The following is a 72,089-nucleotide window of genomic DNA, read 5'->3' as shown; positions in this document are numbered from 1 at the left end:
GGGATCCAGGAGCTTCTTCCGAGTATCCCACATGGGTCCAGGGGCCTAAGTGTTTGGTCCATCCTCTGCTGTTTTCCTCCACATTAACAGGGAGTTAGATTGAAAGAGGAGCATATGGGGGCATGTGGAAGTGTCTATATGGGATGCTGGTGCCGCAGGCGTTGGCTTCATCCACTATTCCACAGCACCACGTTTTAATATCTTTAAAAATACATGTATTTTTAATTTTAAATCTCTCTCTATTTCTCTCTCTTTCTCTCTCTCACACACACTCATTCTCTCTCTCTCTCTCTCTCTCTCTCTCTCTCTCACACACACACACACACACACACACACACACACACACACACGTGCAAGCTCCCTAGCTTTCTACAACAGGAAGGGCTGGGTCAGGCCAAAGCCAGAAGCCCACAATTCCATCCAGGTCTCTGTGTGAGCTGGGCTGTCATCTGATGCTTTCTGGAAGGAACAGCGGGAAGCTAAGGCAGAAGCAGACCAGTTGGGGCTTGTGATTATGCTGTGATATTGGATGTGGACAACCCAAATGGAGGCTTAACCTTCTGTGCTACAATGCCTGAAATGCGGTCATCTTTCCAGTGTCTTAACTGTTACACTAAACATTTTGTCTAATATATTAAATTTATTTTTGTTTAGTTGGGCTGTAGAAAGACAGAATTGAACAGTTAGATTTTGAGAATTCCCATCTGCTGGTTTGCTCATCACCATAGTTGGGGCCAGGAGCCATGAGCCACGAATGCAACCTAGGAATACCACGTGTTCAGCAGGAACTGAATTATTTGAGTCTTCAGCACTGCCTTCCAGAATCTGGATAGGCTGAAAGTTGGAATCGGTAGCCTGACCTGGGAATCCACACCCAAGCAGTCTGACACAAGATACCTGTGACTGCTAGGCTGAACTCTTGCTCCTAATCTTCATTATTGTCTCCTGTGGTAGCACGTTTTGGGTTTTGGTCTTTTGATGCATATTCCTCCTATTGATTCTCATGAACTGAGGAAAATGGAGGTGGAACAGTTCACAGATAGACTAAATGTCCTTGACTGCTTGACTGTGATTGTGGTTGTCTATTTCAGGAAGTTGAGAATCTCAAACAGGTTGATCTGTTAACTTGCTCAGCAAGGACAGGCAGAAAATATGTTGGGTAGTTCAGCACAAATGTTTCAAAGATTTTGTATTGCTTAGTGATGGCAAATGCACAAATCAATCACACTGCTTGCCAAAAATACCATGTGCATTGACATGATGATACCAGCAGCTCAGCTGTATATGCAATATTTATATTGCCTAAACATTACACATGTGTCATTCATCCCTAAATGAGCAGGAAAAGTCCCAAAAGCACAATAAATGCAAATGAAAATTGGATTCATGGGTAAATACTTCATGAATCTGAAATAAATGGAATTTAACAAACCCAAGATGGTCTAATTCATTGGAATGCTTTTATCAGGGATGTGTAAATGGAACATCACCGGAGACAAGGTTGGTAGTTCTCTCAGCTGTAGAAACTGCCTTTCTGTTCTAAACCACAGCATCATGACCATTAGTGGTTCATAATCCAAATCAATAATTCCATTTTCTGAAAGCATTTGTTCGCTGTTCCCAAGAACTGCCTTCTCTTTTCCCTCAAGAGCATATTTAAAACTGTAAGCGTTTTCCCTCGCCTTGTTTATTGTTCACTCTTCACTTGCAGAGTGGCCACGGTATTCTGTGCCAGTTTGGCAGCATGAAAAAGGTTTGCTCTCACATTCTCCCAAGAACAAATGTTAGCTCTTTGGTCACTTAGTATTCCCTTCCTAATGATGACTGTGGCTGGAGAGGCCAAGAACTTTATGCCAGTCAGCCCTAGCTATGGCTATAGGAGTTCCTTGTAACAATGACAGAAAATAAAGAAAAATTGTTCTCAATTTTCTGAATTCATTGGTGTAATATTTTTTTAAAAATCTTCCTTCTAAATTCACTCTCAAGTTGGTTATTTTATACTTTCTTGACTCCCCCTCTACCACTGAGATTGTAGTTTGTTAACTACCACATATCTCTACTGTCCTCCTTTCTAACATAACCCTGTCTTGCTCACCGCTCTTACTAGCTATTGATTTCAGGGGAGATGATCACAAACCCCAGGATGTCTGTTGTCATTGATGTGAGTCAGAGCCTGATTTAGGGGTATGTCACTTTGTCCTGGACCCCGGACAATGAGATAAGGGAGAGGTTCATTTGCTGTATTTATGAGAAATATTTCTCTCCTTAAAACAAAATAAGATGAATAACAACAACAACAAGAAATGGCCTTTTCCTGTTTTGGTTTTTCCAAATGTGGAACACAGATAGATGATGCCTATAGTTGCTTTTGCCATCCAGGGGTCATGAGGAAGCTTAGTTGCAGGCCAGATGAGGAAGTTGGAGACTGGAGAAAACCTTGGTATAGGTTGGGGGTTCCTTAGCCAGAATGCATGTGGACACAGAAATGTTTGTGGGATTTTTAATATATTTTTTTAGATTTTTAAAAATTTTGCGTATTTGCATGCACATAATGAAATATCTATGAAAGGCAGATTTACAGAGAAAAGCAGAGAGAGAGAGAGAGAGAGAGAAAATGTTCATATACTGGTTCACTCCCCAGTTGGCTGCAATGATTGGAGATGATGCTTAACCAGGCTACAAGCATGGAGCTGGCTCTGAAGTGGAGTAGCCAGATCTCAGACCGACACCCATACAGGATTTCAGTTCCCATATGAGGTTCCTGGTACCACATGTGCAGGATTGACTTGCTGTGCCACTGTACCAGCCCTGAGTCTTCTGAATTTCTCGCTACTCATATAGGAACTTCTAAACATCAAGATTTTCAAGTAATTACTCCATCAGAATCACAAAGTTGGTGAATCTCTATTTCCAACAGAAGTCTAATTATTGATTCTATTTTTAAATGCTAGAAAACACAGTGTTTTTTTATTCCATTTTCAGTATACCAAGTACCATAACATGCTGTAATATTTTAGTGAGCTTTCACAGTTCTTCCATGTGAGAATGTCCAGTGAGAAGACATTTAATAGGCCCTGAAGCACCGAGAGAAAAAAGATTTCTCTCAAATTACTTATTTCTATATACTCATATGTCAATCTTAAGCAGTTAAAGTACATTTGTAAAAATGATATTAATAACAATTTTTTTTCTTTTTCTGCTAGTGGCAGCATCATTCTTTTGGTTATCTAGCCTCAAAATCTCAGATTTCTTTTCTGCTCTCCTTGCTCTCCTGATCCAGAATCCACATGTTGCCAAGTCTTGATGGTGTCATCTTAGAAATACCCCTTGTTCCTTTTCCCTTCGTTCTGCCTTCACTGTCACTAACCTAGATCACACCCTCATCAGCAGTCTCCTGAGCTGCTATCTGTGCCTACATTTTTTCTCCATTCATGTTTCTAAACAGAGCTTTGTTGTACTCGGTCCTTCCCAGTGAGAAGAGTGCTGCCTAAGGATTAGGCCAGAGCTCTTTGCACTCAGTCTGAGTCCCTGAACAGGTTCCAAATGACCATCCAGCTTCCTTTCTCGCATTCTTCATTCTAGCTCCAGCAAAGCCTGTGCTCTGAGTTTTTTCAACCCCTTATCTCACAATGAGTTTCTTCCTTAACTTTATCTTGATCGCAGAGTATCTGAAATCACCAAGTTAGCCTGTTTCCTTCTTGCCAAAAGTATACTTTTTCTCCTTTACATTTCACTAGGAATTTGTCTCTACCAGTGAAGGTATTGCTCATTTCTACTGTCTGGTCATTTGTTACAAATCTGTGCTGTTAAAAATAGATGAAGTCTTTTAGGACGGAAACTATTTATGCTATTTAAAGTTTTTTGTATTTATTTTCATTTTATTTACCAGGAAAGAGAAAGAGAAAGAAAGAGAGGTATAGAGATCTTCCATCCACTGGTTCACTCCACAAATGCCTGCAACAGCCGCTCTGGGCTACACCAAAACCAGGATCCCAAAAATCCATGTGGGCCTCCAAATGGGTGACAGGGATCCTAATACTCAAATGATCATCTGCTCTCTCCAAGGATGTGCAATTAGTAGAAAGTTGGATTAGATGCAGAGTGGCTAGGTCTTGAGTCAGACATTCCAGTGTGGGCTATAAATGTCCCAAGTGGTTACTTACTGCTGTGCTACACATTTGAGCATTTTGCTCACTTTTGTGCTCTGTTATTTCCTAGACTGTTGCAAACACTCATTACACAAGTTGAAGTATTGAAGAATGGCTGTCAGTTAAATCTTCTATGTAATTAAGCCTCAGCATCATATGATTAATTGAAATATAATAAAATTTCAAAAATAAATTATTTTGTTTAGCTCATCATTCTAGCCTACATAGGGATACTTGTTTAAAGGGTGAGGAATTCAGCCTCATGTCAGCTACAGTATATAATCTTCACTTAGCTTTCTAATCCAGAAATACTCTGATAGTTTGAATAACAGATAAGTACTTCAATATTATCCTTCAAATTCCTAAGTGTTTTTTGATCCTGTACCTAAGGATCATCACTTGACCTTTATAAGAATCATTGTTTCGTTTCACTAAAAAAGGTCGTTTTGTGGTAATTCAGGCCATCATCTACATCAAGATGATGGATACTTTTATAAAACTGAATGCCTACTAATGCCTACTCTCCCCCTGACAGATTTCTCCACTTTGTCAAGGGTAGTGCACTGCTTTTCATGGTTAGCTATCCTGGTGATATGTACAATTACCTGATTATCAATTAATACCTAGGAGATGCTGCTGAACCCCAGGGATCTATAATGAGCTTGCCTGTGCAAAACTAATGTACATGCATGGAGGAATTCTGAGAAAAATCTAGAATCAGTATGCAGGTTTTTTTTTAACCTTAAATTTCTTCCAAGGAATACTAACCTAATAGTAAGCTGATACCCTATAGTGTAAAAAAAATTATATAGGGTAGAAGTAGAGCCACTTGTATTAGGAGAATTATATGGAAAATATGTCGTGTTCATTTCCATAAACTCATTGCTTAGTGGGTAAGAAAATAATGTGACTGTGCCATGGTAGGATTTATTCTGACCCAGTTAGTCTAAGAACAGATTACAAAATAAGCAGTTTCATAACTGATAAGCTTAAATTCTTAGGTACTTAGCAAGAACAATTAAGATTTTATTTATGCAATATTCTCATAAAATAATTTAAAAATTGGACCCAACTTCTTGCATTTCTAAGTTTAATAATGCAATTATCAGATGGTAATAAAGAAATCAAGAGGTGTTTAGTGACGCTCAGCCCAAAAAGAAAGTTATTTAAAAAGAGGGTTAAAAAGGATTTCTCCTGTTGAGTTAAATAATACCCAGAGTCCAGCTTCTTATAATTGTGCAAATGCTAGAAAAGAGGATTTACAGTGAGGTGGGGCAGGCTGATATTACACGAGAATGTGGCACTAGGAAACTCTGCCAGATAGCAGGTTGAAGGACAGCTCTGGGGTCCGCAGCCCTCTTAGATTCCTGTAGCAGCTGGCTCTGCATTCCATCCTCTCTACCACCTGTAGAATGGGAGTGTCATGCTAGAACCAAGGCAAAGACCAGCTGTTTTCATGGTTTGGGCATTTCTGTCTGCAGAATGAAGATATTAGAGCAGATGGGTAGATTTTTATAGTTGTAGATATGATTTCTGCTGTTGTAAGACTGGCATTCTTGAGTCTCCAAAGTCATTGTTAGTGGGAGTGATTATGATAGATTACAACCCTGTTACCACTTCCTCCTGCTGGCCTGTAATTGCCAGTGGAATGTTGAGTTGCATATAAGGTGTGTGAGTGTGAACACATGTGCACACATGAACACCTGTGAAGCTGTGATAGGAAGTAGGACACATGGGTGTGTAAAAGTTTGCCAGAGTGGCAGGCATTTCACAAAACAGGTAAGATACTGTTTGGGACATCTACATACTTTATTGGAGCTTCTAGGTTTTGAGTTGCAGCTGCTAAGCTTTTAATCAAGCTTCCTGTAAATGTGTACCCTGAAAGGTATCAGGTGCTGGCTCAGGTACCTGAGTCCCTGTCACCTATGTGAAGATCTAGATGGAGTTCTGGGCATCTAGATTCAGTCTGCTGCTTCTTCAGCTCTCATAGGTATTTGGTGTGAACCAGTGGATAGATGATCTCTCTGTCTCTTTGCCTTTCAAATAAAGTAAAGTAAAAATTAAAAATAACTTGTCCCACAGGGAAGGACTTCTGTGCTTAAAACATCAAAGTATCCAAGACAGGGCTGTACAGTGTCCTGAAGAACAACGGCAAACTAGGACTGATGGGAGGGGTGCAGGTCAGTGGAGGGCAGGCTCAAAAATAGAGAATGAATAAGAGCTTGTGAGGTTCAGGGTTTGTGTTAGCAAGAAGGAATCAAGTTAGTGGAGGTAAATTAGGTCTTTTTTATTTGTAGAAAATTTAAATTAAACAAGTTAGATTTATTTTTCAAAAGTCTTTATATAAAATACAGGGTGGGGGGGTAAGGGAAGGGTAGAGTGTGAAGCTAACCCATAGCATTGAAAAAATTGTTTGAGCATTGGATATATGTTAGCAAATGCATATGGGGCTGGAAATTACTGAACATAGCAGAAATACAAGAACCAAAAAAAGTCAGTCTCCTGGAGTGTATTCACTAGTTGCCCATGTAAATTCAAACACGGGGGGGGAGAATCAAGATGGCAGAAGAGGGTTAGGACACATTCAAACTAAAGGACAGTCCTTAGCCAAAGTGAAGCAGAGACAGCAGATTACAGGAAATAGGAGAAGACACACCAACAGAAGAGGAGTACCTGGAGACCCACGGGCACAGGGAAGCAATGAAGATGATAGAGTGATGTTGCAGTGATTAGATACCCCAGCGGTGTTCAACAAGCAATGATCTGAACTCCTCTGGTGGCCAGAGCTCCACTAGCAGCCAGGCGGGAAAGGGGAGTTCACTGGGAACTCAGCAGGTGAATCCAAGCAAAGAACTACTTGTCCTGCTGATTTGTTTGATCTGACCAGGAGTAGGCAGAGCAGCGGACCTCAAGCATGTGGTGCAGAACAGCATAGATTTCATAGCCCAGATTTCCTGCAGTGCCACATCAGGTGCCAATTTGTTAGTGAGGCAAAGGCTATGGGACTGGAAGGACAAAGGCAAGCTGCATATGTGCTAAGCTGAGAGTAAAATCATTTCCAGCTCAGTGTGTTGCACTGGCCCCACAGGGAAAACATCGGTGTGGCATCCTACAGGTTTGACCCAAAATAGTTCCAGATATCCCCCAGACCTAATGGCCAACAGATCCAGAACTCCACCAGTGCCACGTTGGGTGCCATTTTGTATAGTGTGGCAAAGGCTGTGAGACTGGAAGGACGACAGTGAGCTGTGCATGTACTCAGCTGGGCGCAAACTCACTTTCAGCTGATTGCATTGCAATGGTCCCACAAGGAAAACAGTACCAACTTTGGCATCCTATGAATCCAATTCAAAATAGATCCAGGTGGCCCTCAGACTTAACAGTCCAAAATTAACATATATCAGAATGGAGAGTCATAGAAAAATGAGGGAAAAATTGAACTTCTCTGAGGAAGAGGAGAAAATGGGCACTTTTTGGGAAAATGAAGTGGCATCAAACCACTCCACTATGGTTTTCATCTGCCTGTGATGTGGGTAAATGGTGGTCCTTCCCAAACCCAGGCACTGGATGAAATGAAATGTTTTTAAACTCCAGAATGGGCAACTCGGGCTTTGGGAGTCAGTCCATCTTTGAGTTGTTCAACATGACTATTCTTTCTAGTCTGTCCTCTCCTCTCTCAACCTCTCTTCATGAAGGGTCTTTTCCTGATTCTGCAACAGGAAGACCAAATGTGGCCTTGCCCAAAAATAAATCAGTTAATTTTCAGGAAAGGTAAACATCTTATCTAAGAAAGAAAAATGTAGACTTATCAGCTGTGAGGTAATTTTCCACCGGAGGCCATCTGCCTGGCTAAAGATTACAGAGGAGACTTCAGGGACTAGATGTTCCAATTCTGTTTCTCACTTGCATTTTACTGTGTTAGTTTTGAGAAAAAGAAACCTAGCATGAAGCCAGAGCACTCCAGTTAATGTATTAACCTGTAACTTGAATGCAGTTACTGTCCCTGCCAATATCTGTCCCGCAGAAAAGGGGGTGATTTTGTTTTTGCTCAGTTCTCCAGTGACTGTAAATTGCTTGTGGAGAACATGACACATAATGACATGGAAATAATTTCAATGTCACAATTTATTTCTTCTCAACTCACTGAAGATTTCTAATTGTAGAAATTGTCTCCTCATGACAGAACCAGAATGGACAAAAGCTCTTCTGTTTATTGTGTGAAAGTGGCAAGGAAAATAAAATGGGAAAAAGTTTAAAGTAATTTTTATTTTGGGAAAAACTCACCCAGAAAAATCACTGTCTTTAGTCTGTTGGGATTTGTATAACATAAATATCATACACTGAGTGGCTCATCAATAACAAAAATTGGTTTCCCCATATAAGCACAAGATCAAGGTGCTGGCAGATCAGATGTCTGGTGAAGGCCTGCTTTTTTGCACACAGCACCTTTCTGCTCATCTTTGTGTGTTGGATGGGGTGAAGATGCTCTCTTGAGTCTTTTTTCTAACAGGATAAATTCCGTGTGTGTAGATTCCATCCTCATAGCATTTTCCCTTTTGGGGGTTTAGATCTTAACCTATGAAATTGGTGGGGTGGGTTGGGATGTGTAAACATTCAGTCCACAGCTACCATCCTTGGCAAGGGGGCCCATATAAGGATGGTTTAAGTCCAAAGTGATCCTCCAAAATGTGCAGTTTCCATATTACTGTACCCTAAGAATAAACATATTTAGTCCAGTTCTGATAACTATTAATTGAGAGATATATTGTTTTCAGTTGTTCAAGGAAGGTTTCCTGAGACCTCTGTGGGAGTACAGACATGATTCTTGTCTTTATGGCACTCATAGGGAGTGGCAGAATCTCTTCTGGACTTGGTATTGTGGTCTTTGGAAAATTATCTAAGTTTGTTGTTCTTTAGAGCCTGGAAGCATATGTTTCTTGAGCTAACCTGCCTGTACAAGGAGGATGATGGACAGGTATTGCAATGAAAAGAAAACCAAAGAAAAGAGTTAAGATTTATCTAGCATTATCTAGATATTCTTTGATATCAGAAAAAGAGGGGTGGCAGGAAATGTTACAGCCCACTATTAATAAATGAATATAAACCATTTTGTAAGACTGTGTAATATATCGCATGCAAGAAACAGCAAAGCTTAGAGTAGTTGGAGTATGCAATATAGATTTTTGTGCAAAATCCTAAATTTTGATTGAAAATACAGAATAGCAGTGCTGCCCATGTGACAATAATAACATTTTTGAGCTTGATAGAAATAAAGTATCCTATTAATTAATCACACTCAAAATGAGCAAGCAATTGAAAGATGATTTAATTTTACTACATGACTAAGATTTGCCCTTTACAGTCAATGGGAGTTAGTTTTTGGAAATGATTTGATAGCGTGATTTTTTTAACAGTAGATCAAGAACTTATGCTGAAGTGTTTAAGCACTTCAATGAGGTTCTGGTCATTGAGGAGGCAAGCATAGACTTAATGGAATTTCTTCAAGTCTAGGCAAATGTCTGAAAAAATTTCTTGGCTGAAAAAAGTTAGGCAATAAATATCATGTTCTATTATTTTATTAGTCTACACAAGCCGATTTATATACCCTATGCTTTGTTTTAAAATTCATTGCTGGGGTCACCACAGTGGTGCAGGAAGCTAATTTGCTGCCTGTGGGGGTGGTATAACACATGGGCGACAGCTGTAGGTCTAGTTGCTCTGCTTCTGATCGAACTCCCTGCTAATGGCCTGGGAAAGCAGTGAAGAATGGCTCAAGACCTAGGCCTCTACATGCACATGGAAGATCCAGAAGAAGCTCCTGACCCCTGGCTTCAGATTGGTTCAGCTCTAGCAGGTACACCCATTTGAGGAGATCGCTCCTCTCTCTCTGCCTCTTCCTTGTCTCTCTGGAACTCTGACTTTCAAGTAAAAATATACTTTTAATAAAAGTAAAAAAATAAAAAAATTATTACTACCTGGGCATGGCTGATTTCTAGTAGCAGCATGAAGTTGAAGTTACTTCTTAGCCTTTTCATGCCTCCTTAGGAACCTTAGGCTTCCAGACCATCAGCGTTTGTTACTCTTTCTAGATACTCCAGACTGCCACATCCAAGGTCAGCCTTGCTGAAGTCTCCCTGGAATCAATAACACTCTTCTATGTTATTTTCAACACTCTTGTCTTCCCAGTCAGATTTCAGGGGATGAAGTTGAGTGACAGAATTACACCCATTCAAACTATGAATTAACAATTCCTTGTAGGGGCCAATGGAATTTATAGGTCTAGGATTTTTGTGTAGTAACAAAAATGTTACTCTGAAGGTACAGCTTTTATGGTAGTTTTTCAATGTTTTTGAACAACAGTATTTGCATATTTACAAAGTTAGGTCACCTGTTTCCTGCATCTTCCTTTAAGTTTCAGCCAATGTAAATTCCTCTCAACTTCCTCTCAAGATAGTGATTCACTATCTTGAATTTGGTACTTGAGATGCTAATTGGTATTCAACTTTAACAAAAGGTCAAATTTTACAGATATTTCATTATGTCAAAGATGCTGGATATTAAATACTAAGTTATGTTTTATCAAAGCAAGGAGAATGCAGGGATAACCTAGACCACTAGCATTACAGAGGTTGTTTAAGCCTTTACCCATGATTTTCTACCTAGAACCTTTGGAGCTTTAAAGACTTGTGCTGGATTTCAGACGTTTTTCATACTTGAGTACTCTTTGGGACTTTTCAAAACATGTAGAAACCATTCCTTATATGTCTTAATCTCTTGGATGTAGTGGAAGTTGGAATATGAACTGGCTGTCTACGATTTTTTGCCCTGAGACCTACCACTGTTTCAGACTGTGTACTTCTCAGAGGTTTTCTAGGACTTCGTGAACATGGATGTCTGTTCATTTCACAAAGTATTTTGCTGACCAAAATGATAGACTGTTACTTTTAGTTCCAGGTAGCTGATTTAAAACATGTTCTGGAGTTGGGAGATAGGTACATATGTTTTATACAGCACCATAAGGGATTATGGTGGTGCTAGAACTGTGTTGTATCTAGATGATGGTGGAAAACACACATGTTCACATGATATATTTTGTTTATTTTTAATATTGGTTACATAGATGAGAGGGATGCATGCCCATGTGGGCCAGCAGTTAGGGTGAGAAGGGTAGAGGCATAGAAGAAAGTGGGTGGAACCAATGTTTCAGTTTTATTTTTTGTTTTGCTCTGTTTTTTCCTCCCATGTGGTAGGGAAGAGCAGGAAGGGAAGGGGCCCACTCCTTGCTGTCAAACTACCGATGGGTGATCAATGCAGCCTGATATGGTTCACCCCTAGTCCCATACTCACAGATGGGTACTTTGGGCCACACCCATTACAGTCCTTGCTGGTGGGCACTACAGCCCAACCTTGCCTGGCACGTCCCCAGACCTGGCTCTCAAGTGAATCAGCAAATATTGGGGCCTAGTCCATCCCATCTTGCACCCACTCTAGCTCTTGAGAGTGGCAGTAGGTGCTGAGACCTAGCCAAATTCAGTCTGTGCCATAACCCAGCCCACATGCACGCTGAGGGGTGCTACAGCCTTGTTTAGCTCAGTTCACCTCCAGTTCCAGCTTTCACACTCACCAGTGGGAACTGCAGGCCCACTCCCAGCCTCAGATCTTGCATATGCAGCTGATTGCTCTGACCCAGCCTGGCCTGGCCTACCTCATGTCCCAACTCTTGCTGGTCATTCCACACCTATCAAATAATCTGTCGGAGACTCCTACTCTGACACTTCTCCAAATCTGTTTCCCTGGGCAATCTGCACCCCTACCCCACCACTGTGCTGGGGCCGGGGACCATCTATGTTACACTTTTTAAAATAGTCCTAATTTATTTGGAAGATAGGAATACAGTAAGGAGAAGGAGAAATGGAGAGACATGGAGAGTGTAAGATTTCCATACTCTTCCATCCATTGGTTCCATTGCTGTAATGGCCAGAGCTGTGCCAGGCTGAAAACAGGAGCCCAAACCTGTAGCTGGGTCTCTCATATGAGTATAGGGGCCCAGGCAATTGGGAAATCTTCTGCTGGTCTCCCAGGTACATTAGCAAGGAGCTGAATCGAAACTGAAGCAGCCAGAACACAAACCAGCACCCAAATGGATGCTGGCATTGCAGGGGTGGCTTAACCTGTTATGCCACAACACTGGTCCTATGTGATACAATTTTATAAAACTAAATACATACAAGAGTTCATGGAAAAGTAGGGGAACCTGAGTAAGACTGGTATTATATCAAACTCAAGATTTTGATCTTAGCAAAGTTTTACAAGGTATTACAATTAGGGGAAATGTGTAAAGTATACATAGGATCTTTGTACTTTTTCCTATATGTGAAACTGCCATAATCTGAAAGCAAAAAGGCTAATTAAACCATGTTACATGTCTGAGACTCAAGGGTATTGAAAAACATAAAATGCATGCAGACAATACATAAGCAAACACGCCTATTTATAATGGTAGAGCTCAGTCAATCACAGTGAATATAGTTTTGCTGCCAATTGGATGATAATCATTTTATGTTTTGGTAATAAACTAACTTTAAATTAGATAGTATAAGAATGACCACCTTCCTTAGATCTCACACAAAACAGAAAAATTGTGACTATACTAGCATTTTCTATACTGATAAATATGAATGTTTAATGATGAAGGAAAATAATCTGAAAGTTCATAGTTCATAATCTTATGTTTGGATGGATTTTTATTTTTAATTATTTTAAAAAACTCAAATAGTTTAAAAAGGCAAACTCAAATCTATATATTTAAGGACTTTGATGAAAAACATTGAATGTTTTAAGCATTCTTGAACTATTTTCCACTCTATACCATCTGTGTGAGCACAGTGAATTACAATGTCTCATTTGTGTTGTAGCAGAAAGCACCAGATAAACACTATAGATCATCCAGCTGTTGTGCTTTTGTAGTCCTACTGTAAATCTCTCATTGATTCAAGATGATCTGGAGTGGAATGTTTAATAAAGTAGTCTTTGTGTTTGTAAGCTTATACATAACTCAGCAATTACTAGTTTAAGGTATTGATAGTAAAATAAAACTTAATCCACTCACATTTAATTCACTATAGAATTGAGAGACAACTTAAAATGTCAAACATTCTGTATGTAGTTTTAAATTTGGTATTTTTTAATGATCTGGAGTTGTTTGGAAACATCATTAATACATTTTAGTTGCTATTGTGAAAGTAATTAAGGCTGAATTGATATTCTGTCCATTAAAACAATCAATCAGAGGTTCCTTTTATTAGTTTTCGCTTTTCTCTTCCAAACAGAATGGAGACCATGCCATTAAATTTTCATTAGATGAAAATGTTTCTACAATTATACCTCTCAGTCTCACTTTTCGTAATATTTCAGTGTAAAATGGTTACAAATATTTCAGTGTAAAATAGTCACAAATTTGAGTTCTTTTATGTTAAACTGAGGTGTCTTATACAATGCAGAGTTTTCTGACAGAATATGTTCCACAACTAAATGTTTCATCTCATATCTAATAACTTTGGCCGGACAGCCGACATAACTGCCAGTAAGGAAGAGGACAATAATAGCAGTGAGGGCCATCTGGAATGCTGTTACGCACTAATTTTATCTTCTTCAGACAAGCTTGTTTTTGTTTTTTCTCATGTCGTAGACAAGCCTGGCTGGTTACAATAATGAATCCTGTTAAAATTTCAGGAGTTTGTTCATTTGCCTCGCCCAGTGTATAAGTGGAGGATGTCTGGAGCACTAGTCAACACGGTAATCAGAGTGAAACCCAGAGGCAATAACCACCTAAGAGGCTCCATTCCCCATCAGCTTCACATGAGCCAGGAAGATTTTTGGGAATTAGATGCTGTAGAGCATTTACACTGAACCAAAATAAAATTTCCCTACTTTTGTTGTAATTCTGTGCTCAGGTGATTTTTTGCATGGTTCATTGGGATTTATTCCATGATGAATGAATGTTTAAAATATGCCAGTGGCTATTAGACAATCCCCTTTGTTCAGTCAATTGCCTGCAAGTGCTCACCAAATTGATTTGCTTTTCTAATGAACACTGGGAAGAGGCAGAAAATACATATGGGTCCTGAGAAATTTGTTTGAAAAAATATGTATTATGGGATATTAACTTACTCTTTTTAAGCTTATTTCATATTTGCTAGTATCTTAAGGAAATTGTTATTTTACCAATGGTGTCTTCACAAAGTTTATAAAAATACGGAATTACAAGATGTTTATTTGGTTCAGACAATTTTTGAAATTCATGCTAGCTTTTCTTCATGATCCATAACACCCAGGAATTTTTTGAAGTACCCTTGGAAACACTTGTTCCTGGAAGTCAGTTCTACTGGCCTGTCTGAAATACTAATCTGCTGAGACAATGAATCTGCTGGTTGATTTTTTCTTTCTGGTGACTGAGCAACACTTTAATGAGTGTAGCCTCAGGAGATGTCTCGGGAGTTGTGCAGAGTACTTGATTTTGGTATAATATCCATGTTGGTAGAAACCTTTCACTTACAAGGGTGTTCACCAAGTACCCAGGGTACTCATGCTTTCCTTGTAATTCTCTTTTATATACTACAATTCATTTTTGATTATGAGTGTTGTGTTGAAGTGAAGAAGGCAATTTTTAAATATTTTAAAAATATATTTAAAAGTCTGCAACTAAGAAAGAGAATGAGAGAATGAAAGAGAGCTTTGTTCCTTTTGCTGTTTCACTCCCCAAATGGCAGCAATAGCAAGGGCTAGGCCAGGTCAGCCAGAAGTCAGGCACTCTATCAGAGTTTCCTGTGTGGGTGAAAGGGGCTCAAGTACTAATGCTTTCATTTGCTGCTTCCCAAGTGCCTTAGTGTGGAACTAGATGTGGAGCAAGACCTGGTGCAATGGCTCAATTGGCTGACCTTCCCCCTTCAAGCGCAGGGATCCCATATGGGCACCTGCTTATGTCCCTGCTGTCCTACTTTCCATCCAGCTCACTGCTGTGTCCTGGGGAAGCATTAGAGGATGTCCCAAAGTCTTGGGACTCTGAGCCTAAATGGGAGAACTAGAAGTTCCTGGCTTCGGATTGGCTCAGCTCTGGCCATTGTGGCCACTTGGAGAGTGAACCAGCAGGTGGAAGATCTTTGTTTCTCATTCTCTCTGTAAATCTGCCTTTCCAATAAAATCAATCAATGAATGAATGAATGAAGGAAGGAAGGCAAGAAGGAAAGAAGGAAAGAGGGAAGGAAGGTAGGAAGTAGTAGAACAGCTAGACCTCAAATTAGCACTCCAATTTTGGATGCCAGTGTTAAAGGATGCAGTTTAACCAACTATACTAAAACACCAGCCCCAAGAAAGCAAGTTTACATTAACAGGACTAACTCATATTTTCAATAGCAAATGACTCAAGAAGTACCAGGGAGTATGGCTTTTGAAATCTTTGATTTAGTACTCAAAACCTGTCAATGACAGAGTATGCTAACACACAATATACTCATCATTAGCTCCCCATTTTCCAGAGGAATGAGAGGTATGAAAACAGAGTTGAACAAATTTATCTGTGACCTTGTGGGAAAGATCTGCCAATCAGGTCATCTCACACTTAGATGTAAGAGTATGTTATTACTTCTTTGTAAATCACTCATTAACACTAAGCCTTACTTATATCTTTTAAGCCTATGCAAAACATGGTATCCCTAAACCTGCCATGGTTTTAAGCAGCTGTTTGTTCTGGCTCTTGAAAATATGGACCAATCAAAATTTCTTAGGATGAAGGTTTTCAATTTTCTTAAGATGATGTGTCTGAGGGTTCAAGTCCTCGCCTTGAATGTGCTGGGTTCCCATATGGACTCCAGTTCTAATCCTGGCGGCCCTACTTCCCATCCAGCTGCCTGCTTGTGGCTTCTGAAAGCAGTAAAGGATGGCCCAAAGTCTTGGAACCCTGCACCTACATGGGAGACCCGGAAGAGGCTCCGGGCTCCTGGCTTTGGATTGGCTCCGCTCTGGCCATTGTGGCTGCTTGGGGAGTGAACTATCACATGGAAGATCTTCCTCTCTGTCTCTCCTCCTCTCTGTATATTTGCCTTTCCAATAAAAATAAATAAAATCTTAAAAAAAGACAATGTGGCTATTTTTCCATTAATATCCTAATACTTAAATTATTTAAAGCATTTTTCATGTTGTTTGAGATTTTCTTACTGCTGGCTCACTCCTCTATGACTGCAATAAGCAGAGCTGGGTCCAGGTTGAAACCAGTTGTCTAGAGCTCAATCTGGGTCTCCAGTGTGCTTTCAGAGGCCCTACTACCAAGTACCAAGCCATCCCAGGATGTGTATTATCAGGAAGCTGGACAGGAATGAGGAAAGCTGGTACTTGAACTGAGTACTCTGATATGAATTGTGGACAAATTCCTGTCTTCTACACCTTTAAAAACTTGATCTAATGGATGGCTATATATACAGTTTGATAACCTGCTGTTATCTTTGTTTTAAATAAGCAGGGAGTCAGGAAAGAGCATTCTCATCCACTTGTTCACTTACCAAATGTCTGAAGTCCCCAGGGCTGGGTTAGGCTGGGCTGAGGCAGGAAACTCAATTCAGGTCTCCCAAATGGATGACAGGAACCTTATCTTCTGCCTCCCAGGTTGCACATTAGCAGGAAGCTCTAATGGGGAAAGGAGCTGGGACTTAAACCCCAGTCATTATGGCATAGGATATGGGCATCTTAAACTAATGTGTTAGTTGTTAGACCAAATGTCCACTCCTGTTCTTGGTTTTCTTACACATCCTGCCCCTCATCTAAGATAATTTTTGCTTTCCCAGTTTACTGACTATTAGAGAACTTAGCATGTCCTTGGATTTGGCCCGAATCTTGTTTTGATTAGGTGTTTAGCGGCAGTTATGCTATTGGAGTCTTCTACCTGTGGGATATTCTAGGAATGTTATTTCCTTGTTGTTTTTGAATTCTGTACAACAATCTTGATGTTAAGTGCTAAAAATTACTTCTTGATATTGATAAAAATAAACTGTTATAAAGTTTTTCTTGACAGAATTACATCTTCTGGATTTCGATAATGTGGTGCATTAAAAATGATTTCATTTTTCTCTTTTCCCAAGGAATGCTACTGATGCAAAAGATAGGGGCAAGAACTAAAGACAGATTTCACAAAGCCAGAAAATCAGGCCATGATTACATGCCCTTCAGGCAGAACACGACACATATTCCATATACCTGTGCAAACCCTTTATTAAAGCAACAATCAAATACAGGATGGATCACATGGTTGTTTTGCTACTGTAATATCAATCTACATATTAGTCATTTGTTTATCTTTTTTAAAAAAAGTGAATATTGTATACTCACAAAGTCATTAGATTAACATTTCTGCTCAGATAACATTTCTTTTCTTTCCCCACTTAATCAAGGATATCCAGAACTACTGTAATACAGGAAACCAAACCCAAGTGCCAATATCTTTGATCCTAACTTGACTACAGCAATTCTATGGTGTCTGAGAAATACATTTGGAGGCTTTTATTGTCAGTTAAAAATAATTTATGTCAGAATATTCTAAGAATTTTCCACTACTTTTATATCCTCTAGCTTCAACTAGGATCACAGTAGTCTTAGTGCTAGCCTCTTTATAAATTCTATCTCTAGAGAAACTGATAAAGATAATTATCATCCTTGTATGAGATATTCTTGGATAACAGATAAGCACTCAGTCTTCTGAAAAATATAATAAGCAATGCTGTATTATTTCCAGCCCCTCCCCCTCCCCTGCTGCACTCCATAATGGATTTACTTCACCCAAACTGAGGCAACCCTAAAAAGCCACAAGGAGAATGAACTTGGTTATCCATTGGAGGATTTTAAATGAACAGGTGAATGTAAAAAATGACCAATGCCTTTGAAGATAACAGGTATTCAATATACAGATATATAATGAGATTTGGTAGCTCCTGAAAAGAGTTCAGTGTTAGTTTAAGCAGCAACAAGAGAAGCAGGAAATAAAGGACTGCCAAAAGGACATGTAAAGAAGGGTAAAGGACAGTACTTGAACTGTGTAGAGAAATCCGAGGATCTGAAATGCAAGCGAAATGCTCCACTTTCAGACCAACTGAAAACTCAAAAAGGCAATCCCCAGTTGACAGACCACAGGGACTGCCACTCAAGTTTTTGCACTGCACCAACACTGTACCTCAAATGATGTAACAAAGGAGTCTGACTTTAAAAAATATTTCTTCCAGGGTCTAGGATGGGTGAAGCAGATTTCTGTAGGCTGCACTATATTTAAAATGTGCCTGTTCAAAACATGCAAATATTCTTTGTGCCTCACATTTCCTTCATGTGCTAAATGATCAAGAAGATCCAAAATCACTGCTGAGTAACATGCCAACCTTTAGATTTGAAACACGTTATCTATTTTTAAAAGCATGTGTACAACCATAGTTAATTTCATTCTTTCCACCAAGTTGTTTTCTTAAGATCTCACATTTGCCCTTCAAAAGGAAATGACAGACTTATGCAATTAAAAGTAAGACACACAATAGGAAAGAAAGGAGGGGGATTCTAGAATCCACTCTTAGGGAAATGTCAAGCTTCTGAGTCTTAGTTTTGAAAAAGAAATACAAATAAAAGACAAATCATTGTGGATACAGTGATACAAGAATGCCTGGGACAGAGGTGAACATTCAAATAGTTTAAAAGCCATTTCTACATTATACATCACACATATTACATTTGGTTCCTAGAGATTTCAGTCAAGTATTATTAGTATTTCTTTTGCCAAGTATGATGTACAAAAAGATGAGAATAGTAGATGTGCCCTAAAGATATGAAAATATAATATATAAAACAAAACCATTATAAATTACATTTTTTCATATAAAATTCTTTTTTCCCATTTAGAATAAATACCATCCAAGTTTACAGATCATCTAAAGGAATTAAATATGCACACAGGCATGAATCATTTTCAGAATTTCAAGAAAATAATTGCAAGGTATGTGATCAGGATGACTCAAACCAGAAACTGATTTCAAGAATGCCTAAATAAGGCCCTAAGGACAGGGCTCAGGATTTAGTGTTAAATCTTTAAAACTGCCCAACTGAGTCTAGTCTGCATGACAGTATATATACACACATGTTCAGCTGCACTCCGGTACTGTGAACTTTTATGAAGCTGAATGGCTCATTTGATCTGCGAAAAATCAGTGGAAAGTCATGAGGTCTACATTTTATATTCTAGCAGGAGTGTCATTTGATAAAGAAGTTGTAAGTTGGGGAGGAAGAATGTAGCATTTCTGGCAGGAGAAATTCCCATAATAAGCCAACCTCCCTTTGCATTGGCTCGTATTATGTGAAGAGCATTTTGATGCCTTAAAGAGGGAGAAAATTTTGAAAATCTCTATTTTCTCTTAATGCACTGTAGACTAAAGAAGCAAACACTAAGCTGGAAATGTTCTTTGGTCAGATATTTATGTTCTTGCTTCATTTAAAAAATGAATATATATAATATTCTAGCTTATTTTCCCAAGATGATGGATGCCTTCTCCTGTAGGTTCTATGTGGAAATCTTCACATATGTTTAGGTGGAATGAAAACTGAATAGAATGGGGAGAATCCCACACAATATTAGAAACTGAGCTTCTCAGTTGTTGCTCTGAAGGTACAAATTCCATGCTAAGAATATAACCTCCATGACAATGGGAAAAGTTTTATCTTCTAAGAGTGTTAATAAAATATTTCTGCAATCCAAATACATGGAATCTTAGTTCAGGGAACCCAAACAGGAGTCATAGTTTTCCCTTAATTGTTCACTACTTGAAAGCCAAGACCACTGTCTTGAGTTACAGAGCTGAGTTATGTTTGTTATAAAATTTTGAGTACTGAAGGATTCAGACTCAGGTACTCATTTTTACTTATCATGTGCAATAAAGGCTATCAAGGATCTCACATTTTCCTTAAAATTGTGTTTGAGCTGGAAGCAATGTTGCGTATTGCTGAGTGCTACTTACATAGTTTACAGATGAGAAGTATTAAACCACTGAGAGGAAGACAGTTGCCCAACATCACTTCTCCAGGTGATAACAGATTGAGGATTAATCATCTGGGTATGCTCTGTCATTGGTAAAATGGCCCATAAAACCTCCAACATCATAATCCTGCTATTTGACAGGTCTATGACCTTACAACTCTTGAAGGTTACTGTCTTCCTTACTTTTAAGTTAAAATGGAATGATACTACTCACCAGGATTAAATCTAAATGGTAGAAGTGACCCTGTTTTTGGTGGCAGGGAGGGGAGGCAATCCACAATTTGCTTAATAGTGTATGGTTTGTCAAAACTGACCCTCTTTCTTTAATACGGCATAAAAATGTTAGGTGGATCCAGTTAAGAAGTAAATCCATTAAAGGAACTGTGAAAAAGAATGAGGATGTTAATGTTAACATTGGTTCAGTTCTATTAGAGGGTGAAACCACTGAATTAGCGCTCAGGGACCATTTGGTCAGCCCCCTCCCACAGATAAGGAAACTAAGGCCCAGACTTGCCCAAAGCCAAGCAGTTGGTCAGTGGCATAGTCACGTATTCTACCTTTCAATGACTGGTTTTGTCTTCTTTCCATAGTATGTATAACTGCTTTCTGGTGAGACCCAATAATTCAACAATCTTAGCAAGAAATGTGAGGCCATTATTCCAACCTTCCATTCTCTCTTGACCAACAAATGAGCTGTACAGGTAACAGAGGTGGACCTGGTTACACATCCTCACAAATCCAATCCTAAATCAAGTGTTTGAATTGATCTATGGCATATGGTCCCTGAAAAGCTCTCCTGGGAAGCCAATATTCTACAACCTACAGGTTTTCACTAAATGTTTCTGTCTTTGGAAGCAATAAGTTTTCCAGGTAAAGAATCAGTCTTTGGAGGTGATGTTGTTAAAACAAATAGAAGTTTTCACGGGTGGTGAGAGTATGTTTAACCTTTTAAAATCTCCCTCCATACTTCAGTTGAGCTTACCAAAAGGTTCTCAGAATTGGACACAAAAGAACATTTTTATTTGACTATTAAAGTGCTATTCTAGGGCAAAGTTTTCTCAGTTTTATAACAGCAGCTTCATTGGAAACAAACAAACAAAAGCAATTCATGAACATAGGCCTAGGGAATGATTAAATCAAACCAAACCAAACCAAACCAAAACAAACTTAGAAACTAGTTCAGAACATTACAAATGACCTGCAGATATCAGCCCTGGTTCTGGTGAAAGACACCAAAGCGTGTGAGGTAAATGTCCTAGGGAAAAATAAGGACAAAAGTGGCAAAGAGGACTAATTCACAAAGAGCAATCAGTATTAACATAATAATACTACTCCATTTACAAAGGAACAGTAAAAGTAATTAAAACTGAGAAGAAAGTGCAACAAATCCAAGTACGTGCATTTGCTATTGTAGCAGACCTATAATTATTAAAAGGAAAAGCAATGCAGTGTGCATTGGACAGGGCTCTTAACTCAGGATATCTTACAGTAGTGTACTCTTTGCCAAAAGGGCAACACTAAGGAATTTGGCAGAGAACAGACTCAAAAATTCACATCATGTGGACAGACACTTTCTGTCCGACATGATTAGTTCTGCACCCTGATGTTGCTTGCAACCTTTCCTACTGGGGAAATTCCAGTCACAAACACTGCACACAGGTGTTTCCCCTTTTAAAATGGCATCACTCCTACCTAAGGGATGAGAGTCTCCTGGTAAGGCTTAGCGGCAAGTGCGTACTACATCTGTATTACAAGGAGCGGCCCCTGATTTTCTTGATATGCATAGCTTTTCAGAATTGATATTAGACATGGCTTTCGTAAATAATGCAGGTGTTTTTATCATGTGTCACTGCTGGCTCTGGAGTCTCCAGGTGAGGTGGTGGCAGTCCTCGATCCGATACCTCAACAGGTGTTGGCTCTTCAGATGTTAGTTCTGTGGATGTGATGTCTGTAGAAGGCTCTGCAGTGTCTGGGGAACGTTCAGCCGACGGTTCTGTCTCCTCTTTATCTTTGACTTCAAATTGTGCACCCTCTTCCTCATCCACATGGTCCTTTTTGGACTGTGGGTGAACTGACACCTTGATGGCAATCTGCTGAGGCTGTTCATGCAGGGACGAGGCGTCTGAGTCTGCGGTGGGAGAGTCACTTCGCTTCAGAGAGTTGGGGATCGTGTAGACTTCATCCCTATCTGTGGCCTCCTGACCTTCTGGGGTATGCCTCACAAAGTTCTGCCCTTGCTCCTCCAGTCCGACCACTTCCATGATTTCCTCCATGATCGTCCTGCAGTTCATGATGAGAGGAGGCAGAGGCACACTCCTAGCAAGCTCTTCAATATAACGGGCGAATTCCATGGTTTTGAACTGGGTGACTTTGGCAAGCTCTAGAGTTTTGGCTGAGGTGATTATAGGGATCCGCTTAGCGATCTCAAATGCCTTTTGCAGCTTCTCTGCGCCTTCTGTCCTAAAGAACTCGTTGATGGCTTTCTCGGTCTTCTTCAGGTGGCTGCTCATCATGCACAGGCGGGTGATGTTTAGGACCATGACAATAGTGAAGGCCACAAGGCAGACAACCATGTAGTAGACACCCATGTCTCCAGAGGTAAAGATGACTCTCAGGGTCACTGTGTTGTTCACAGTGCCATACATGTTGGAAGCCACACATGTGTATTTACCTCGATCGGAGAAAGACACCTTGGTGATGTTCAGGAGGCCTCTGTCATGCATTTGCCATTTCCCTGTTGGAGAAGAGAAGAAAATTTAACCAAGGACATGCAGTTTCCTTTATAAAACATTAACAGAAACATCTGCAGCTACCACTGGTAGTCACAAAAGCAGTAACTAAGTGTGCTCACTACCTGCTGGGGCATGCATTAATTCAATCCTCATAACTCTGAGGTGGGTGTTAATACTTCCTCCAAAGATGAGGAAACTGAGGCACAGATTAAACAAACTTCCCTGGGCCATCAGTTTACAAGACAGAACTAGACGATGTACTGAACTCAAGAGGCTATACTTTTAACCATCAAACTCCATGTTGTATAACTCCACTTCCTAGTGAAAAATAACAATCTTTAGATTCCACAAAAGATTTGGAGCAAATCAATTAAATTATAACTATTTTCCTGTGTTTTTTCTTTTTGTGAATGCAGTTATCCCTATCTGACCTCAGTTAATTAAAACCTAACCTATGACATTGATTTTGAGGATCTTTAATGAATTGTTTCTACACTTGGAAAGGTACAAGCTATCCGTGTGAAGATTCCCCAACACAGGGGATGAATTAAAATCAGTTTGTTTCAGTTTTTTCAGAAAATTGCAGATCCATCAAGTTGAAAATAAGCCTGACTCAAAGGAGAGCACCTGCTGGTCAAAGCAGCTCTTCATCACCCTCCCCCAGAAAACTGTTCTTGGAATGGGTCGAGTCCAGCTCAGCTCTTCAATTTGGATTAATTCTTAGCCCACCTACCTGACACTCATAAGACCCCTACAAAGCATGACCACAGAATTGCCATTAGGGTAATGCATCCAACCCTTTTTGAAGTATCACTGTCTCCCTCCCCTGTCCCATTAAGCAGGAAGGTTGCAGGCTGGGCCTTTGGGAGTTCTAAGGAGCAGGCAGATATTTTTCCATCAAAGCACTTTAGTTTCCAAAGCCAGAGAAACCTCTCTAGAGAGTTGGTACAATTTACCACGGAGTCTCCTCTTGAGTATCTATTAGCACATTATATTTTACTTGTTTCTTCCCCCTCAGAGCAGTGACTCTTAATTCTAATTAAAAGCCTGATATTTTCCAAAAGCACATGCAAATTGTTTAATCTCATAAGCACAGAAGTAACCAGGGGCTGGATGGATTAGAGGAGGAGGCAACAGAGGGCCTGTTGTATGACAGTGTCCTCTGCTCCAGGAACATCCGTAAGCCAGATGGAGCAAGAAGGTACTTCGTGGGGTCCCCAGTTCCTTCCTGTTGCCAGCTGGGGTGAATCTGGCTGGAAGCTCTCTATAAATGCTGTCACATTGCTTTGCCTTCCGAAAAACACATCTGTAATAGCGTCCCTATGTAACCCTCTGCTAACAATTCAGCCAGTGCATTTATCATAAGAGTAGAACACACTGGCTTGGAAAATCTAGTGATTTTTCAGTTTCTTATGAGTGTGTATCAACACACAAGGCTGGTAAATTCTTTTCAGTTGGGGCATGAATAGGGCTTCCATCCGTTCATTCCCTAAACATGAATTTTAAATCTTAAACTGTACACTCTCCCAAATACATAATGACCTGAGGTCAGGGAAATTATATTATCAATTCCTTTCATCATAATTTGTATATTCCATAAAAATAGACTATCATTGATAAAGGGAAAACTCCAGTTGTTGGAAAACTCATTTTATATTGATGGTGTTGGATTACAAATTGTTTCTGGAGTATTTTCTCATATTTACCTTCTGTTAGAAAATAAGACAGAAAAAAGGTGGTGCAGGGTAAGAAGGGAATTGGTTAGTTCAATTTGTTTATCTCCTTCTCACCTCACCACCTTTATGGGGAAATTATCTGTAAATATAAAGATAGTGTAGTTCAAACTTGAATGTGAAAGAAAGAAGACAGACAAGAACACTGAACTAGGAGAAGCGCTTGATAGTATCATAAAATTTTTCCCCAACATCTAAATAAGTTTTAGGGATGATTGATCCCAGTTGTTGCAGAAAAATATAAAAATAAAGTACATACTAGTAACAACATAATAATACTTTACTGAATATTTTTAAATGTTCTTGAACTTGAAACCTATTTTCAGTAATTTTGCCTACTGACATATATCTATCTAACCTGGAATCAAGTACTTAAATTTAGACAACAACTGGTACACACTTTGAGAGTTTGTTACTTTCTTAAAAGGGGCATTGTTTGGAATGAAACAGTCTAATTAGTTGCTAAGTGTGGTTCATACTGGTGGTCATCTAGCAGATAAATTGTTACTTATGAGTATCTTCCAAGCTTTACTCTGTGACAGTGGGTCTCAGATTAAATTCTTCTATATACTTTATCCAACATTTACTCATAAAGGTTGAAGCTCAGTCAGCTTTGTTTAAGGTGACTGTTTTGCCTTAACTTATGATAAATATGAATGCACACATTAAAATCTAAAGTTAGCATTAATGACCTAGTTAAATGACTAAAATTTTCTACTTTCATTCTAGAACATCTCTGGTGTTTTAATACTTTGATGCACTCCTCTTAAAAATGGATTAAGGTGATAATAATGGTACTAAGGATTCTGCTCAGGTGTGATTTGTAAAGATGAATATGTAACCCGAATTAAACACTCTTATTACTAGACCACAAAGCAAAGTTCAAGTGTAATCAAAGTTTAAAAATGTGCAGCACACATGCTCAAGCATGTGAATGCAACGTCACAAGAACTAAGATTCTGGCCTCAAAGGTTCTGAATGTTTCTTTCTCTCTTTAAAGCCTGATCCAATCATCCTTTCCTGAGAACCATGATCTCAAACATCTCCTCTTAGCCTCTGCCCCTGATACTGAAAAGCAGAATTCTGCATAGTTCAGTATCACCTATGGTTGTGTAAATTATGCAGATGGCACAAATCGTATTTTACGAGCCTCCCCTTCCCAACCCCCAAATGGGCCCAGGCTCAAGAAGAATCTCACGTGCTCAGCACACAGCATCTTCAGTTCGATCACTCTCTGTGCTGCACATTATCATTCAGCTCAGTCTACAGACACCTTACCCTGCAATTCATTCTGCAAAGGGTGCTGACGTTTACTGCTAGAAGTCAGAAAACAAAGCCTTATCAATGAACTTGACAAGAAATTTTCTGTGCTACAGACATGAAGCAGGTATGCATGGTGTTGTTCATATGTGTATTTTAAATTGAGTAGGAAAGCCAAAGTAATGCACTGAATTCTTATGAAGCTGCCCCTCACTCAGCACAAATAAAAACCGAAAATGCCAGTAGCTGATGCCAATTCAGTTCTCCATGCAGTGACTGTCAAAGAAATAAAAGAGCAGATGTTCTAACATTCCTAAAAATAATTCCAAAGGTCATGCATCAAGTTTTCCCCAACACTCTTCACACTGGTTCCCTTGCTCCTTTTCTGTGTCTTGCTCAGACTGTACCCTGCCTTCCTGGGAAAGCACTCTTTTTCTCTCTTCACTGTCACTTCCCATTGCTCTCCATAAGGTGATAACAACACCTGAGGCTTTAGCCAGAAATACTGACCCACTCAGGAAATGTGCTGCTGCAGGATTCCTGGAGATTAGAGTGCCTAGGTGACTGCCACTATCTTCCCTAAGAAGTGAAAGTCTTCATATGAAGACAGGATGGTGGTGATAAAACACATGCTGCCTCTTAGCTGTACTGCAGTGTGTATGCTACGCTGTACAAGGCTGACATTTTTAGAAGGCAAGGGTCCTTTTTATCTTGTTCACTCATTCGGGGAACAAATACCCTTGAACAAATGGTCTGTACACCAGGCACCATGCTAGATAGATGATGAGAATATGAAGAGGAGTAAGACGTGAATCTGACTGCAAAAAACATCCAATCTCAATAAGGAGACAGGCCGCTACAGCATCCTATAGCAAGTGTAATGCATGTGGGAGGAGCAAGGGGGACAGAAAGGTGGGGTGTCTTAGAGAAGTGGCAAAGTCAGGGTATCTGTGTGTGAGGGAAGACAAAATGTACAAACACCCTGTAGGAGAACGGGAGCCACCTCCTGACTCTGAACCTCATTTTGCACAACACATTTGCCTCACTCTGCTTCCGAGAACAGCCACAGGATCTCTCCCATGCTTCCCCTCTGCCTGGAAGGCCTGCTTTCCTTCCTCCCCACTCCACAGATCCCATTCAGCATTCTAAGCCCCCTTTAGACACCAGCTTGAAGACCCAAAGGGAAAGTTAACAAACTTACACAGATACTTAAGTCACAAACACCAAAATCCTAAATCTTTCTGGTGGATCATTGAGCCTGAAAATTAAACAGTATACCCAAATGCTAAGCTTTGAGGGTTTCTTTCAAATTACTTTCTTAAAAGGATATTTTTTCCATCAGAGATATTTCTCTGTGAAGATCTGTGTGTAAGCAAACTGTTACATGGTTTGTCTATATCCTCAATACTACAGAAACAGCTTAAAACTGTACATAATTCCATCCAGATACTGATGCTCTTAAGTTTCACATGCTTTTCATGGAGCAAAATTCAGTCTCTCCTAACAAATCTGTTTTCTTTCTGAGACGAACAAAAGAAAATGTGGTGAGAATCCCAATAAATGTTTAGGCACACACACACAAGGTGCAACATTCACCTGAAAGAGTATCACACAGAGATTCTATAAATAAGTACAAAATGTGTGTTTGTGTATGTAAATGTATTGTACATTTTCTACTTTGTGAAGTATAGACTACTAAAGAGAAAGTTTTTACAAAACATAATTGAAACCAAATTAGTTACTGCCTGGTACACCTGTTAGGAGGCCTCTGCTGTAGACAGGTTTTTGAAGCCACTGCAGAGTCAGGTTATCAACACCACAAGTTGAAGAACTCTTGAGCTCTCCTTCACCCTCCAAGCTTCCCAGGAGACCTCTTCAGAGATTAAAAGGGCACCTTTAACAAGCTATTTCCTGCATCTTGTAAAGCAAAGGTGGCCTGAGACAATATAGGCTCAGCTGGGCTTTCAAGTCAGGAAGGCAGAAAGTGGTCAGATTATGCTGCTCAAAATCTGTATTTCTGCTTAAAGGTATTCATTTTGAAGTGGCCCCACTATCTTTTTGTATCACAAAAGAGGGAACATCTCATCCTCTGGCTAATTTTCATTTTAAAAAAATGCCAAGCAAGTAACACCACACAAACTACCAACAATCTTGTCTGACTAGTCGTCTAAAACAAGAGCACCCTACACGAGTCATACAAAGCATTTCCATTTTGGGAATCCCAGCTGTGATCCTTATCTGAGATAATCTGGAAGGTTTTCATTTGATCAGACTAAAGCTATTTGGGCTCATACCCAAATGGAGCACTGAACTCACTAAAGTAATTGCAACATATAGTGGTTGACCCTGAAGGAGAACCTAAATAATGTAAATCAAACCCCCAATGGAAAAATGCATTGTGTCCAAACACCTGACTCAAGGATCTACTGTGGAATGATCTTTGATTGGCCAATTCCTTTGCACTAGAATAGGGTTTCTCAACTATGGCACGTCACACATTTTGGACCAGATCATTAGTTACAGTAGGGAACTGTCTTGTGCTTTGTAGGTTATTTAGAAGGATGCTTAGCCTCTGCTTGCCATATGCCAGCAACATAATTCCTTCCCGTCATCCACACCCCCTCCCTCGCCCCGTTATCACAACTGAAAAGGTCTCCAGACTTTGCCACATGTCTTCTGGGAGGCAAATGGCTCTCCCGTGAGACTCACTAGGTTAGGCAAATGTGCAGCTCAACCTGTAATATGTTTTGTAACTTCTGCATTCATTGCCTTTTGGAAGTAAAATCATATTGGATGACAAATATCCTTTTGTACACAAAGTTATGTGCTGGGAAAGACAGACCTTTGATGGAGAATTCCAAACTGTATCTATCCTTGGCCATCATATGGTTATTTTGAAGTTTCAAATAACATTTAAGGAGCATAAATTTTTCTGTATTTACTGAACTTTTTAAAGATTGAAAAACTGAAAGAGAATTCAGTCTGAAAACCACTTTCCTGCATGCATATCACTAAAGAAAATTCTAATTCTTAATTGTTTTTTGTAACAGGGATCTCTGAGTATGGGAGACAAATCCTTATAAAAGTAAAAAGCCTAACTTTAAAAATTTACAAGTTAATCTAACCAGCCAGATGTGTTCATAATAGCAGATGCCAGCTGTCCTGAAATACTTGCTACTTATCATCTGATAGAAGTGCTAACTTAAATGGTTTAAAACTATAGTCAGAAGTCACAACAAAAATACACTGGGATGACTAGTAGCTGAAATTACTAGGACTTTTTTTTCGTAATATTTTTACTCATCCCTAGCAAGAGGAAAATTGAAAACAGCACATCTCATGGCAATTCATGGTTATCTGTGTTATTCAAATTCTAAGTTGCATTTTGTAATATGGTTGGTTGTCCTCCCGGGGAAGGTGCTTTTGTAAAATACCAAAAGAAATCTTCCAGATATAAATTACACATTATCGTCTCCTGGTCCAGTGGAATTGAAATGACAAGCATCAAGACAGCCAGGGAAACCAGCTGTGGTCCCTGTCAAAGGCAAGGATGGCCAAGCTGGAATGAATATTAGCTCTCATTTTTGTCAGCATAGGCAAGAAATAAAATTCTTTCATTCCCAGATAATCACAAAGTAAATGACAGAATATTCCCAGAAGTGCCCAAGAAGATTTTGAATCATGTATATGAAAATGCCGTGTCATACAATGACACCCCCCACACACACACACACGACACAGAAACAGAACCCAGAGCTGTTCACCTTTGCTGTGAGGGCCACAGTGCTTTCCAACCAAGAATTCTTCCTACCTGCCCACAGTCTGAGTTAGATGCTGTTCAACATTTTTCACCCACCAAGATCTAAATAATAGGCTAGCAGGGCATAGCGGAAGCTGAGGAAGGCTGGCTCCACTCTGGTTGTATTACATTCACATGGTTTGCTATGTGTATCCATTAAGACTAATCACCATGTTTATTATATAAATTAGAAATAATACAAGTGGGCCCGGCGCAATAGCATAGTGGTTAAAGTCCTCGCCTTGAACGCTCCAGGATCACATGTGGTCGCCGGTTCTAATCCTGGCAGCCCTACCTCCCATCCAGCTCCCTGCTTGTGGCCTGGGAAGGCAGTCTAGGATGGGCCAAAGCCTTGGCACCCTGCACCTGCGTGAGAGACCTGGAGGAAGTTCCTGACTCCTGGCTTCAGATTGGCTCAGCTCCAGCCATTGCGTTCACTTGGGAAGTGAACTATCGGACGGAAGATCTTCCTCTGACTCTCTGTATATCTGACTTCCCAATAAAAATAAATAAATCTTTTAAAAAAAGAAAAATACAAGTACCTTAGTAAATAAATAGCCATAGTTGTTAATGATCTTACTTTCGTTAGCTGGTTTTGAATAGAAGTCATGGTGTATCTAAGTAAGTTCTGGGATATTAGCATCATTTTTCAACTGCATTCAAGCACTTTTTGTTGTGTTATAAATGAAACACTGTTGCATATAAACTTTTAGCTTATCAGCTGGAAGTCAATGTCCATATTATGAGTATTTTCCTATTAGAAATGAAAAGTTAAGGACTCTGGGTGCTGTGAAAAGCCACTGTAGCACAAAAACCCTAATCTTTTATGATGAGGAATCTCTCATTTCTGCTATTTTCTGTGTTGTGTTTGGTTGTTAGGTATAATGCTTTGTATAATGTCCCATGTTATTTGTGCCCAGAAATTACTATTATTATACACTGCAATTACAAAGGCTGAGCTGGAACATCAAGTGCTAGTATCATGAGTTCTTTTTAAACATCTAAAGCGCATCTTCAAATGAGATTTTAAATAGCTGATTTATCAGCAAGGTTCCTGGGCTGCAAACAAGATGAGAGTGCTGCATTCTGATGGATTCTGTGCCAAAGGCCTTCAACTGGCTCCCATTCAGTAGGGGTTTACTGGCAGGTTACTGCTGTGGACTAACTAAACACCCAAACAAAACTGATCCAAATGTTGACTCCCATCTCGCGCAACCCCCTCAGCAGTCAGTAGACAAACAGAAGGCAGAGTACACAGTGCACTCATCAAGACTGAACCACTAGTTACAAGGGCCTTTTCAATGAAGACATCCCCTGTATCTCTGAAGCAATAAGGCAGCAGTTTGGAACAATGTTCAAAATGCTGTGACTGAAAGTCAGACTTCAGTACCATGCTGCAGAAACAGTTTTCTTCCTCAATAGTACTCACAGCTGGGTGTCCTGGCCCCAACTCTTTAATATCCAGGATCCTCATGAAGGTAGATTCACGTCTAATACCCTAATTCTCCTCAGTTCAGTCATCCTGATACCCTAGTAGTGGTCCAGCACTGCAGAAACAATAATAATGTACTGGGACCTGACTGTGTTTATGTTACCATGGCTACTGCTCCCAAGTGTGACGTCATTTCTTTTTGACTTGAAGTTGTAGAGAAAGGGGATGTGGGATTAGAAACTCACCATGAACTAGGGGATGATGATCCCTCATCTTTCTGCAATCAGTGTGAAGGTTCTAGTTACAGCCAGCCACTTAGTAACAGCAGAAACAGTAAAAAGGGATTTGGGCTATAATGCCTCTATGGTGCCTTCTAATTTAAAATTTTTGTTGTTTTACAACTTTACTTGATAGGAAAGGAGACCTACACTCCCAAGTTAAACATACAGGTAACTAATAATGGATAATATTTTGACTTACAGGAAGCAACTTTATTCTGCTGTACAACCTTGAATGGCTGACCAAAAGCAACATACATGATAGTACTACAGAGAAATGCCACTTTCAAAGTAAGTTGGACTTCTAGCAGCCTAACCATTAGGAACAGGATGAAGTATAAGGATGTTAACTGCAATAAAAATCCACTTACATACCTCCAGAGGAGATACAAGGCATTAGGCCCCGTTTTTTTCAAAGCAATTAAGATGAAATGAAAGATTAAAATTGTAGGCTTTCCTGGAGCAGAAAGTTTTCTGGGGATTGTTCATTGGGTAAAGGGTTAGAGAATGGGGAAGGCAACATGAATGAATGAAACTAGCAAGAAGAACAATGGTTTCTTTACTCCCCAACAGCCAATCCTTTACTTCATCACTATGTACATGCTGAGAAAGTAGATTAACTCCTTCAGGTCAATCAGATTGGGCTTGTGTATTTGGACAATTACTTTTCTCATCTAAAACAACTCTGTCTGGAGTTGCTGCTCCCTGAAGTAAATGTAGTGCTTTAGGTAGATGATTCATGTTGGCTTGGTCAGAAACTCATTCATTTAAAACCAAGCATTATCCTACTGCCTGCATCATTTCTGACTATTGTGTCTGTGCTCTCTCTTGGCCTTGGTGTACAGACCACAGCCAGGACTCCCAGAGCACAGAAAGCTCCCAGCCAGGGCTTCAGAACTTGGGGAGAGATTTCTTTTTAACAAGTTGGTCTTCAAATCTACAGTCAGTGAATTTAACTGACATTTCATGACAAACAACTGCTATATTATTTATTTGAGCCATCTCCATGAAAGAAAACAAAACTCCATTATGAATGAAAAATATACTTAAGGAAAATCATTTCACCCATATGTCTATTCTCACTGTATTACACTGTAACTTTCTAAGAGGCTTTTATGAGACTTCAATGTTTGTTCTTTACCTTCCAATTCAATGAGTGAAAAAAATCACTTACTACATTGAGCCTTGATGGTTATAGTCTCTCTTCTGCGTCTGGAAAACAAAGACTTGCCTAAGAACAACTAACATGGCAGGTACTGGCTCTGAATCTCATGTTTCTGTGTTATAACATTTGACTTTAAGGCATACCTCCTCCTCTCTCCTTCTCATCATCATCTTCTTTCAGCAGCTTGCCCATGGAATTATACCACTTGAACTGTGGGTCAGGAATGCCATAAACACTACAGTTAATCAAGGCACTGTTCCCTTCCTTGACTATGATATGGTCAGTTCTGGCCATGATTACGGGCACAGAGCCCAAGACCATGTCAGTGCCATTTAAAGTGCTATTTGTCACACTCTTAGCAGTGGCTAGAGTGGATACTAGGATTAAAAAGGGCACAGAAGGTAGAAAGCACACAGTCAGATGGCTCTTCAATCGACCCATCTTCTTGGCTTGCTCTGTAAGGCAACAGAGAGATGGTTTGCCAATGGAATCTTCTACCAGATAACACACTGTTCAGAGCAGGCCATGGGACACACCTGTCCTGGATCCACAGAGCTGGTACTTGATTAAGAATCTGTTAAGAAAGAAAAGCCACACACATATAAATATTAACATTCATATTATGCAATTTCAGCAATCTAGATGAAACATAAATTATTTTAAAATATAACACACTTTCAGAAGATGTTTCAAAGGTTAAATTATGTTTTACACAGAAGTCATTATACAAATGTCATTTTATTTTTCTTGCTTTTAAAATATAGTGCTCTTAGAGGGAACATTTCTTGTGCTACATTTATATCACATTCCTCCACTGGGTTAATAAAATCAGTTCAGGCCTCTTTCCTTTAGATTTGCAAGTACTCTTTCCACCCTATCACCTGTTTTCACTGGGAATGACCTGATTGTTCACCTGACATGTTCCTTAACCTCTTCTATTCCAGTAAAGATGATCTCCACTCTACTTCAGTCTGGATGGTCTTGACTCTGCCAGTGTTTGGAAACATTCATCAGAATTATCCTGGCATTCACATAACTCCCACTAAGGCTTCTGGGACATCCACTTTCCCATAGCACAGGGCATGTGCTCCTTGAGCTCCACCTGTCTTGGTGGACTCCATTCTATGTTACTGGCATCTACTGATTCTCCGTTAAATCCCTGACTTTAGGTTTCATCTGTCTCCAGAAGGCTGGAGGAAAATAATTGGTGCATATGGGGTGACATTATGTGTAACTGTTATTTCTAGGTTCAAAGATCTAACCTTCACCTATTCTTCTATGCTCCATTTTACGCACTAATCCTTGGCTACAACCATGGCCTTTTACTTCTCTAAATTCTAAATGTTAAAGTTGCAAGCAATTGTGCAGTTTTAAATAACTGATTGTTTAAATATTACTAACCATTCTTCCAGAACTTACTCCCCTCACTGGGATCTTCAGCTCTTCTTTATTTTCCGTTTGTATTTTCCCCACCCATGACCTAGATACCTCATTTCTGTCAGTCCAGACCAAGGCATATTGACTTCAAATCCCAATATCCTCATCTCTTGTCTTTATGCCACAATCACTCTGTCAGTGTACAAACTTGAGCAAGTTAATCCTTTGTCATTCTGGGCCCTACACCCAGGAGGCTGGAGTACTACTGAAGAAATTACAATGGTGCAGTTCTTTCCAAAAATAAAGGAATGATCTCTAGTCCTTGCCAGGTCATCAGTGACAACTGGCAGACTGTCTTATCAAAGCTTTGTAGACATCTTCCGCTTTCAAGATAACCAGTTTGGCCAATGGTATTCCTAACTTCTTAAAGACAAAACAAAAGAAAGGCAATGTTCTCCTAAGACTTGTCAGCATGAATTCCCTCTACCCATCTTCCTACCTTGGGGAAAGCATCTTGCATCTTTTGCTCAATTGTTCAAACTACCACAGTTGTTGCTCAGGGCACCAGTCCTTCTGGTTCCCAAGTTTTTGGTCCTTATATCCTTATAATATTTTTTCTTAAAATTCTCTGTAGCTTCCCTTTTGGTTCCTAATTGCTTTCATTATTCTTTAGTGACTTCTCTTTTGTTTCCTATTCCTTAAAAGTTAGTTAATCCCTAGAGAGTCATCACTGGTCCCTCTTCTAATCCACAGCTCTTTCTAGGGTTCTGGTCTTTATTGCCATTGTGAGGAAGCAGATGAACTAACAGGCAGTTAGGCCAGGTCCCTGTTGGGAAGAAAAGGTGGGGGGAGTCCCTTTAAGAGTGGTGAAGATGCGTGCTTCTCTCCAGAAGCTACCTTTAGCAAGACACCTTTTTAACATTCTAGTTTTATCGTGAGGACAGACAAAAGTTACCTATCCCACCCTTCTGATGCCTTGTTTTTCCAACAGCAGGCTAGATAGGATTACAGTTCTTGTCCTTTAAGGTTTTTTTTCCCTCCATCTTCTGATTGACTGTTCCCCTAACTGTGTTTCAAAACCTACAACCAGTTTTTCAAGTTTTCCTCTCTTGGAGCCCCTTTGCTGACTGCTTCAGATACAGGTTTCTGACAATTAAATTTTGCTTCATTCACTCCCTTGTCTGTGTGGAAATTCTTCTATGTAAGACAAGACCTGAGTTCTCTCTACTGCCTATATTATAAATTATGAATTCTTTACCTTTTTATTTACTCAAAAGTATTATAGAACTATTATTAAATAGTTCTGCATTCTATGTAACTATTACTAAATCATTCTGCATTCTAGAGTTACAAAATCTTTCATTTTATATGGAATTCATACTCTCAATGGCAGGAGCACACAATAAATAAGCACATATGTAAATAAGAATCTCAGTTGATGATGCATGCTTTGACAAAATACCCCATAGAGGTCTAAATTGTGGTGTGACAGGTAGAGACACTGGCTGTGATGTCAGCATCCTGTATCGGTTCAAGTCCAGGCTCTTCCTCTACAAATCCAATTTCCTGCTAATGACTTGGGAAAAGCAGAAGAGGGTGGCCCATGTGCATGGGCCCCTGTCACCCATGTAGGAGACCTGGATTGTGTTGCTGGTTCCTGGCTTGGCGCTGGCCATGTGGCCACTTGGAAAATGACCAGCAGATGGAAGATCTTTCTCTGTCCCTCCCTCTCTGTTAACTCTTTCAAATAAATAAATAAGAAAATAAATACAATATTTTTCTAAATAAACACATCTTTAAAATTATATTAAAAAAAAAGAAAAACCACACCATAATGTGTCCATTGTTGAGTTAGATATTCAGGAAGGACTTTAGTGAAGAGGTGGCTTTAAGCTACATAATATATGAGTAGATAAGGAAACAAGGACAGAAGAGTCACAAGATGGGTCAGACACAGGTAAATGCAGAGTACCTATGGCTTACAGGTTGGAGTAAGAAATGTGTAATCTTATTCTAATGTTCATTTGACATTTTTAAGCAAGGGAGTGATAAATGATGTGATTTCCTTTAATAAAGTAACTTATTGGGGTTGGAATCACGGCATAACAATCTAATCTTCCACTGACCTCCAGCACCCCATATGGGTGCCAATTCAAATCCTGGCTGCTGCACTTCCTATCCAGCTCCCTGCTAATAGCTTGGGAAAGCAAGAGAGAATTGCCCAAGTGCTTGTGCCCTTGCATCCCCATGGGAAACTACTGGCTCCCCAGCATCAGATCAGCCAGCTCTGGATGTTGTGGCCATTTGGGGAATGAATCAGTGAATGGAAGATCTCGATCTTTGCTTCTTTCTCTGTAAATATGACTTTCAAATAAAAATAATCTTTTTTAAAACAAACAAAAAACCAGATTTTACTGTGGTATAATTAACACAATAAAATGTACTTGTTGCAGGTATATATGTTAGGTGAATTTCAGCAAATCTATATACCTGTAGAACTACCACAATGAACAAGATAGAAGTTCTTTATCACCATAAAGAGTTTTTTCTGCCCCTTCTCTGTTTCAGCTTTCACACAGATCCATTCAATTATTTCAGGGTATGCCACAAAAAGAATGAAGGTCCATTCCCCCTCCTCTCCATCTGATGTCCAGTGGTTTTAGCATTCTTATACAAAAAACTACATTTTCCCCAACAGATTATCTTACCACCACCTTAAAAACAATCATACATATGTAGATTTATGTCTAAACTGTTATTCTGTTTCACTGATCTCTATGTCCCGCTTTATACCAATACCACACTGACCATTCTGTCTGCCACATTTATTTTTATATGTAGTATCTGAAGTTGTTCCTGATGTGTTAAATGCTCAGTTAATCTGTCTATTGACTGAAGAATCTCTCCAAAAGCAGAAATTACTATTCTGATTCTGTACACGATAAAACTGAAGAGGTACCTGCTTGTGATCAGTTAGTTCCTCAGGCAGGAGAAATCTCCAGTAGGAAAGTAAAGCTTCCTTAGGGCTGCAGATTTCTACATGTCTCTCTGAACTGGAGAGCCTTCCAGCCTCAGCAAGGCCAGCATACTCCTCCACCACCCAAAGCCATGTGGCTAAGGGAGCAGCACAGCCTGCACTGGAATGATAAATACTCTCCTTTGACTTTGCAACTGTCTGTCTTTACTTTGATACCCTTGTGGCTTCCTTGTGTCAGCTTGGTTGCAAAGCTCCTACACTCAGACAAACAAAAAAAAAAGTTAAGAGTATGGGCTTGAAAATTAGACATGCTGGGCTAAAGGTTTCCAGTTTCAACCCCCTTAAGTTGGTGTATATTTGACTACAGTCCAAGTATAAGGACTTACTACTACATATATACCAAGCACTTATCCAATACTTGGCTTACTTCTTGGTGAGCAAGAATTATTAGCATAATGGATAAAATAGACTTTTTAAAATTGAGCTTCTTTAGTATATTTCAAATTATGCCTTTTAAAAGACACACTTTGGGGGCCAGCATCATGGCACAGTGGCTTAAGCTGCTTGAGATGCCACCATCCAATATAAGCACCAATTTGGGTCCTTGCTACTCCACTTCCGGTCCAGCTGTCTGCTAACGCTCCTTGGCAGGCAGGTATTAATGATAGCCCAAGTGCTGGGACCCCTTGGTATCCATGTGAGAGATCCAGTTAGAGTTTCTGGCTCCTGGCTTCACTCTGGCTCACTCCTGGCTATTGTGGCAGTTTGGCAAGTAAACCAGAAAATAAAAGCGCTCGCTCTCTCTGCAACGTTGCCTTTCAAATAAATAAATGTTTAAATAAAGTGGTTTTGTTTAATATGTTGCTGAGTGTCGTGGCACTCCCATCATTACAAATTACCTTCAGTACAGGGTCTTCTGCAGGAACTGCAGTCTAAGAAGGCATGAATCACCTATCTACGCATGCGCTGCACAGAGCGACTATGGGCTCTTGGACTCTCTGATGCCTAACTAGATATCCTGGGGGAGAATCAGGGCTTCAACTAAAAAGACAGGTTCTAATAAACATGTGATAAATTCCCACCACGACAATTACAAAGAATGCGACAAATGGAAGATCAAACTGAATTTTCAAATGCATAGCTCCAGAGCTGTTTTCAGTTCCAGAGGCCATCACATTGGTTAAGCACATTGTGCTAGCAGGAACAAAGAGAAGGGGAGATGGTTGTGCTATATTTTAATAGCATCAGCAGGCACTTTGGGCCAGAAACATAGCAACTACTCTACAACTGCATCTAGCTCCTTTAGAGACTTGAGTAAACACAGAGGTAGTAATTTTTGTTCAAATGCAAGAATTTTAGTAAACCGGATTCCTTTTCTTCTCCATGTTTATTTCCACCTTTTTCCAGTCTGAAAACTTATTAAGATGCAGAAAATGTAATATATAATTTACCTTTGATTGATATCAGAGTGGTTTTACTCTGAAACTGAAAATAGCATTAACTTTGTGAATACTATTGAATTAATAATTTTAATGAGAATTCCCTGCGTCTCATATCATGTTCTTTTCACTTAGATTTTTAAAGATTAATTTAATTTTTTTTATTAATTATTATGCACTATGTGACGGTTTCATAGGCTCTGGGAATCCCCCCACCCCTCCCCACGCCCCTAAAGATTAATTTAATTTTATGGGAAAGGCAGATTTAAAGAGAGGAGAGACAGACAGATATTCCATCTGTTAATTCACTCCTTATATGGCCACAACTGTTGGAGCTGAGCCATCCAAAGCCAGGAGCCAGGAAACTTCTCTGGGTCTTCCACATGGATGCAGGGTCCCAAGGCTGTGGATCATCCTCTGCTGCTTTCCCACGCCACAAGCAGGGATCTGGAAGGGAGGTGGAGTATCCAGGACACTAACTCACACCCATATGGGATCCCAGCACCTGGAGGTGGAGGGCTCACCATTGTGCCAGGCCCTCCACTCACATTTTTAAAAAGTACTTATTATGTCTTGGCACACTTCCAGGGATTCAGAAAATGGGGAATTCTACCAAGCTCCACAAATCACAGGCCAGGAATGGGTGCTTGGCTGAGCAGTGAAGACATGGCTTGGGATGTTCATCTTTCATATTGCAGTGCCAGGGTTAGCTATACTACTTTTCCAGCTTCCTCCTAATTTCTACCCTGGAAGGCAGCAGGTAATGACTCAAGTGTTTGGGTTGCTGTTACCCATGTAGGAGAACTGGATTGAGTTTCCTGTTACACACATTAGACTGACCCAGCCCTGGTCTTGTGGGAATAAGATCTGTGTCCAACTGCTTCTCAGTTTGTCTGTTAGATAAAATTAATCTAAGTAGTTGATCAACCAAACAAAAATACAGGTCATGTCCATTCACAGTATGGCTGAGGAAAGAGATACAGTTTCACTATGATTTTCAGGTGCTGTGGGGTTGGTAGATGGGAGAGGCACTGGACAGCCTAGGTGATACAGAGAAACAGTATTTGTTGCATGCCTACCCAGTATACATCCCTGCTTCTACCTTCCCCTTGCTATGAATCCCAGCTCTCAAAGGTTGTAGATCTTCCAATCTTCTCCTGTTATTTGTAGTTTATTCCAAACTTGTCATCCTGGCATATGATGCTGTACTTTTTGTTTTTCCAATTATCAGGAGTGTTCATGGATGGTAGAAATCCTCACATATAGTTCTATAGGCTTTCCTTAATCCTGGGCACCCAGAATAATGCTTATATACATACCATATGATGTCACTCTCATGTGGAATTTGCTGAAAATTGTTTAAAAGTAATTTATAATGTGTAAACTGGAGAACACAGGACGTAATTTGACTCCTGAATCTTGGGAATATAGAATGTTCCCTTTCTCAGCATGTTAGTCCTGAATCTACTAGACAGCATCACAAAATATTTAGTTAATAACACTCTAACATCATAAAAGACATTTTAGTCACTAAAGAGTAGGCCATTAGCACTATAATCCAACAGCTTAAAATGCAGTCCTTCAAAAACCACAGATCTCAAGACTAGGCTTCAACACAAAGCCTACAATGGACTAATTGTGTAGCTTCATGTGTTTGTGCACAGCCTTTGGGAACAGTTTCACAGGCTACTTTACCTTCTACAAATAGCACAAAGAGAATATTTTACAAACATCAAATGTTTCTTCTTTGACCTTGTCCCTCCTTTCCAACAATTGCATTCTATCTAAAACTGTTTAATAAATCTTTGTTGAGATTTATTTCTTGTTTTTCCAACTACCAACAAGACTACTGTCTTTGCATTGATGGAACTGGAAGGAAAAGGACCTCTTGTTCAAGGGTGTTTTGAACGGATGAAGACAGATTATTGTTTTCTCTTGGCAGCATTAGTGCTGACATTTTGCCACCCATTATGATGAGTAATTTGTACAGTTACAGAGGGGATTTTACCACACCATCTACTTAAAAGTCATCACTATTTCATTAAAAGATTTATGGACACATTTTGTGACTTCCTTTCCCATGTATTAGAATTGATTAAAATTTATAGAACAGGGCCCTGCGCGATGGTGTAGTGGTTAAAGTCCTTGCCTTGAACGCGCCGGGATCCCATATGGGCGCTGGTTCTAATCCCGGCGGTCCCGCTTCCCATCCAGCTCCCTGCCTGTGGCCTGGAAATGCAGTCGAGGACAGCCCAAAGCCTTGGGACCCTGCACCCGTGTGGGAGACCTGGAAGAAGCTCCTGGCTCCTGGCTTCGGATTGGCTCAGCTCCGGCCATTGTGGCCACTTGGGGAGTGAGTCATTGGATGGAAGATCTTCCTTTCTGTTTCTCCTCCTTTCTGTATATCCGCCTTTCCAATAAAAATAAATAAATCTTTTAAAAAATTTACAGAACAAAAAAAATGGACTTAAAAAAATTTTCCTAAGCAATTATTAGGTGGTAGGAATTAGGCTGGTCCAGGTAAGGACAGGAATAGTATGCAGTGACAAGAACTGGGACACAGACACAAGGCCTGCAAAAGGGAAGGGATGTGGTTGGTTCTGTGTTAGCAAGAAGGCCTTGGGACTGGCATCATGGTATAGCAGGTTAAGCTACTTCCCATGACACAGACACCAGCATCCAAGGAGAGTGCCACTTCAAGTCCCAGCTGCTCTGTTCCTAATCTAGTTTTCTGTTCATGAGTCTGAAAAAGTGGTACAAGATGGACTAAGTGCTTGTGCTTCTACCACCTATGTGAGAGACCCAGATGGAGTTTCAGGCTCCTGGCTTCAGCCTGGTGCAGTCCCAAGTATTATGGGCCATTTGGGAAGTGAACTAGTGGATGGAAGATTTCTTTCCTCCACCCCCTCTATGAAATTCTGCTTTTTTTCCCCATTGTTGTTGGTTTTGTTTTTCAAAGCTTTATTTATCTTTTATTTGAAAGGCAGATTCATGGGGAGAAGGGGAGGAAAGAAAGGAGGGAGAGGGGAGAGATGGAGGGAGGGAGGTAGGGAGGGAGGGAGAGGGAAAAAGAGAGAGGAAAAGAGAGAGAGAGAGAGATCTTCCATTTATGGTTCACTCCCCAACTGGCTCCAATGGCCAGAGCTCAACCACTCGGCGTTTGACTTTCCTACATGGGTGCAGGGGCCCAAGGACTTGAGCCATCCTCTGCTGCTTTTCTAAGAAGCAGGGAGCTGGATGAGAAGTAGAGCAGCCCACTGATTCTAGTCTCATCTAGAAGTGGACTAGAACCGGCACCCATATGGGATGTTGGAGCTACAGGCAGAAAATTAGCCCACACCCCAATTCTGCCTTTCTAATAAATTATATTTTTAAAGAAAAAAGATGGAAGATGGCTTCAACCTTTTTTTTAAAAAAAGACATTGTAATTATAATTTCGATTACTATAAATTTATTTATTTGAAAGGCAGAGTTACAAAAAGGGGGAGAATATTTGCATCTGCTAAAATTCATTTCCCAAATGTCTGTAACAGCCACGGTAGGGTAGGCGAAAGCCTGGAGTCCAGTGTTTCTTCCAAGTCATCCACAAGGATGCAGGAGCCCAAGCACTTAAAACATCTGCTGTTTTCCTAGTCAACATTAGCAGTGAGCTGGATGGGTAGTGGAGGAGCTGGGATTTGAACTGGTGCTGATAGAGGATGCCAGCATTAAGGTACTTGCTTAACCTGTACACCACAGTGCCACCCATACTAGCCTTGACTTTAGTATGGTAAGAGGTAGCCTGGAGATTACCTCAGCATCCACAAAGGAAAGAGCAAATAGGCCTGAACTACAGGCAGCAAGGAAGATTCAAAGAGGTAAAGGAATCAGACCATTCAGGATATAATGACTATTTTGCAGCAAGTTAAAGCAACACCAGATACCTTCCAAGTAGCAATGCCTACAATTACAGTAACAATCCTCTTAGTAAGGGAGTTTCTCATTTGCTAAAAATTGATGTCTAGCACCATCAGAGGAATGTATGTGAATTAAGAATTTTAACTAACAATCTCTTGGGCAGCATTCTCCATGGTTGCAGCATTTGGATGAAGGCCTGCCAGCCTAACTTTTCAGAACCCATGATAGCTCCTGCCCGAGTCCTTCACTTCTCTCCCTTGCTTCACTGTCTCTCTGAACACCTGGCAATAGAAGGTGCTACAATGACAAGCATCAGGGATGACATTCAGAAGTATACACTGTCACAAACTGAGAGCTATGTGGAGGCATATGACTTTATTTTTATGGTACTCAGGAGTAAAAAACTATTCTTGGACCTTCATCATACTTTTTTTTTCAGATTAAGTTATACAGTATATGTTGTTCAGAAATGGAATGTTTAAATTACTCACGTCACTAAAAATATGATTTTAGCATGCAGGTGAGATCCTGATATCCTACTAGACACAAGAATTAAACTTGATCATCAAAAGGGATGTCCTCATGAGATTCACTACTGCAGTTTTTCAGAGAGAAAAGAAAAACCAAACCTTTATAAAAGCAGGAAGAAAAAAAATCTATTAAAGTTTCTTTACCTACAGATGTAACATAGCAAAATAAAAATAGATCTGTCATACATATTTGCTCACAGTAGAACATTAGACATAGGGAATATTAGGTATCTTCATAAAGGTTTTTCCTTTGTACCAAATGAGAAAGGGAAGCCCAGAGGAGGCAAGTGATTGCCCAGGGTCATAAATTAATGTAGAGGCTTAGACCCAGAGTAAAATGCCCATGACTGCCCATGTCCAGATGGGATTACGCTATAATCTCTTCATTCTATAAGACAGGATTTTTTTTAAGTTTCAGCAATTAAGACAAGCAGTGAGGGCCAATCTAATCACAGGTGTATTTTTGTATAAGAGCTAGTTGGTATTTCAGCATGGGTTTGTCTGTTTCAAATGCTTGTGCTAAATGAACAGTATGGGGTGCAAGTAATGCAAATTGGTAGTTGATCAGAGAGACATTTCCTCATGTATCTGATGATCCAGGGAATAAATCAAATTGAGGAACTTAATACAAATGGGACAGATGCACTGTGGTAGATGCTGCCTTAATGCTGCCAGGACAGTTCCCCCAGACAGATTGTGGTGCAGATAAAAGGGTGGCCATGTGGTGTCAACATGCACACCAGTCTTATTGTATTCTAGACTTGTCCTATAGTTGATCCAGAAGCACTTGTCCTTCTTGTCCTGTTTCTACCATTAGGATATTTTTCTCCCAATCCACCTCTCCCTTCCTTAAAAATAGTGTACTTTCTTTTTTTTTAAATTTTTTTAAAGATTTATTTTTATTACAAAGTCAGATATACAGAGAGGAGGAGAGACAGAGAGGAAGATCTTCCATCCAATGATTCACTCCCCAAGTGAGCTGCAACGGGCTGGTGCTGTGCCAATCCGATGCCGGGAACCAGGAACTTCTTCCAGGTCTCCCATGCGGGTGCAGGGTCCCAATGCATTGGGCCATCCTCAACTGCTTTCCCAGGCCACAAGCAGGAAGCTGGATTGGAAGTGGAGCTGCCGGGATTAGAACCGGCGCCCATATGGGATCCCGGCGCGTTCAAGGCAAGGACTTTAGCCACTAGGCCACGCTGCCGGGCCCAAAAATAGTGTACTTTCAAAACATTCTCATGATTCATTTAGAATGCATATGTAGGAAGATTTAATTTTTAAATTTTAGTCCAATGAATTTGCTATCAGGCTTTTGAGCTTCATTCTACTTGTAACCATTCACCACAAATAGGTCCTGTGTATGCTCTTGATACGTGTGGATGAGATTTTCATCATTAACAAAATTCTACTCCCCTACCCCCAATATGATTTGTGTTCAAATTATTCATTGAGTGTACTTGGCCTCAAGAGTTCATTACTTTTATTAGTTTTTAAATTATCAGTAAACGCATCAGGCTATGCATATGAATTCCTCAAATAGTGAAAAAAAGTGGTAGGCATTTGGTCTAGTGGTTAACATGTAATTTGGACATCAGCCTTCCACAGTGGAGTGCCAGGGTTCAAGTCTAAGCTCTGCTTGTAATTCTATCTTCCTGTATAGGTGCAACCTGGGGGGTAGCAGGTGGTGGCTGCAATAATTGAGTCCTTGCCACTCATGTGGATCTTGGTCTTGTCCTGGTCCAGCCCTGTCTGTTGCAGGCATTTGAGGAGTGAAGCAGAAGTTGGGATCTCTCATTCTCTCTTGAATAAATATAAATTTTAAATAAGAAAACACTAATACTCATAAAGTACTGCAATGTATATTGTCCTGGCCTTTGCAAGCAATTGGGGAATGAGACAATGGATGGGACCTCTTTGTTTCTTTTCAAATAAAGATCCTAAAAAAGAAAACACTAAAATTACTGAGGTGTACATTTTCCAGCCATGTCTCTTTCAGGATAGGTGTTAGAGAAGGCTTTCCTGGGGCCTGAGAATTGGTTCCTGGCTGATGCAAAGTTAGCATTTTCTACTTCTCTATCCCTGGCACACTCCCCATCAGCTGCCAGCCCCACTGGGCTCCGCTAATCCTGGAATGTGCCAGGCACACCAGAGACCTTACACTTACTATTGCCTCTGGAACGAGTTCCGGATGCCTGAGAGAATTACTCCCAACACTTCCTATCTGCCCAGGAGGCCTGTGTTCAGTGCCACCTTGCCAGCAGGACCCTCCTGGTCATATACACAAAAATAGTTGTCTATCTCATCATTCTATCTATCTTTACTCTGCCTTTGTCTGTATAGCATCTGCTGCAGCATACGAGGATAATTCAAAATGTTCTGGGAAAAATGGAATTGAAAGGTCAATTTATTTTGTTGCAAAAAAATTCATACATAATTTTTTTTTCTAACAAATTTTCTATGAAGTTTTCAAAGACTCCCTCTTCTATATATTTATATGCTGGTTCTGTCCCTATTAAAATGTGACCACTGGAGGGCTGGGCTTGTATCACTGATGGCATTTAGTACTATGTCCCCAGGGTCTAGAAACCTGCCTCTTTTACAGCAAGCATCTGAGTATCTGCTGAATTTATTCTAGTTTTATGCCCTTTATATTCTATCTAGTACCAAGTTAGTGGTCATCTGTTTACCCTGCATTTTCTACAAGTTCTATCTATTTCTTAGACATTTTAGGTAAATATGTGTATTTTTTTTATTACCATAATAACCTAGCTTTACGATATAGACTAGGTATCTCAAAATTGTATTCAGAGATACATGCTCTCTTCCCACGAGTGCTCCAAAGAGGGTCCAGGGCACAGAGGCCCCAGTCACATGGCAGAGGAGGTGCAGGCTGCAGAAGGGTAAGTTTATTGGGGTGGGAGGCTACTTTGCTTGCCTGGAATATTCGTCCTTATTGTTGAAATGAAAAGGAATTAACGTGGAACTACCCCTCCTTCCTATGTCTTGTTGAGTAAGGTCACTGGGATTCTTGACACACAGTGGGATCACCTAGGCCTTCTTCTTGTATCAGAATAACATTTTATCTGCAAAAATGTGCTCAGTCACTGAGAGCAGCAGTTAAATAGCTTTTCCTCCTTTACAGCCTAGGCTCACAAAGCCCAATTGCATAATGAACATTCCTCAGAGTCCCACATGTGAAGTGGTTTTAGTCTCTTTCACTAACAACTGACTCTCAGTAAAAAACAAGAGACGATCCTGCAATTCAAACTCTCCTTGATTTAATTCTTAAGAGCACAATAGCTTTCCTTACATTTGCCTAGTACTCAGTTTATAACACACCCCTACAGATATTACTCTCCTCCTCTTCCCCCACCAGAAAACAAAAACAAAAGCAAAATGAAAAAAACCTCACCAACTTTCTAAGTGAGGGTAGAGCTGCACTTTTCTGCTCCCATGACAGTATGAGAATCAGGGGCCAAGCCCCCAGCAGAGAACAGAGAACACTCACACAGCCCACCTCTTCTGACTCAGTCCAGTACTCTTGTGCCCTTTCCCCGTGACCAACGAGTGAATACACAGCCTGGGCTGATGTCCAACCTGTCATGCATGTCCAGAAAATTAAAGTGTATGAAAACAATAAAAGGGTTTGTTTGGATCTGAATAATTTTCTAGCTCATTTTTCAGAGATATCCCCAAGTCATGTGCCACTTGAAAAGTTGAAATCATATTGATATGACAATATGGCAAATGACTGTAAACAGAACCAAGTAGAAAATTGGCATTCGATCGTTTCCACACACAATTTTTCAAGGGAATAACTTTGCTTTTCTCTCCCTTTGATGGGCAAAGTCCCTGGTAGGCTGAGCACACTTGGCGTGTGTTCTCAATCATTTCTCAGCTGGCCAGCTAGCTTTATCTAAGTGATAAAAACAATCAGCAGCCAGTCATATCAGTTACACAGACCTCAAAGTGTTTATGAGACTGCTGTTAGCAGCTGAATACCAATTGCTGTAGGGATTAAAAAACACTTAAGATATGTGGTACTTGGGAGCCTTGTTGCCAACTAAATATAAAAGAGTTAAGAGCAAGCTGGAAGAGTGGAGATTGCCCCCTGGGGTTGGCCAATACCTGAAAGCTAAGAGGGACTGGACAGTTTTCTCAACACTTAGTTTAACCCTGTAGTAGGGGTAGAAATAAACCTGGCATGCCAAGAAAAAGACATGATGTGGAATCTTTTCTCAAGGCCCTTTCTTACAGAGCACCTGCTGTCCATGCCCTTCTGTAGAACTCTGGGGGCTTAAGCCCATCTTCCAGAAATGCTGATTTAATAAAAGGGGGAAATGCTAACAAGAACTTTGGAAGAGATGACCCTCTCCTTTAGCAGTTAACATAGCCAGGGAGGGGGAGACAGCCAGGGTGAGGAGGAGAAGGAGGAAATCAAAGTCCTCCACAGGTCCTGGGTACAGAGGAATTGGGAAGCAAGGTTAAACAAGACCAAGAACTGGTGACACTCCACTGTTTCCTGGAAATGAATTTTAAGTGTCCTGAAAGTGTTTGGAAACAGAGAAAAATGGGCATCTTCCAGAAATCTAAGAGCTAGACTCAGACCAAGTCATCTAGTGATGTTCAAGTTCTACCATGGGAGGAAAACACAAAAACTCAACTTCCTTCCAACTTGGGACTGGCCGTGCAGGAGCCAGGCAGGCAATGAGTACACAGAGCCGCAGCCAGGCCTGGCCAGTAACTGGGCAGCCCTTGTCCACTTCTAGTAGAGAAGCTGACAATGTAAGATTACAGAAGGCAAGAAACAACAAAGCTGAAGGGTTACTAGAAGTTGAAGCCATCCCAGCATGGCAAGACCTATAAAGGAGCCCTGGGGAAAGTTTGAGTTCAAAAATTAATGCAGTCTTCAGATACCTTCCCCCACTAGAGACCTGGGAGATTGGGCTTTGCACCTTTCTTTCCACGCAGTTGTTCTAACTGCTTTCTTTTGGGGTGGGGGGAGAGGGGAAGAGGTGGCTGGTCTCCTTGCGACGGGTCCTACTGCTGCCAACATTGAGCCTGCACTATTATTAACAAGGCACAGAAAGGTACAGACCTTGGGTATATACCTCCTAGCTCATCTAGTGACAGCTGTAATGAGCCAAAGGGAATGACATGAACACATGAACTAGCCCTCCTCCCTGACACCCCCGCTGCCCCACCATTGCCCGTGCCTTCAGGGTTGACCCTGTCAGTGGATACTTGTGGAGCTCTTTGCTTAGACTTTTTAATTTCCTGGATAAAAAAACAAACCCTTCCCTTAAGTTCTTCCTTGCACCACCAGCAAACTCAAATCTTCACTAGAAGGAAAGTTAGGGATTGTATTTAAGTATCTGTTCAGCAAGCTTCTCATTCTAATTACAAAACAGTTTCAGTGCAGCTCTGAATGAACTGCCACCCCAATTAAGAACTGGGCAATCCCACCCCCAACTAATGTTCTCCAGGAGCCAGGACCCCTCAGGAAATTCGTTCTTTCTGTGATATCTCTCTTAAAATGGCTGTACCTTATGATGAGACGGGTCCAGCTTTCCCTGGCATAGCAGTTTTGCTGCTCCTTCACCGGCGTGAGATCTTTCTCATGAAGCTCTTGTGGCAGGCGTGATTCAAGCCCTACCCTAGTAGCTGAGCCCTCACAGCTGCTCTCTGCCTCCGCCCTCAAGACAGGTGTACCTCCTGCCTTTGCAGCACCCGGCACCAGTACCCCCATTCATTACATGGGAGCTGCCCAGACATACAAATCAATCACTGAGCCCCAGTGATTCTCAGTCCTAAATATCCAGCTACCACATCCCTTGGGTTTTCCCTGGTTTAAATGCTTATCATCTCTCACTGGCACCACTGAACTAGACTCCTTCCTTGAAGTCCTGCCCTACTCTGGCCTAAACCCAAATCACATGCCATGTGATTGTAAAAGTCAGCTGACTCTAAAAGAGAGTTGCTTTGAAACAGTCCACATTTTCATTTGTTAATAGTGTAAAATTCAAGTTCTCAGAAGGACATGCAGGATCCTTCACACCTGATTCCCATCTACCTCTTCAATGTCTCTGGAACAGCCCCCTTTCCCCACCTGCCACCACTCCCATGTCATCACAGACCCTTTCCTGAACTCCTAGCAGTTCCCCCATCACACCCCTGTGTTTCTAGCCAGGGTTCCTTTCTTACCTTGTACAGCTGACAAAGCTTTCCAGGACTCCCCAAGGTAGTCCCAGGCTCCCTTTCTCAATAACCTTCAGCTACAGCCTTGTATTTCACTCTTTCTGCACATCTGTCTCTGGGATGAAAAGATATCAGGTTGTCAATATTTATTGCATGAATTAATGACTTAACAAATGGATTGAATATGAACATGAGAGACTAAACTGAAATAAAGATATGGAGACACTGTTATGTGGGTTGCTGATGCAGTCATGAGGAAAAATAAATCACTCAGAAAGGAACATAGTGGGCCACAGTTAGAAGACCAAGGTTATGGCCCAGTGAATGCGGAGGAAAAAAAATCATTATGGGACTAGCTAAGGGTGCAGGCAAAGAACATCCAAGAAAGAGAGTGTTTATATTGAGCTGGTAGTGGAGAATAAGTTACCACATCATTATATAAAGCTGTTTAGGTTAAAAAAAACAAAACACCTCACAAAAGTATGCATATGGAGCTGCACAACACAAACTGCAGCTTCATTTTTATAAAGATAAATTTTAATCAATTCCTACTGCTGTTGTTTCTACTACCAGATATTGCTAGCCCAGGGTTATTTTACCATATTGTCTGAAAAACGTGGTGTTCTCTTACCAATTTTTCCTTACTTGTGCTTCAGTTTTGAAACAGTTATTTTCCAACAGCAAGGTGGAAGATTTCTTCAGTTTAGGCTTTCCAGACACTCAGAAAAGTCACCTCTACCAGACCATAAATTTTTACAGGGCAAATATTGAGGCTTTGTACATAAAAAAGACTGACTGAATGTCTGGAAAGAATGACTGGGTTACTTATATTTAAACAGAGAAGTTAGGTCATCAAGCCTCAGACCTGTCACCCATCCTCTGTTAAATATGGAGCCCATGGCAAACACTGCTAATTGATTGTGGCAGCTTTCCAGCTGAGCCAGTACAAGCGCTAGGCAATGCAAGCCACTTTTACTGACTGGTCAGAGTTAACCCATGTGGAATCTGGTCATTTTCAAGCTAATTTTGTTAAACTTGAGCTTTCACAGTTCCCTGCTCACATGCACATGGTTTTTAGAACGCAGAACAGTAGACTACTGTTAACAGTACAAGGAGAAGAAGCAAAGTAATTGCAATGTGACTTGCCCTCTTCTGATTCACTTCCTAGACCCTTCTTTTATTGAGAACTGTGAATAAAACTCTGCATAAAGTATTAACTGCACACATACACACAAAGTCATTTTGGATCAATTCGTAGATTTACTTAAAACACTCATTATAGATCCCTTTGGCCACCGGCCATCTATGATTAGACTTCCTTCATTACACTGCCCTGTGAAATTGGGGGTCTAGCTTTCCACTGCCAACAGGTTGCTCATTTTATGTTGTTATTTAAAAATCCGTAGCTGAGTTCTCATTGCTTATCTATACTGGGCTAAAATCCAAACTTTCTTGCACAGCACTTGCTTATCACATTAAAGGACCACTTGGTACTTTCCTCCTGTCCCTTCTCACTATTTCATCATATCAGTCCTTTTGTTGTATATGATGTTACCTTTCCATGGTCCTTGGAACAGATTACTACCAACATAGTGGATTAAAACAACACAAATGAATTAGCTTGCACGTTCAACTTGGATCTTAATGGGCCAAGGTCAAAAAAGTTGGTAGGGTTGCATCTCTTCTGGAAACTCTGGGACAGAATCCACTTCCTTATGTTGATCTGCTTTCAGAGACTGTCTGCACTCCTTGTTTCAAGGTCCCCTTGCATCTTGAAAGCCAAGTGGAATCTTACTCAGGTGGCATTCCTCTGACTTCTGCCCCTTTGTGTTGACAGAGGGCCATCTAGATCATCTAGACTAGTATCTCCATCTCAAAAGCTCTAACTCCACTATCCTATGGTGCCCCTTCTCCTTGAAGTGTCTACTTCACTGCTTGTAAGATTCCTACCAATTCCTGAGGCACTCCTTTAGCTCCCTTGGAAATGTCACCACCTCATCGGCACCCTCCCTGCCTCCAGCCCAAGGGACTCACTCCTCTCTGTCTCCCCAGTTCCATGTGCACTCCTTTCCCTGAACACTTATCCTGCAATTTATATCCTCAAGCATATCTCTCCAATTAAACTGTGAGTCATCATGTCTTATTCATTTCTGCAGCCTCAAGGACTAACTATAAAAGTTTGTGGGAAGGAAAAATTAACGTGATATTTTAATGAGTAAAGACCTCAGGTAGAGGCAAAGTCAAGACCAATAAATTTAAAGGAGTTCTGTTTGGAGGATATGTGTAAACCAAATTAACCAAACCCTTCAATCTTATGATCATTCCAAGAAGGCACAGTACTTAAAACACTGACATCTTAAAGCCAATGTAACTGGCCATAGAATTACAAAATACTATCTAAATTTTAAGTGTCCTCCTGGGCCTGGCTAAAAAAAGGTCAATCACATTCCATACTGGGTAAGAGGATGGGTTAGAAGTGATATTCCAAAACACAAAATCAAAAAACATTCCACTTGTCTAAGAAATTGGCTTGAGTTATGGTGACTACACACAACTTGGCTAGAATATTTATTTGGCATTTCAATATCCAGAAGTTCTCACTTTAGAAATAGAATAAGAATCTGAGTGGAGTCAAATTTAAATAGCCTCAAGTATTTAAATTATAAGACAAACAAGTAGAATGTATATTAATATTATGTAATACTACATATAAATGGGGGAGAATCTACTTTTTTAGGCAATAGTTGGTCACGAATGGTTAATGTGACAACATTGCATCAAACAGGTATCTAAAGATATGGAAACACATCTAAAAATCATATGCCTAGCACCTGAACTGCAAGAACCCAATAGCCTAGTATGATAGAGAAGAAATTACCACCTGCTTTGTAACTTGGATACAAATTCTGTTACTTTTCCTTTATTAACAGCAATAGACTCCTTCTTCAACCTTATTCCTGTTGGTTTTGTTAGTTTTAGGTTTGAAGAATGTGGAGATTTTGAAGTGTGTAAATAAACCACTGGGCAAATTTCACTGAGTCGTAGGACTTTTACACTAGGAAGAGGGACTGTTGATCTTATTAAACCTCTCATGCACAATCACCCAGGGCAAAAGCAGGCCTAGTTGCTTCTTCTGTCTGGAAAAACCCAAGGCTAAGAGGGAGATTCTCTGGCTTCTTGAATTTGAGAATGAGATCTACATTGGAGGGTATATCAAAAATTCTATGGAAAATGGAATTAAGAGTTTACTTCAGTGCAACAAATTCTGAAATCCATGTGTCTTTAAAAAAGCTCATGGAAAATCCTATTATGAAAAACTATGCATGCAGAACTCCATGGTAGATTCTTACTTTGACGCATTTTTTTAAAGAAAGGGGAAACACAATGGAAATGATATGATGTGATTGTTAAACTTTGTATATATGTATCAACCCATCACACTACATCCTATCAATTACACATCTACTAAAAATTAAATCAATTCAGTAACTGTGGGTGTTGTAAGGTTCTAAATATAAATAGAAATAAAATTTAGAAGTAATGAATACTATTTGGCTGAAATGAGAACTGAAGGTCTTACACCAACGGTAATCATGGTGTTACCATTATTGTTTAGACAGCTCCAGGCTTTCCTGATATGAAATCTCCGTTTTGTACAAGCACAGTGCTTACCAGAATACCTGGAATTAGAACTGGAGCCATCTCAGGCTTATAAACAAGCTCCTACCTTAAAGGCTATTCACAAGCCAATGAAAAGTCAATGTCCTTCTGAAGTCTATTGAGGTTTATTAGAAATGCAAGCAAACATTTTATAACAAGCTTATAACAAGTTTTATAACAAGCCTAACAAATAGAATAACCAAAGCCATTAAGTAATACTTGTGGAAGCAGGCTTGAGAATGCAGCTGTAGTGAGAGGCAGAATCAGTCCTTTCAAGAACTAGGGCGGTCCACCACACCTCTACTAGACCCAGCTCATCTGGAAAGCTCTCTTAGATCCTGATGGTTTGAGGACAAAGCAGCAAAAACTGCAGTGGGACACACAATGTGCATTTTTTTTTCCTGCATAAGGAAGATGTTACTAGAACTGCATCGTCTGAAAAGACATCTTTTTCTAACTTGGATTTCATACTGAAATTCTACTATGTTTTAGCATAGTAACAACTAAAAAAATGTGTTTCACTTAGAAACAAAAGTGAGAAAACCTCAGAAAACACTGCAGCTTCTGCAATGCTAGATTTCCAAGACTTAAAAAAAAGGCAAGATAATGCAAAATAGGCTGTTACAGTAACCAGACTTCTCTGCTAACCAGTGAAGACAGTAACAATTCTACAGTAACCGATTATTTTCAACATTGTGAGTACACAGAGGACCTGCAAATATTCTTCTTTGTTTTGTGCTTCACACATCTTTCAACTTGCAAGCTCAAGTCATTTTTGTGTTTGCTTTTCTTTTGGAGGAGGTGAATGGGGTTAAATGTTGGGCTGAAAGTAAATCAGTTGTGCAATTATTATTTTTGTAAAAGCCCGTTGCTGCATTTTCCCCACTCCCAAGCAGCAGTTCGCTGTCAACTTGATGTGGTGTCAAATGCGACAAACTCCAAGAGCCTCCACCTCCAGGCACTCACAACTCCCCTCACTCCCGCAGCAGGAGGACGAGGTGCCCTCCCGGTTCCTCTTAGGGAACCTGCACTCAGGACCTTAGAGGCTTCGACCAGCAAATCCACCTGCTTTGTGCAGGGTAAACTGAGGCTCAGTGCTCTGCGCGATACAGGGCAAGATGAAGGTGCCCCCACCCCCGCTGCCCCTGCCTGGTGTTCTTTTCCCCGCCAGGAGAAGGGGGAGGGGGGAGGCTCCGAAGGTGAAAGCACGAGCCTAGCACGCGGCTGACCCCAGCTCGCCAGCCTCGGTCCCGAAGGGATGGATCTAAGGCATCCCGCGACCCTCCGGAGTAGGGTGCTGCAGCTGCCTCCCCGCACGCAGCCTTCACCACCGGCTTGGCCAGCCCAAGCGCCCCAAAGTTCCGCGGCCACCGCGACTACTCGGCCGCCTAGCCTGTAACAGCTCCCTCCCACCCGAACCCCCGCAGCTCCCGGCTCGTCGGACACCCGCTGCTAACCTGACACCTCTGCGCCACTCAGGGGGTCGCCGTGCACCCCTCGCCATGGCCAGCCGGAGAGCTGCCGCCGCACCCCCGTTCTGCAGCGCCCGCTGCCTGACAGCGCCTGCCGCGGGCCCTCCGCCGGCGCCTCGCGGCGATGCGGGCTGCACGGCGGGCAGCGGGGAGTGCGGAGCTTCCCACCTCCCGGAGCCCGAGCCGGCCGGCGCCGAGCATGCCCAGTGCGGTCGCCGCGCCGCGGAGCAGAGCGGGCGTCGCCGCCGGGTTTTCGCGACGACCGCGGGCACGGGCGGGGGCGGGGCGCAGGCGCCGTGTGGGAGCGGCAGGACCTTCCTTCAGGACGGGCGGGACCTTTCCTCAGGGCGGGCGGCCTCTGGGTCCGCCACGGCAGCTCGGCAGAGGGCAAGGCACCGGACACCCGGGCTCTTGTTTCGGACGCCGCGGGGTTTGCGTCCCGCGGCCGGTAATTGTGGAGGGCCGGGCGCGTCCGGGACTCCCAGCTCCACTTGGCGGAGCGTCGGGCGGCGTGGCGTCGCCCCAAGGTGGAGGAAGAGCCTTCGTCAGGCTCCATCCCGGGGCGGGAGCTGGAGCCACGCGGCCCGGCCCCGAGCCTCCCTTTGCCTGGGGCGGGCTGCCCAGTCCCCGGGGCGACCCGGGAGGCCGCCAGAAGGCCACGGCCGCTTCTGAGGCTTGGGAGCCAGTGTTTAAAAAAAAAATTCTATACGTTTTAACTCGTGATTTCCACAAGAAGTGTTTTAATAAGAAAAGGTAATTATCCCAGCATCCCACGGGGTTTGTTTGTTTCGTTTGCTTCCTTGTGTTTTTAAACTCCTGTGGAAGTTAGGTGCCCACTGCCAGCCTGCTGTGTAAATGGGACTTTTCTTAAGGCTTGAGAGCGACCAGGTTTTCTGGAACCTGGGCCAGGCCCCGCCCCTTCTGGCCACGCCCCTGCCTTTACTCCGGCTCCGCCCGTCTGGTGCACGGGTTGCTGAGAAAACCCGGAAAGGTGGACAGTGAGAACTAAGGTCCCCGGTGGCTCGTGGCAGCCAACCTGGGCTTGTAGGAGCCGCCGCAGGTCAAGGTCCAGAAGAGAGGAGTCTTTCCTAGCAGCGCACCGCCTCCTTCCTCCTCAGGTAGTGCGTTCCACCCTACCCAGCAACCTCGGATGGGCACGAGTGGGTCGGGCCCCTACTGAGCATGCTCGGGAGGAGGCCAGGTGGCCACCCGCGGCTGCAGCGGGACGCCCTGGTTGCTGTAGTTGCAGTTGCTCATCACGACACTGCTGCCTGGGTACAAGCGCTGGGCACCCCTTCCTCGGGTGTCGGGTGTCGTGGGGTGTTAAACCAAAGCCTGCTTTTCCCCATGCAAGACTGTAGTAATCATATTTTAATATCAGTTTTTATAGCGTCTGAAATACCGATTTGTTTTAAAAGATTTATTTACTTTTATTACAAAGTCAGATATACAGAGAGGAGAGACAGAGAGGAAGATCTTCCATTCGATGATTCACTCCTCAAGTGACCACAGTGGCCGGTGCTGTGCAGATCCGAAGCCAGGAACCAGGAACCTCTTCCAAGTCTCCCACGTGGGTGCAGAGTCCCAAAGTCTTGGGCCATCCTCGACTGCTTTCCCAGGCCACAAGCAGGGAGCTGGATGGGAAGTGGAGCTGCCGGGATTAGAACTGGCAGCCATATGGGATCCTGACGTGTTCAAGGCGAGGACTTTAGCCATTAGGCCACGCCACAGGGCCCCGATTTTGTTTTGATGTGACAACTTTCTTCCAAAAAACCCACAATTCAAGTGTTTAATAAGCATTCTTTCCAATTGCACCCGAAGGCTAAATTTCCCCGTTTCATGGAACAGCAAACCTGTTTCCGCGTCTCAGATGACTGGGCAATGCTACACTCCTCTTCTTCCTTAGGCATTTCTGCACTGTGACTGTTTCCTCCCCTTAACCCTGTTTTTTAAACAGAGCCTGTGAGTTGCTCCTAACAAGTGCTTGAGATGGGTGTGAGAACTTGCCCTTGACTCTCATTCCCTGAAAAAAGCCCAAGAGGAGAGAAGGGCTACGTGAAAAAGGTTTTGTAGATATGAAATTAGTGATTTAAGCAACCTAGAGAAAACTTACTTGAGTCTAAAGAGGCGAAGGAGATAGAATGTCAGTGTTTCATCTGAGATGGAGAGATGGACAAGTGGAACAACTTCCCAGTGAAGTGTGGTGTGCCTGGAAAACGACCTCAGCGAGAATTGACATGTGTTTCAACTTAAGCCTCACCCAGCCAGTGATTGGAGATACCCTTTTTGGTGGAAGGTCATTCCCAGACTAGGTTTCCATAGGTGCTGCCCGCTCAAATCCTGACCTGTACTGATGTTACTCATTGCCTACAGAGCTTGAGAGTCCATCATTTCCGGTATACCCCAAACACTGCTCTTGAACTTGCCCAGGTCTCTGTAGACTAAACAGTCATACCACAAATATTCTAGCCTGGACAAAATGTGTCTTCTACAGTGAACTCCATCCCTACCCATCCAAAGCTTTCTGCTCCCACGGTCTATATGGGGTGATCCTTTCTTGGTTTCCCTACCCCTCCTGCTGCTCCTCTCCAGTTTTCCTCCTTTGTATCACTGCCTGTTAGGGAGGGAGAAGTATTCTGTGACTCCTTCCTTTCTGCCCTCATGGAAGTGCTCATCTTCTTGATGATTGTTGTTGCTTAGGGGCTGTTGGAGGTGGAGCCAGATGGCCATGTTGGTTGTTTTTTCTGCAGTCTTGTCAGGCATGGTCAAATAGGATCCTTAGGAAACTTGATTCTCTCTGTCCCCAGCAGGACCTATGCACTACAGTTGATCTGGTTGTACTTCCTAGCTTGATGTCTGACAAGTTGTTTTTAGCATGTTCAGTGATGGGTGAGTGCATGGTGAGGTTAGCAGGAAACTGTTAGTGACAGAGGATTAAAACCAGCCATGGAAACGATGACTTTGGAGGTAGTTGAGCTCCAAAAGGGGGCCTTTTGTAAATAATTTGACTTTCACAAATGATCTGTCTTTGTATTCAGAAAGATTCACTTTTTGTGTGTAGCTGAGACTGCTTGTTTCCAGTTAGTAATTTCCTGAGGATGGAAGGAAGGACAAGCACCCCATTCCCACCATAGGAAGTTGGAGTTAGGAGACCCAATGCATCAATGAATGAGCAGGTAGCAGACATCCCTAGCTGATAGAGAGAAGGCCAACATGTGAAGAAACCAACATTTGTGGGTTGTCTAGGAGTGTGCCCTGCAGATGACTCCTTTGTCTAAAAGGATCACTCTGCTCTGAACAAAGGAGTTTGCTGGCCCATGGGAGGGTCTGATCACTACACTGGGACCTCAGCTGAAGTAACTGAGCCTTCCCCTCTCCTCCGTCCCTTCCCTTCTCCTTCCTTCTTCTCCCCTCCCTAATCCTCCTCTCCCCTTCCTCCTCTAATTTAAAGACAGAGAAGACAGATGGACGGGCAGAGGTCTTCTGATTTCTCTTCCCAGATGCCCACCCCAGGGTGTGCCAGGCCAAAGCCAGGATTCTGGAACTCAGTCTCGGTTTCCATTCAGAGGGCAAGGACACAACTAGTTGAGCCATCACCTATTGCTTCGGAAGACGTGCATTAGCAGTGAAGTGAAAATCGGAAGTGGAGCCAGGACTCAAACCAGACACCCTGATAGAGGATGTGGGTGTCTCAGACGTTTTCTTAACTGCTGTGCCAAACACCCACCCTTGAGATTCTTACTCTTTTCCCCCAAATAATAGATACAGTTTGTACTCATAAAATTATAGGAGTGATTGTTTTGTTAATTTTGATCTCCATCAAGTAAGTCTGCTTGTGAATAACTTTCCTTTACCTGGGGATTGCGTGGAGGTTACATTCTAACTGCAGTTACCCAGCTGAGGAACTAGGCTTTCTTGTTTGGCCTGTCTTTGGTTTTCAGGTGTTTACTTGTACCAGCTTTGCATCTTCCCTCCAGGAGTCTGTTCAATCTAACCTAGCACGATTTTTGACACATAACATGCCAGCACATTGGGTGACTTATATGCTGGAGTCAGGGTTAGAGCTGTATATTCAATGTCTTGCAGGTGGGCATTTTAAAACATGGATACTGTCAGTCCCCTTGGTAGGTGTGCAATGCTGTTCAAATCTGAAGTCTATGTGGTATTGATTCTACTTTTCTTTCTATTGAGATGTTTCAATCTATTACTAACATATTACTAATATTTTACCACATGTTACCCATATGTGAGTCAGGAAGCAAAACAGCAAAGCTACTATTAAGTTCAGGATGAATGTGGAGCTAAGTATGCAAATAACTGAATGAATAGCCAAACTGAGAAACAGTGAAATTTTTTTTTTAGTATTATGGTTCAAAAGTTTTTCATTTGAATACGTTAGCATTTCTGCTGTTATTTTCATTGAGCCTTATTTGTTCCTTTAATAGGAATTCTAAAAATGTATTAAAATTAACCACCTCTAAAATTGAGGATTGTTATGATTGTATTTAAGAACTAAATAGTGAAGTTTCCTTAAACTGACTAGAAATTATGACTTCCTGCTCACAGATGGAGTGTACAGGGTCAGAGGTACAATGAATAATTGTTAATAAACATAATGACATTGGCTGTCATTGACAGGGAGAGAACAGAGTAGGCTATAAAAGGATTCTGCCGATCTCTTGACATGACTGATGGCAGTGATTAATTGCGCTGTGTGTATGGTTGGCCTATAGTCTTAATTACTGAAAATGGACTAAACTTGAAAGGGGAATACCATCTGTGAGGATCTTTGTTGTATGAATATTACATTTAATTTTGTTAAATATACACTATTGCTGGGCCCAGCGTGATACTGTAGTGGTTGAAGTCCTCGCCTTGCCCGCCCCGGGATCCCATATGGGCGCCTGTTTTAATCCCGGCAGCCCCACCTCCCATCCAGCTCCCTGCTTGTGGCCTGGGAAAGCAGTTGAGGATGGCCCAAAGACTTGGGACCCTGCACCCATGTGGGAGACCCGGAAGAGCTCCTGGCTTCTGGCTCCTGGCTTCAGATTGGCGAGTACTGGCCGTTGTGGTCACTTGGAAAGTGAATCATCGGATGGAAGAGCTTTCTCTCAGTCCTCCTTTCCAATAAAAATAAATAAATCTTTAAAAAATCTATATACACACTATTGCTTATTGCTTGTAAGAGGCATGGTAAGTAATGAGTTCACTTTGAACAAAGCTGCTGTCATCTCTTTGCTGTTGACCAATCTCTAGTTCTGGCACTGGACCCCCATTTCGAGGGTAGCAGAGATAGCCTGGAGGGTGTCAGTATTATAAAAGGACTCCAAATAGTCACTGGTAGGAAAGCCACACCCCTTTACTCTGGCTTACATTAATTTCACAGCTTGGAGTTGTTTGCATTTTGACTTGGTACTCTTTTTTGGCACTTGGCTTTGAGTTCTAAAGTTCCTAGCTCGATTTTATGTCTGTTTTGTTTTCACTCATACTCATACTATTTATTTTTCTTAGCAGTTTGCTTTCTTTTCATAATGTAGTGCAATAACTCAGGAGAAGGCTGGTGGGGAAATGAGGAGCTGGAAGAATTGTGGAGATTTGTCAGATCTAAGCCAAGCTGTCACCCTCCAACAGCATTCCTTGTTGGTCTTACTTTCAGCACAATTCTTAAATACCACAGTCTTTTAAAAGATCTCTCTTATAAATTTTGTTTTATTTATTTGAAAAGTAGAATGATAGAAGGAGAGACCCAGAAAGAGATCTTCCAGTTGGTGATTCACTCCTCAGATCGCTACAACAGCCAGGTCTGGGCCAGCCTGAAGCCAAGATCTGAGAACTATCCAGGTTTCACTTGTGAGTGGCAGGGGCCCAAGTGCTTGGACCGTCCTCTGTTCCAGATGGATGAAGCAGAGCAGCCAGGACTCAAACCAGAATCCCAGTGTGGGCTGCCAGAGTCACAACCTGAGGCCTCACCTGTTGTACTACAGTGCTGAGTCCAAGACCACAGTATTAAGTGGATTATTATTGCTGATAAGGTGCTGGCTCAGTCATAAATTTTGCGTAAATACTAATTGTTTTCTCACCTAGGTTATAAAAAGTGTGCTGTGGTACATGAAAGTTGCCTTTTGACTTTTTGACTCTGAATGCATCTTTTTTTTTTTAATATTTACAATGTCTACTCACAGAATGTATTTTAGTATTAAGAAACAGTGGAAAGTAGCATTGCCAGCTCTGAAGTTCATTTGTTTAACTTTCCTGGCTTCACTGGAATGCATCTTCCCCTGGCTCTACCAGGTTTCACTTCCTCTATGAGAAGGTGCTGCTCTATACATACCTTCACACAGGGAATGTCTACAGACCAGGGACTGAAAGATGAAAGCACGGGGTAACAGGGACCTTCTGAACATTCAGGGTTACCTGTTGTCTGAGGGATCCTGTTCTGTCAGCTTCAACTGCTATCTGGTCCCTGTCCTGTGTCACCAGGGTTGAGGGTGATTGGAAAAACGTGGTGATTTTCCACTGCCTTTAACTGCCCTACAACCTCCCATCCTCTCAGGGTGGTATCAGAAGTTGAAGTGTATATTAGAACTGAAAGGCCTCCCCACTGTCCTCTTACTGTCCCTGGGGCATCAAGCAAGGCTGAGGCACTGTTACTCCTGACCTAGTCCTATTAAAGGGGCCTTGGGTTGGGGGTGGTTTGTGCTTGAACACTGGGTGTTTTCTCAGAGTTTTTCCAAATCCTATGCGACACCAAGAGTTGGAGTTTTGTCTGGAGTTGCAGTTGGAACAGGGAGTTCCTTAAGAGCAGCCTAGGGCTGGGAACATGGACTGGCAGAAACCAGAAATTTAAGAAGTGGTGTATCTGTGTCTCCAGTTCATATTCTCCTCATCAACTGGAATGCAGCTTTCTTTATTTTAATGGAATCTGTATCTTTAATATAAGCAATTACATATTGATAGTTTAAGGGATAGAATATTTTTCACTGATTGCATTAATTCTCAGGCTATATTATTCAAAAATTAAGCTGATAACAGATCACTATCATATCTATGAAGTGGTAAATTGGACATCATTGTGTGAGCATCTGTAGGATTTACTTTTAACGGTATTGTAACAGGTTAGCTGTATTAACACATGCCACGTGAAATTTTAGAATAGATTAGATGTAATATTTTAGATGCAATGTAAGTAGAAAATCAAATATAATATTTACATTTTAATTACGAAATAAATATGCCAGATTTGTCTAACATTTTAGGATCATTGCATAATTTAGAGTGACAGTTCATTTACCAAAAAACTTGGATATCTTTTTTTTAAGCCATAAAACAAATTGAAGAATGGTACTCATACCATGATTTATTTAGGGTGAGAGATTAATAAAAACATTAAACATGATGAATACATTTTCAGCAACAAAATTACAGCAAGAAAAAATGCCAGCAACCATAAAAAATAAAATGAATTATATTTTAATCAGTATCAAGAATTTTGATAAGCAACAAACTTACAATATTAGAATTATTTATGCAAACTGCACATAATGGAATGTCTCAAATTTTTGTTGATTCAGTGTCCAAATAGCATACTGTACATAGAGGCATTCGCTAAAAAGCCACAATAACAATAGAAACTCAGTGGTGATTTGTGCAGTTTTTAGATAAACTGGTGTGTATTGGGAAAACAGTGAGTTTGCGTTGAATGTTTCCAAAATAAAACATTTTTATTTGGCTTAGAGTAAATCGATCTTCACAGAGATGAAGTATCATTTTGGGGTGAAGTTCCAAAGCTACAGTGTGGTGAAAATCTGGAAGATCCTTTACATTGACCATAAAATTTTTAGTCCATATGGCGTTTCTCTTTTAAAGTTTATTCATTTTTATTTATTTGAAAGGCAGAGAAACAAAGATTATTCTTGCAAATTCTATGGAGAACCTCTGCTTCAGAATGGTTTTCTGTTATTTGCCATATTATTGAGCCAAAACTGAATGATGGCAAGTGTAGGTCATGCGGGCTCTTTGAAATTTTGTGCTGTTTACACTTACTTGCACTGAAACTTTTTAAAAAAAATTTATTTATTTTTATTGGAAAGTCAGTTATACAGGGAGGAGGAGAGACAGAGAGGAAGATCTTCTGTCCCTTGATTCACTCCCCAAGTGGCCGCAACGGCTGGAGCTAAGCCAAAACCCAGAGCCTCTTCTGGGTCTCCCACATGGGTACAGGGTTTCAAGGCTTTGAGCCATCCTTGACTGCTTTCCCAGGCCACAAGTAGGAAGCTTGATGGGAAGCAGCACTGCTGGAATTAGAACTGGTGCCCATATGGGATCCCAGTACGTATGAGGTGAGGACTTTAGCTGCTAGACTACTGTGCCAGGACCTGCACTGAATCTTCCTAATGCGGAATACAATAAAATGAATCCCTTTCTTACTGATCCTGCCTTACAAGGTAGCAGAGTAGCTCAATCTCCAAACTTTGAATTACTTGGGAGAAAAAGTCTTTCATACACTGTGTGTTCTGCCAGCTTCCTCTGGCTAGCTACGATGAACACTCTTCTCTGCTATTGGAGAGTCATACTTCATTTCCTAAATGGGAATAAGTGTTTGTGGTCTCACATGTGAATGTGCAAAGCATGCTGTGTAGGAATGTTCACTGCCGTGTTCCACACAGAAATGGATCATTGCTGTCATGGCAGGCCGCACAGCACCATCATAGCCAAGCCTACAGTCTCAAAGCCACTGAGTTGAGTCGAGTCCTGTTGAGTTTACGAGCTGGGCAGGTATGAGTAACCAAACACATTCATCTGGAACATAGTATCACCCTTAATTAGTCTCACTCTGACTCATGTCTCCCGGGATGGAGGACTCAGCTGAAGGCAGGACAACAGATTGGCAACCTAAGAAGGGGGTCAACTTGTTAGGACAACATGCTGCTCAGAGGAAGGATGTCATTTAATGATACTTTTAGAACACAGCATGCTCTGCCTTCCATGGATTGGCCTGTCTGATCCTAATCTGAGTAGAGCTGTATCTTATAGATATTTCTTGAAGAAATTATTTTGAAAATTTTGGAGATCTCTTAGAAAAAATGCATGGCATTATTCTGTTGTTACTAATGTACATTCTTAAACTCTTTTATTTTAAAGTTGAGAAACCTAATTTGTAAAATTTCATGCTTTGTAGGTTTTTCCTCAGTTTACCACTTTTCTTCCTTCCTCCTTTCCTTTCCTTTCTTTTCTTTTTCTTCTTTCTTTCTTTCTTTCTTTCTTTCTTTCTTTCTTTCTTTCTTTCTTTCTTTCTTTCTTTCAGATTTCTTGTTACAGAGAGAGAGAGAGACAGAGACAGAGACAGAGAGATCTTCCATTTGCTGATTCACTCCTCAGATGATTCTAATGGCTAGGGCCAGGCCAACCAGAGGCTTTCACGGGGTCTCACATGTGGCAACAGGATCTAAACACCTGGGCCATCTTCTACTGCTTTCCCAGGCACATTAGTAAGGAGCTGGAGTGGACAAGAACAACCAGAACTCCAACCAGTGCCCATATGCTGATACTGCAGCTTACCTTATTATGCCACAACACCAGTCCCCTTAATGCCTTTTCTTAAATTGAATTCCTCTTGTAAAACTCTTTGCAGGAGTTGTAGTGCTTGGAGAGTTATTATTTTTTTCTAGAAAAGGAGGTGATTCACTTGCTTCATTCATTTTTATTTCTCCTGACTTTTATATTATGTGGTTTCCTGTTTTATTATTTAGGTGTATCATAGGCTGCTTTTGATTTAATGAAATCCCTGATACTGGCTGCTTATGAAGTAAACAGAAGTTTGTTGAGCTCACATTTTTGAAGACTCAAAGTCCAAACAAGGTGGTGCAGGCTTCACTTCTAGTAAGGGGCCCAGGACAGATGGCAAATGACAGAGCCTGTGTGGAGGCAGCCAGGACGGGGGAGTATGTGGATGTGAATCCAGGGTTACGTAACAATCCTCTCGCAAGCATTCAGAGAGTCTCCTGAGAACTCCCACGTCAGGGAATGCCCCTAGTGGCCCAAGGACTTCCTGATGGGCACTGCTCCTAAAGGTTTACCACCTTCCAGTAGTGCCACTCTTGGGACCAAGCTTATAACACCTGAGTCACTGTGGGATATTCAACATTCAAGACCATGGCAAATTTTGATAATAACTTTTTTTCTTTTTAGAAATTCTGTCATCTCAAGAACATACTAAAGAACAAATAGAAACACAAAAATCTCAATGTCTCAAATGAAGACACCTTCACCACACAGTTTTATTGTGTTACTGAATTTGTTGTGGAGAATTACATAGATGGTCTGCTGAAAATAAAAATGAGGGATGAGGGTTTTTTTCTTAATTTTCTTTGCTGTTTATGCTGATGGATTTCTTTCTTTGATTATCTGTTGCATGTAAAGGGATATTCATGGCAGGTAAATCTTACTTGAATCATTGAAAGCACAGGTTGCTTCACCATTACAGATGAGGCCTGTGTTTCCATTAGGTACATGAGTAGCCCTTGCAGTTCCATAAAGGCTAATTTGATAGACTGTGTAGCTAGGTTGTCGTTATTTATGTGTTTTAAAAATTTTGTTTTAAAGATTTAATTTATATTTGAAAGGAAGATTTTCAGAGAGAAGGAAAGACAGAGACAGAGATCTTCCATCTGCTGGTTCACTTTCCAAATGGCCATAACAGCCTGAGCTGAGCCAATCTGGAGCCAGGGGCCAGGAGCATCCTCTGGGTCTCCCATGTAGGTGCAGGGGCTTGAGCCATCTTCTTCTGATTTTCCAGTTCATAAGTAGGGAGTTGGGTCAGAAGTGGAGCAGTCAGGATACTGATGCTGGTGCCTGCAGGTGGAGTATTAGTCTGTAGAGCCACTGTGCCATCCCCTGTTTGTGTGCTGTTATAGGTAATCACCTGTTACATTTTGGAAACAGTGAAGTTAATTAAATAGGTACACTGAATAAGCAGAAAGATATGGAGAGTTCCCTCTTCAGAATCAGTGCATCACCAGTAGTGAAGATGGGCAGGCATAGGTCTGAGAGTCAGGCTCCAGAGCCTCTTGGATAATTTTTCAGGCTGGCAGTCAAAGCTGCCCTGGACCAGGAGGAACATATGTGAGCTGATGCACTGCTTGAGCTAAAGCAAGAAAAACAACTTGGGACAGTATGAACACCTAAAGCCAGGATGATGTTCCTAATGAGCTGATGATGTATTAAACATTGGTGCAGCCAGCCTTCCGTATGCTGCAGAACCCAGAGCAGACCTAAGTTGGCCCTTTTGCTATTTTTTTTTCAACTAGTCTCCACTAGCAGCCACATTGAATTATGCACTGGCAAAAGATTTACTCAAGAGCTTTTGAATTTATAGAGCCGTTGCATGAAAACACCCTCCTTACTGCACCTGCAATTCTAATGGGCTGACTATATATGAATCCTGATTTTACTGTTTCAGTTCATGCATAAAAAGTATTGAGTATAAAGTAGTGCATTTTGTTTGTTATGAACTGTTTCTTTGCTAGGGTTGCTGTAACAAACTACCACAAACTTGGTGCCTTAAACAACAGAAATTTGTTATTGGAATTAGAAAGTGCAAGGTGAAGCTCTCTGCAGGACCATGATCCTCCGTGGGATAGGATGTGATTCAGACTTCCCTCTTCGCCTCCAGCAGTTCCTTGTCTTGCGTCAGTATAGCTCCAGACTTCATGTGGCCTTCTCCCTGTGTGCATGTCTGAGTGCAGATTCCCCCGTTTTATAGGAACAGCAGACATGGATTAGGGCCCACCCTACCTCATATGCCCTTATATTAGTTACATCTGAGACAATTTTATTTCCAAATAAGGCCACATTCTGAGGTATTTGAGGTTGGGACTTTTACATAGCCATTTTTGGGGGGTGCACATGATTCACTGCATGATAGTGTAAATAGCATAAGTTCTAGAGGATCAGCACCACTTGAATCCTGCAAGATGATTGCTGTCAACCCTGACTTTTACCCAAGATCATGGACTAGTGCAGAACATGTTATTTTAATATGTAAATAGAGGATCCCCCCAATGTTCTTTGATAGGACTCCTTTGTGTTTTCTCATTCCTTTCTCCCAGTCCTAATGGCTCCCCTCTCTCTTACTGTCTCCAAATCACGCCATCACTCCAGTTACAGGTCACTTTCATTGCCACCAGGAAACTTTGAACTGTTGTGGCATGAGACCTTGCCCAACTCTGTACTAGTATTCTGTATTACCAATCTTTAATAATTTGGTCCATTCAGTCTCCTTTTTTTCTTACATTTGAAACACACATGCCACCTTATGTGATCAGTCATGTCATGTGTTTACCAGACTCTGGGCATGAATAGATTTAAAAGGAACTCTGATATCCTAGGGACATGAAGGTTTCCAAGAAGAACATTTTAACTACTTTAATTTTGAAGAGTAAATTAAACAACCATTAACCTTGAAGAGACAAAAAATATAGGGGATGGATTGATGAGTGAGGTAGCAATGAGTGATCAAATTCTTCGTGAATACCCAGCTGAATGTTTGTTATACAAAAATCAAGCCAGCTGCTACTTCCCATTGTGATAATGTACACTTGTTGGGAGCAAATGCGCAGTCTCATATTTAGGAGTTCCCAGAGAAATAAAATCTACTTTTCCATCTCTGTAGCAAGGTTATGTTCTCTTTGAAGGCAAGAGCCTTACCTTTCTTTTCATTTTGATTTATTTTTTATTTATTTGAAATGAAGAGTTATGGTACAAAGAGGGAAGAGAAAGGAAGGGATGTAGGATGAGGGGGAGTGAGAGTGAGTGAGTGAGTGAGTGAGAGAGAGAGAGAGAGAATGAATCTTCAATCTACCAATTCATTCTCCAAATGGCTGCAATAGTCAGAGATGGGCTGGTCCAAAGCCAGAATACTGGAGCTTCTGTGATCTCCCACAGAGGTCCAAGCACTTGAGCCACCTTTTGCTGCTTCCCTGGGCCATAAGCAGGGAGCTGGATTAGAAGTGAAGCAACTGGGACTTAAACCAGTGTCCATATGGGATGCTGGTTCCACAGGCTGGGGCTTAGCCAAGTATACTGTGGTACCTGCCCAGAAATATGCTTTTTAATATTGTAAAAATTACAACCACAGATTGACTCTTACAAAATTTGAAAACAAATTTTGATGCTTTTCTAGAATGAATGAAAATAATAGTAATAATAATAAAAAAGTATCTCTTGGGTCCCAGCGCAATGACTCAATTGGCAAATCCTCCCCTTATAAGCACTGGGATCCCATGTGGGTGCCCATTCACATCCCAGCTGCTCCACCTCCCATTCTGCTCCCTGCTTGTGGCCTGGGAAAGCAGCAGAGGATGGCCCAAAGCCTTAGGACCCTGCACCTGCATGAGAGCCCAGGGAGAAGCTCCTGCCTGGCTTTGGATTGGCGCAGCTCTAGCTGTTGTGGCCCTTTGGAGAGTGGACCAGTGGACAGAAGCTCTTTCTCCCTGTCTCTCTTTCACTCTGTAAATCTGCCTTTCTAGTAAAAATAAATACGTCATTAAAAAATCTGTTGGGGGCTGGAGCTATGGCAAAGCTGGTAAAGCCACTGCTTGCAGCACCAACATCCCATAGGAATAACAGTTCAAATCTCAGGTAGGAAGGCAACATATAGTAAATATCTTAATTAGAAGTCAATACTTAAATATATTCCCCTTATTATGACTTAAAATGGTTTAAACATTGTACTTTTTAAAATTATTAATGTAGGAAAATGTCTCCATGACTCAACTGTCTACCTACTTGCATGTCTTGTATTCTTGTAGTTAATAGAATGAACAAATTTAGTCAACATTAGTCATAAAAGTTCTGGCCACATTATGATCACATAATGTTGTATTCATAATTTCTTCTAAATATGAGTTATGTGCAGATTTTTATAATGATGTTTAATCAAGAATTTCTTGGAATCTTTTCTTTGGCCTTTTAGAGTGCATTTGAGGGAAGGCAGCCACCTGCTGGTCAATATTTGTTACTTCAGTTTATATTTCATGTAAACTTGACATTTTTTCATTATTACTTGGGATGTCAAAAGAGTTGAAGCAATCCTGCATGTAGACCCCTGATATTTGCTAGGTTGCTACAAACTGCTGAAACCCCAGTGTCCCAACAGTTATCATTTCAACCAGCTTTCTGTGTTTTTTTGTCTTGATGACAGTTGACACAGAGCCATATCTACATATTTCTGAGTCTTTGATTTAGACACTGGATTCAATTCAGGCTCCTTTCTCTTGAGCTCGTGTAAGTTAAACATCTGTCTGTAGGCAACAAGTCCCTGTGTGTAGCTAGATTTTCTGCATATTGTTATTTTTCAATCTCTTCTAAACACTGTCACAGACACATTGGAAGTGCTATCTTATCCCTTCTGAGCCCCTGGCCTGGGACTACCTCCTCTGACCCTGGCTGACCTGGGCCATTCTTTATTCAGCTCATCCCTAGGTGAGTGTTGTGCATTGTGACTCGGGTCAGCGAGTCTGAGATTGAAGAGCTGTTCTACCCTTAACCACCCACGTGGCAATCTCCTAGAACCTCGTCTTCCATATTTGCAAAATGGGGTTGTTAATGCTGCTTCTAGCTTTTTGGGACATTGAATTAAGCAATGCATGAAAGCCACGTAGCTTCGTGTTGTGATTTGTGAGCCTCATAGATGCTATTCTGCATGACTGTCATCAGAAGAATCAGCAAGATTTGATAGTGTGACTGGTCACATGATTTGTATTGACAAATACATTTTAAGTCTTTGTTTTCTTCTCTCGTCTACTCTGTAGACTCTCTTATCAACGGATTATTAAATGGAGTCCAGTTAGATGTCGTCCACCCTTTGTTTGAAGAAACTCCTGCTTTCAGACTTGATGCGGTAGCCTAGCGGCTAAGGTGCTTGTCCTGCATGTGCTGGGATCCCAATCGGGCACTAGTTCTAATCCCGGAGACCCTGCTTCCCATCTAGCTTCCTGCTTGTGGCCTGGGAAAGCAATTGAGGATGGCCAAAACCCTTGGGACCCTGCACCCTAGAGGGAGACTCAGAAGAAGTTTCTGGCTCCTGGCTTCGGATCAGCACAGCTCTGGCAGTTGTGGCCACTTGGAGAGTGAATCTAGGGACAGAAGATCTTCCTCTGTGTCTCTCCTTCTCTCTGCATATCTGACTCCACCCTCAACCCCTGCAAAAAAAAAAAAAAAAAAAAAAAAAAAGAAAGAAAGAAACTCCTGCTTTCCCTCTCTGCTTTTGCTGGTACTAATTAACTCTACCTTTGCATTTGCTATAGAGAGAAGATAATGGTTCTGAGTTTTCCAGCAAACAAAAGCAAGTAAGGAAATCAGGTTAATAAAGTTAAGTCAATGCTATGTGCAGCTATTGTGAGAGGCACTGGGAATATATTATTTGGAATAATAAACCAAAACAAAACTACATTGATTTATTTCTAGTAACAGGGTAACATTTATAGATATTACATGATATTACATTTGGGATTTTTCAGGATTTTTTTAAAGAGATATTTATTTATTTGAAAGTCAGTGGTTACAGAGAGGGAGTGATCTTTCCCTTGGTTCATCCCTGAAGTCTCCACAGTAGACGAACCAAATCCAGGAGCCAGGAGCTTCATCTGAGGCTCCCATATGGATGAAAGAACCTGAATACTTAGGCAATCCTCTGTGCTTTCCCAGGCTATTAACAGGATGCTGAATCTAAATTGAAGCAATCAGGACTTGAAATGATACCTTTATTGGCTTCCAGCAATCTTTTTCTGGACTTAAAGGCTTTAGGTGCTTGAAATTCCTCATGTTTGCATTCTTACTTGAATACGGTTGAATGGATCTGGCTGCTGAAGGAGTCTCCATGAGTAAATGGTTTTCAGGATGTAAATTAAATATTTGAGAAACACATTCACTCCTTTAATGTACAGTGTTTTGTATATTCTCACTTTCTGGAAAGTGTTCTGTAAACACTGTTAAAAACCATAATTACTGAAAAGGATTTTGAAGTTGTCTGAGTAACATTAATGTCAAAATGCTCAGTAATTTAACTGTGGGAGCTACAAGCGGGATGTGCAGAATTTGGAATTATTTGGAATAGAAAGAGGTGGAGCAGTGCCTGGGAATTGATACTTCAACTGAGACCTTGCATCTGCACTTTGTTTGTTTTTCCTTTTATAGATTTTTATTTTTATTTGAAAGGCAGAGACTGAAAAAGAGATCTACAATCTGCTGATTCACTCCCCCAAATGGCTGCCATGGCTGGAGCTGAACTGATCCAAAGTTAGGAGCCAGGAACTTCCTCTGGCTCCCATGTGGGCACAGAGGTCTTGAGCCATCCTCTGCTGCTTTTCCAGGCCACCAGCAGGGAGACTGATCAGAAATGAAGCAAATGGGACATTAACCATTGCCCATATGGGATGCTGGCACTGCAGACAGAGGATTAGCCTACCACACAACTGTCCCACCCCGTACTTTCTGTTTTTCAGATATGAGCCACTTGGAGCTAGGATGCCAGCCTCAGGAAAGGTTAGGTTGGTGGTTAAGGCAATTAGGGATAGATGGTTATAATACTGTGAGAGTTATTTATTTGAAAGGTAGAATGACAGAGAAGGAGAGATGAGATTGCCCAGCTGGGACTGATCCAGGCCAAAGCCAGGAGCCTGAAACTCCATCAGAGTCTCCCACATGGGTGGCATAGGCCTAATAACTTGGGCCATCTTTTGCAATTATTTTCCTCCCATTGTCTCTTACTCCTATTAGCTTTTCAGATCCTCCATACTCTACAGAAATGATTTCTGTCCAGGTTCAGTAACCTCCACTTGTGCAATCCAGTGGGTCAATTCTCAGTTCTTGGTTAACTCCTGTAAACATGGACAGAACTTGACTCAGCTAGTCCATCATTCCTGCTTGCAATGCTGCCTCCACACTCACCTGGTCTTTTCTACCTCATTGGTCCTTCCTCAATCTAATTTTCTCTCTTCTCTCTAACAGCCTATTCCTGTTGGAATGTGTGAGGTCCAATTCTTAAAATTTTCTCTCTAAACTTTGCCATCATTTGCTGATACTTTCCACATCTTATCTTCAATCTTGACCTCTCTCCCAGGCTCCAGACTCACATTTCAAAGTGTCAGTTCCACATTTCCACTTGCATGTTCCACTTGCAGGAGATAATCTATGTATTCTGAGTAGGCAGGGTTTGAATAAAGGGCATTAGAAGTGTTAGAAATAGCTAAAGCCCTGGGCAGGGAGGGAACAGGCTGTCACTTCCAGGCGATCCTATAGGAAACACTCATCCAGAGGCTGTATTGGAGCCTCAATTCTCTCAGCCCACAGTAGTCATGTCATGAAGCTGCTCTGAACAGCAAGCAATTTTCAGACATAGATTCATACAGCATACAGCAAATCATACAGTTTGCTCGGAAAACTCACCTAGGAAGCCGCTATAGACCTCACTCTGATCACAGCTACTTCCAGAGGGTGATGGCATTTCCTTGTTTTGTCTTTTCCAATCTCTGGCTTCTCACTGGTTTACTCTCTGAGGGCAGGAATTCTGGTAGATGTCCTCCTCAGCCTTGTCATGGTACATAACTGAGGAGAGAGTTCCCTGATCTTCAGTTGGAAACAGTCCAGCATATGTGTCCTGTAGATGCTTCAGAAACAGCATGTGCAAAACTAAACTCTGGTTCTTGCCCTCCAAACCAATTTCACAGCCCCTTCATCTTGCTTATTGTGGATTCTAACCCCCTAATTGCTTAGATCCAAAACCTTAAAACAAACAAACAATCAAACAAACAAACATTGTGTGTTTATTTCACACCTCACATTCAATCTAAACCTGTGTAAAAACAGCTTTGTTGAAATATGCTTCATAAACCTAAAATACACTCATGAAAAGTATGCCATTTAAGGTCAACAAGTATCT

At 41.2% G+C, this 72,089-nt stretch overlaps 1 protein-coding gene across 10 annotated transcripts; it reads right to left on the bottom strand.

Moving 5' to 3' along the window:
* Positions 1-17,388: 17,388 nt before the first annotated feature.
* Positions 17,389-54,371, bottom strand: MFAP3L (microfibril associated protein 3 like). 10 transcript variants are annotated; one of them, XR_009246277.1, is made up of 5 exons: positions 54,137-54,368; positions 33,138-33,175; positions 32,745-33,056; positions 21,895-22,936; positions 17,389-20,583 (listed from the first exon to the last, which is right to left on the bottom strand). XR_009246277.1 is itself a non-coding variant. In XM_058669991.1 (4 exons), exons 1-4 carry the CDS (start codon positions 54,181-54,183, stop codon positions 22,005-22,007), a joined length of 1,329 nt encoding a protein of 442 aa, XP_058525974.1. In that variant the 5' UTR covers positions 54,184-54,368; the 3' UTR covers positions 17,389-22,004. The 10 variants fall into 10 exon arrangements, 9 of the variants coding, with proteins under 9 accessions (XP_058525974.1, XP_058525979.1, XP_058525980.1 ...); XM_058669991.1 differs by having other exon boundaries at positions 17,389-22,936; XM_058669996.1 differs by lacking the exon at positions 54,137-54,368 and adding an exon at positions 34,003-34,079 and having other exon boundaries at positions 17,389-22,936.
* Positions 54,372-72,089: the final 17,718 nt, after the last annotated feature.

The sequence above is a fragment of the Ochotona princeps genome, chromosome 11 (genome assembly GCF_030435755.1).
Source record: "Ochotona princeps isolate mOchPri1 chromosome 11, mOchPri1.hap1, whole genome shotgun sequence".
In the NCBI taxonomy this organism is placed as follows: Eukaryota; Metazoa; Chordata; class Mammalia; order Lagomorpha; family Ochotonidae; genus Ochotona; species Ochotona princeps.
This window is presented reverse-complemented; position numbering and strand designations above follow the sequence as displayed.

What these genes read in the sequence shown, in the direction of transcription:
- MFAP3L (XM_058669991.1), bottom strand. Translation starts at nt 54,183, where the DNA reads ATGGCGAGGGGTGCACGGCGACCCCCTGAGTGGCGCAGAGGTGTCAG. An exon ending in GCTCTGTGGATCCAGGACAG is followed by an intron (nt 33,057 to 33,137) that starts GTGTGTCCCATG and finishes GTTGCCTTACAG; the next exon opens with AGCAAGCCAAGAAGATGGGT. An exon ending in TGAGAAGGAGAGAGGAGGAG is followed by an intron (nt 22,937 to 32,744) that starts GTATGCCTTAAA and finishes CTTCTCCAACAG; the next exon opens with GGAAATGGCAAATGCATGAC.